The 57,362-nt window shown below is 43.9% G+C and overlaps 5 protein-coding genes and 1 pseudogene across 20 annotated transcripts; 3 read left to right on the top strand and 3 right to left on the bottom strand.

The window, feature by feature from the left end:
- Positions 1-578: 578 nt before the first annotated feature.
- On the bottom strand, positions 579-16,936 carry IK (IK cytokine). Its single transcript, XM_008986137.5, has 20 exons — positions 16,813-16,936; positions 16,223-16,289; positions 12,717-12,809; positions 12,375-12,434; positions 11,082-11,249; positions 10,799-10,913; positions 10,266-10,336; positions 10,125-10,171; positions 8,571-8,734; positions 5,998-6,106; positions 4,943-4,982; positions 4,555-4,780; positions 4,387-4,405; positions 3,514-3,592; positions 3,150-3,230; positions 2,562-2,619; positions 1,660-1,748; positions 1,358-1,466; positions 1,152-1,186; positions 579-755 (listed from the first exon to the last, which is right to left on the bottom strand). Exons 1-20 carry the CDS (start codon positions 16,826-16,828, stop codon positions 728-730), a joined length of 1,674 nt encoding a protein of 557 aa, XP_008984385.1. The 5' UTR covers positions 16,829-16,936; the 3' UTR covers positions 579-727.
- LOC103789477 (cytochrome c oxidase subunit 7B, mitochondrial pseudogene) lies at positions 12,794-13,255 on the top strand (annotated as a pseudogene).
- Positions 16,937-17,114: 178 nt separating the features above from the next.
- NDUFA2 (NADH:ubiquinone oxidoreductase subunit A2) lies at positions 17,115-19,218 on the top strand. 2 transcript variants are annotated; one of them, XM_002744242.7, is made up of 3 exons: positions 17,115-17,234; positions 17,352-17,458; positions 19,013-19,218. In XM_002744242.7, the coding sequence occupies exons 1-3, from the start codon at positions 17,134-17,136 to the stop codon at positions 19,102-19,104; spliced, it is 300 nt and encodes a 99-aa protein (XP_002744288.1). In that variant the 5' UTR covers positions 17,115-17,133; the 3' UTR covers positions 19,105-19,218. The 2 variants fall into 2 exon arrangements, with proteins under 2 accessions (XP_002744288.1, XP_003732266.1); XM_003732218.6 differs by having other exon boundaries at positions 17,325-17,458.
- Positions 19,219-19,286: 68 nt separating this feature from the next.
- On the bottom strand, positions 19,287-25,818 carry TMCO6 (transmembrane and coiled-coil domains 6). Of its 15 annotated transcripts, none has more exons than XM_008986078.5 (12): positions 25,656-25,818; positions 25,417-25,529; positions 23,193-23,311; positions 22,921-23,104; positions 22,574-22,678; positions 22,324-22,409; positions 21,954-22,073; positions 20,996-21,107; positions 20,706-20,892; positions 20,480-20,574; positions 19,930-20,097; positions 19,287-19,700 (listed from the first exon to the last, which is right to left on the bottom strand). In XM_008986078.5, the coding sequence occupies exons 1-12, from the start codon at positions 25,738-25,740 to the stop codon at positions 19,587-19,589; spliced, it is 1,488 nt and encodes a 495-aa protein (XP_008984326.1). In that variant the 5' UTR covers positions 25,741-25,818; the 3' UTR covers positions 19,287-19,586. The 15 variants fall into 15 exon arrangements, with proteins under 15 accessions (XP_008984326.1, XP_054108534.1, XP_008984333.1 ...); XM_054252559.2 differs by having other exon boundaries at positions 20,492-20,574; XM_008986085.5 differs by having other exon boundaries at positions 21,954-22,070.
- A 5,581-nt stretch (positions 25,819-31,399) lies between these two features.
- On the top strand, positions 31,400-33,193 carry CD14 (CD14 molecule). The gene is made up of 2 exons (XM_008986067.5): positions 31,400-31,506; positions 31,596-33,193. The coding sequence occupies exons 1-2, from the start codon at positions 31,504-31,506 to the stop codon at positions 32,718-32,720; spliced, it is 1,128 nt and encodes a 375-aa protein (XP_008984315.1). The 5' UTR covers positions 31,400-31,503; the 3' UTR covers positions 32,721-33,193.
- A 5,462-nt stretch (positions 33,194-38,655) lies between these two features.
- Positions 38,656-42,557, bottom strand: LOC128931416 (uncharacterized). Its single transcript, XM_054252378.2, has 2 exons — positions 41,997-42,557; positions 38,656-38,787 (listed from the first exon to the last, which is right to left on the bottom strand). The coding sequence occupies exons 1-2, from the start codon at positions 42,555-42,557 to the stop codon at positions 38,656-38,658; spliced, it is 693 nt and encodes a 230-aa protein (XP_054108353.2).
- Between the last annotated feature and the right edge of the window lie 14,805 nt (positions 42,558-57,362).

Raw genomic sequence — 57,362 nt, 5'->3', positions numbered from 1 at the left:
CTATCCTGGGCCTTTACAAATGTTTCAGGCTGATGAAGGGACTAGGATAGGAATTCCTAACACTGCAGGGCCACACTATACCAGCCGTAAACCCAAAGCACTTCCCTAAGGTTACACCTTCAGCCAAGGAGGCAGTTATTTGTACTCGGCATTAATAAAGTTCATAGGAGGCCATAAACTCATAAAAGGTTTTGGTTCCCACCCATAAGTGATTTTCATTAGATGCCTTCATCCAGAGCCCAGTTCATAGCCTGGGGATCAGATTAGCAGCCCATCAGGCTGACTGCAATCCCCAGGAAATCTCTGTCCAGGGACTAGGCCTCAAGATGAGTCTGAATGAGTCTGCCATTTCAGACAAATCATCCTTACATTCCTCTACCACCTCTTGCCCATCAATGAGGATAATTATTCTGTTCTATACTGGGCACACTGGCTAGAAAGCATTCTTACTGTCTAGGAATCTAGAACCACAGTTGAGGAAAGGACTGATAACTTTCTGCATGTGATTTTACACAACCAGTGGAATTAGTGTTCTTGGTGCTTAAGGGGCACTGGAGGGGAGATGAATAGAGAAGACAGCAGGTTAACCAATTTTAATGGAACCAAGTAATTACACAATAGAATTTTATATTCATCCACAAAAAAACATCTTGCAACCTTTGGAAATTGTAGAAAGAAAACGGTGGGGAGCATATCCTTGTGGAGAGTCTCCAGTTGTAACTGGAGATTAGTATTTTGGTCTTTTGACTTCAACCCTGCAATGGAAGGAAAAATGGGTCAGCATAAGATCAATACACTAGGCTGTAATACTCACGCCTGTAATCCCAGCACTTTGAGAGGCTGAGGCAGGTGGATCACCTGGGGTTAGAAGTTCAAGACCAGCCTGACCAACTTGGAGAAACCCCATCTCTGCTAAAATTACAAAATTAGCCAGATGTGGTGGTGCATGCCTGTAATCCCAGCTACTTAGGAGGCTGAGGTAGGAGAATTGCTTGAACCCAGGAGGCAGAGGTTGCAGTGAGCTGAGATCACACCATTGCACTCCAGCCTGGGCAACAAGAGTGAAACTCCAACTCAAAAAAAAAAAAAAAAAAGATCAATACACTAAGCAATTCCCACCAGTCCCACAGAGGAAGAATAATGCCACTCACCCATCAGCTTCCATCTTCTTCCTCTTCTCAATGATCTGCAAAAAGAACAGGATGGTCTAGCACCAAGCTGTCCATCTAAGCTCACCTGAGGCCCAAGGCTGACCTCTCACTTCCATGGCTCTCCAGCCCCTTGCCTGTTCCTAAATCTGTAGGCCAATGTCTTCTCCCAACTGAAACCCTCCCACCCAAGGGGCCATCCTACTTACTGCACTAATCTTCTTCCACTGGCGATCAAGCTCTGCTTTGTCATTGGTTTCCTTGAAGCGCCTGGTTTTCCGCCCTTCAGACATTTTGATACCATACTGGAATGCAGCCCTGAAAAAAGCACAGTTGGGGAAAGAATGCATCAGAGATTGCATAGCAGTGACGAGGTCTTCCCAGAGTCCTGTAGGCAAAGAACTTGGTTGGGAATATCTCAGTCAGACCACACCCTCTAACCTTATGTGCACTATTCCACTAAATCCCCACACGCCTCCTCACGCCCTGCCCATGATCAGTACCAACTCACTTGGGCAAAGCCTCCTTGTTGTTCATATACTCGCTGTATTCCTCCTGGGTATCAAAGTCCCAACGGCCTAAAGGCCCCTTCTTGTTACCCTGTTGCAGGACAGAATGGGGGGATGGGGAAGGAAGAGATGTCAGTGGAAATAGAATTTCAGCCCTTGATTGAAGCCAGACTCTCCCATAATTCCAGGTTTCACAATTCGTATATCATACCCTGATAATAATAAATGCTTATTATATACTTACTATGTGACATGCATTATTCTGTACACTAAATGCATATCTCATTTAATTCTCATTTTTAAAAATCCTTCAAGAGGGAACTGTATTTTTCTCCATTTTCCTGATGAAGAAACTGAGGCATAAACAGTAAAAGAACTTGACAAGTTCATAAAACTAATAAATGGTAGAGGCGGGATTAAACAAGGCTCCAAGATTAAACCATGCTACTTCAATACAATGAACTCAGGGGAAGAACAGAGATTTCTTCATCACTAGTGGCAATAGTGTTTTTTTTCTTTTTAATTTTGCTTAAGACTTAAGAGGAAAATTCAATCCTGGCCAGAATAAAATTTAGTTATTTTCCAAAGACTGCAGTTTTTTCTGCCCCTTCTACTTATGCATTGATGCTTGCTTACTGCCTACCATGGGAATTAAAGCCTGGCACTTTACTGTAGGAAATGAAAAACAGATTTTTGACCCTATGTCATTTGATCTTGTGCAAAGACTCTGATATAGTTAAGCTGCTTATGATGGTTAACACTGCTGTCTCTACTGCTGCAGCTAAAGGAGGATGGGGCCAGCAAATGAGGCAGATTTTTTAGGAATGGGGAAGGAGATATATGGAAAAATAATAATAATAATAATAACTGCCCAAAGGCCCCCACTATCATTCTAACTACAAACCTGGTCCATTTTGCTATAATCCACCTCCTCATCACTATCCACAGCCATGTCATCCATCCTAAAGAGAAGCAAGAGTTAAACAGATGCTGCATACCTTGACCCTATGCTTCATCTGGAAACATACCCAACTAAGAGGCTATCTGCATAGGAATGACCACCCACCAGACCTCCCACTCAGAGCCTATTATAATAGTTCATCCATGCCAGGCGAGATGGCTCACACCTGTAATCCCAGCACTTTGGGAGGCCAAGGTGGGCAGATCATGCGGTCAAGAGATCGAGACCAACCTGACCAACATGTTGAAACCCCATCTCTACTAAAAATACAAAAATCAGCCAGGCGTGGTGGTGCACACTTGTTAATCCCAGCTACTCAGGAGGCTGAGGCAGGAGAATCACTTGAACCTGGGAGGTGGAGGTTGCAGTGAGCCAAGATTGTGCCATTGCACTCCAGCCTGGACAACAGAGTGAGACTCTGTCTCAACAACAAAAAAGTAGCCCTGGGACCCAGCAAATCAAATTTCCATTTCACCCCCAACTTATTCCCCAATCATCCCAGCCTCCCTTCCTTAACCAGGTTTCACATACGTGGCTGGATAGCACTCTGCATAACTGTTGGACATGCCAAAGAAATCTCCCAGCTGCTTTTTGTCTTCTGGCTTCTTCAGCATACGCTATGTTAAAGAAAACACTACACATAATTCCACCTATTGCTGTAAAGCTTCAGCCATGAGAAGCCAAGGGCTACAAGCCCCAACATGAAAATTTTAAGAGGGCTGTGAGCTGTGACAGATGCTCTGGTGAAGGAACAAGGGATGATTTCATCTCTGTCGAAATTCAGCACAAAAGGGAAGGAGTGGTGGGAGGGGTAGGAGGGAGCAGGGAGGCAGATGAGGTTGGAGTGAAAGGACCAGTTCTCTGGAACCCAGGAATATATTAAAATAAAGGATATGATTCTGTGCCTTCCCAGCCAGCAGACCCAGCAAACTTTTCGTTGATGGACTTGATCAACTCCTTGGCAGACCCAGGTCCTAGGAGAAAAGAAAACTGCTCAGACCTTGAATTGAGGCTCTCACAATCTCCTCCCCACCACAAACCTCCAACCTATGGCTTTCATAAAAATATATTTTTTTAAGTGAAGTTTTCATTATGATTATTATTTGAGATGAATTTCGCTCTTGTTGCCCAGGCTGGAGTGCAGTAGCACAATCTTGGCTAACTGCAATCTCCCCTTCCCAGGTTCAAGTGATTCTTCTGCCCCAACTTCCTGAAGAGCTGGGGTACAGGCATTTGCCACCATTCCCACTTATTTTTTTGTGTGTTTTTAGTAGAGATGGGGTTTCACCATGTTGGTCAGGATGGTCTCAAACTCCTGACCTCAGATGATCTGTCATCTTGGCCTTCCAAAGTGCTGGGATTATAGGTGTGAGCCACAGCACCCCATAAAAATATTTTTAAAGGCAATAGAACCCTTTTGTCTTAACAGTTTTAAACAAAGTCCAATTAATAATGCATTACTCTGGTTGAGATGAGGATAGGGTATCCAGAACATTGTACACTCAACCTCTACCTTACCACCTCAGAACCCCTGGCCACAGGAATTACATCTAAGGGCATATATGCCCTGCCATAGCCCAGGAAGGTGGAGGGAGTTCCCAGATTTATCCTATCTATTTCATAAAACAAGACACAGTTCTTATGAGAACCCAGAACCAGGAAGTCCCCCAATCCCCCCTTTGCCACCTCTGAGCTCTAAGTCAGACTCTCAGCCCAGGGGAAAGCAGGACCGCTAAAGCAACTGTGAGATGATGTGGATACAACTCACCTTTGTCAACATCCATGGGCTGGAAAGAAAACAAAAAGTGAGGTTAGTGTTACCATGAGAGATTCCTACTCATCCCTCCCATAAGTCTGAATCAATTCCTTACCCAACCTTGCCCTCATTTCCAGAGAAGGCACCTCCACCACCTGGTACTAAGGGCCCACGTCCCACCTCATCATCTACTTTTGGCTTCTCAAAGTAGCTATGTCTCTTCTTTTCCTCTTCTCTCTCTCGGTCCCGCTCTCGCTCTCGTTCCCGATCTCGTTCTCGCTCTCGCTCTCGGTCACGGTCTCTGTCTCTCTCCCGATCACGCTCCCGTTCCCGGTATCTCTCCCGCTCCTTGTCCCGAGGTGTCTTGGTTGTGGAGGGTACATAATCCCCAATGTCTTCAAAAATACTGGGAAAACAAGAGATCTTGAGCTAGCCAAATTCATTCACAAACCTTCACTTCCCCTGACCATTTCTCCAGAATCTCATGTCAAGGCCTCCCCAAAATGCCAGAGATAGGAAATGTACAGACCCCTCCCTCTGATCAGATACCAGGGGCTAGGATACATACTTCATGTCAGCCTCAGGAGGTTTCTTCTCTTCCAGCTTCCCTGAAATTTAAAGAGGGGAATCAGGAACATAATCCTGTTAATTTCCAGTGAACTTCACTATCCTCTCCAGCTCTTAATGCATTTTAAACATCTTCTGTTTAAAATGTGGGTCAAGGCCAGGTGTGGGGCCTCATGCCTGTAATCCCAGCACTTCAGGAGGCTGAGGCGGGCAATCACTTGAGGTCAGGAGTTCAAGACCAGCCTGGCTAACACGGTGAAACACTGTCTCTACTAGAAGTACAAAATTAGACAGGTGTGGTGGCACACGCCTGTAATCCCAGCTACTAGGAAGGCTGAGGCATGAGAATTGCTTACACCCAGGAGGTAGAGGTTGCAGTGAGCTGAGATTGTGTCACTGCACTCCAGCCTGGGTGACAGAACGAGACTTGTCTCAAAATAAATAAAATAAAATAAAATGGGGATCAAATGTTAGAGCTTTTTTTTTTGAGATGGAGTTTTGCTGTTGTTACCCAGACTGGAGTGCAATGGCACGATCTCGGCTCAGTGCAACCTCCGCCTTCTGGGTTCAAGTAATTCTCCTGCCTCAGCCTCCCGAGTAGCTGGGACTACAGGCGCGCACCAGCATGCCCAGCTAATTTTTGTATTTTTAGTAGAGATGGAGTTTCACCTTGTTGACCAGGATGGTCTCGATCTCTTGACCTTGTGATCCACCCACCTCGGCCTCCCAAAGTGCTGCGATTATAGGCGTGAGCCACCGCGCCCAGCCAAGTGTTAGAGCTTTTTTAGAATGTGTCTCATAAATAAATAAATGAGACATAAGTTACCCACTCTCCGCCCCTCATGCTTCAGAACTGACCACTGCTTCTTAGGTAGGTTAAAGAGATAGAACCTGAACTGCTGAACCAAGCAGAATCCTTGCCAATGCTCCAGTACTCCCATTTTTCTTTGCTTCCCAGGAGCCTCTCAATATTCTGGAGACAAGTTCCAGGAGACTTTGGTGCTATCTCCAAATGCCCTCCATGCATACAGTTCCTTTCTCTAACCCTCCAGTTACCTTTATCCTTCTTCTTAAGCTTCTTGTTACGGGTTCCCTGCCTCAGGTATGAAAGGATCTGGGTGAGCTTGCTAATGACAATGTCATTTGTGGTCAGTGTAGTCTGGGCCTGAAAATACCAAGAAACAAGAATGTTAAATCACTGAGAGGAATCTCTTCATTTATTCATTCATTCACTTAAACTAAAGACTAAATTGCAATACAGTAGGTGAAGGGAGGGAAAGAAAGTGCTGTGAAAAGATATTCCACAGAGATAAAACAGCCTGCACAAAAGCCTGTGTCAAAAGGGAATCAAGAACATTCAAGTCAGGAGTCTAGAACATTCTACAAAGGCCTGTTGTTGCAGAGGCTCAAAGGCCATGGTAAAGATTTTGCTCTTTATCCTAAGAATGAGATACCACTAAGCTTCAATACTGTAGTGAGACAAAAATTTACATTTTGTTTATTTATTTGGAAACAGAGTCTCATTCTGTTACCCAGGCTGGAATGTAGTGGCACAATCTTAGCTCACTGCAACCTCCACCTTCTGGGTTCAAGCAATTCTCAAGCCTCAGCCTTCTAAGTAGCTGGGACTACAGGCATTCGTCATCACACCTGACTAATTTTTGTATTTTTAGTAGAGATTGGGTTTTACCATGTTGGCCAGGCTGTTCTTGAACTCCTGACCTCAAGTGATCCATCCGCCTCAACCTCCCAAAGTGCTGGGATTAGAGGCATAAGCCACCATACCCAGGCAAAAATTTACATTTTAAAAAGATCACCTTGGCTAGGCTGGGCGCCATGGCTCATGCCTGTAATCCCAGCACTTTGGGAGGCCGAGGCAGGTGGATCACAAGGTCAAGAGATTGAGACCATCCCAGTCAACATGGTGTATTTTTAGTCTCTACTAAAAATACAAAAATTAGCTGTGCGTGGTGGTGTGTACCTGTAGTCCCAGCTACTCGGGAGGCTGAGGCAAGAGAATTGCTTGAACCCAGAAGGCGGAGGTTGCAGTGAGCCGAGATCGTGCCATTGCACTCCAGTCTGGATAACAATAGCAAAACTCCGTCTCAAAAAAAAAAAAAAAAAAAGATCACCTTGGCTTATATGTAAAAACTATAATGGTAGTTGGGATGGAGAGGTGGGATGGGGTGGTGATGGCTAAAGACTATGGGATTTCTTTCTGAGGTGATAAAAATGTTCTAAAATTGATTGTGATGATGGTTTCATTACTCTGAACATACTAAAAAGCAATGAATTGTACACATTCGTTCATTCATTCATGAGACTACAGGCACATACCACTGTACCTGGCTAATTTTCTTTTTTTGAGATGGGGTCTCACTATGTTGCCCTGGCTGGTCTTGAATTCCTAATCTCAAGTGATTTTCATGCCTCAGCCTACCAGAGTGTTTGGATTATAGGCATGAGCCACTGCACCCAGCAAGGCAGTAATAATTTAATTGTACACTCTAAAACAACTGAAAGCGTATAAATGGATTGTTTGTAACACAAAAGATAAATGTTTAAGGGGATGGATACCCCGTTTTCCCTGATGTGATTATTATGCATTACATGCCTATATCAAAACATCTCATGTATTTCATAAATATATATACCTACAGTATACTCACAAAAATTTTTTTTTAATACTTTTTAAAGGATGTATTATATGGCATATTAATAACACCTCAATAAAAAGATACAGTAACAAATCCAAGTGGAAGTGCAGAAACCAATTAAGAGTGGAAGTGAAAGTGCAGAAACCAATTAGAAGCCTTTTTAATAGTTCCAGAGGCCTGGAATAGTGGCTCATACCTGTAATCCCAGCACTTTGGGAAGTCGAGGCGGATGGATCACTTGAGGTCAGGAGTTCAGGAACTGCCTGGCCAACATGGTAAAACCCAATCTCTACTAAAAATATATAAATTAGCCAGGTGTGGTGATGAATGCCTGTAGTCCCAGCTACTTATTAAGCTGAAGCAGGAGAATCACTTAAACCTGGGAGGTGGAGGTTGTAGTGAGCTGAGATAGCACCCCTGCACTCCATCCTGGGTGACAGAGTGAGACTCTGTCTCAAAAAAAAATAGTAAGTTCCAGCAAGGGCCAGGCGCAGTGGCTCACGCCTGTAATCCCAGCACTTTGGGAGGCCAAGGCGGGTGGATCACGAGGTCAAGAGATCAAGACCATCCTGGTCAACATGGTGAAACCCTGTCTCTACTAAAATACAAAAAATTAGCTGGGCATGGTGGCGCGTGCCTGTAATCCCAACTACTCAGGAGGCTGAGGCAGGAGAATTGCCTGAACCCAGGAGGAGGAGGTTGCGGTGAGCCAAGATCGCGCCATTGCACTCCAGCCTGGGTAACAAGAGCGAAACTCCGTCTCAAAAAAAAAAAAGTAGTTCCAGCAAAAGATTATAGCTTAGACTGGAATGTTATTGGTGAAATGGAAAAGTGAATGGATTCAGTTGAGATTTCGGAGGTAAAAGTGAATAGAACTTAGTGACATGGTGAATGAGGGACATGGGGCAGAGGCCAGGCTGATTCCCAGGCTTGACGCTCACATGGTAGGCTCTCAGGACTCCATTCACTCACCTCCATGGTAGGGCAATCAGCCTTGCTTCGGATAAGAGTGGTGGGGATATCCGTGTCAGCATACTCATCATCCAGGTCTACCACATAGGCCATGCGGCCGGGGAGGAACAACTCGTTCCGCTCATATGCTTTGCTCTTGAAAAGCATTCGGTAAACATTGCGGCCTACAATAAGGAGAAGAGCAGCAAGTAGCCAAGATCTATAAGAACAGCTGTCACTTATGTGCTTACTCTGTGCTAGCCACCATGCCTAGTGCTATGCACGCTTTGCTTCATTTAGTCTTTACAACAGGCCGGGCATAGTGGCTCACATCTGTAATCCTGCACTGTGCGAAGCTGAGGTGGGCAGATCACAAGGTCAGGACCAGCCTGACCAACATGGTGAAACCCCGTCTCTACTAAAAACAGAAAAATTATTTAGGCATAGTGGCATGCGCCTGTAATCCCAGCTAGTCAGGAGGCTGAGGCAAGAGAATTGCTTGAGTCTGGGGAAGCAGAGGTTGCAGTGAGCCAAGATCGGGCCATTGCACTCCAGCTTGGATGACAGAGCAAGACTCTGTCTCAAAAAAATTTAAAAAAATCTTTACAACAGCCCTGTGAAAGTGGGATTACCCTTTTTACTGAAAAGAATACAAGAATACTATGGCTGAGATTTAAGTAATTTATCTAAAGTCATGTATCTACTAAGTAATGGAGCAAAGAATGGAACCAGGCAGTGTAACTCCAAAGCCTGGGCTCCTGTCCTCTCTTCTACATTGCCTCTTCAAGGGCGCTATGCACCTGTATTAAGTCCTGTGAGGAACAAAGATGAGGTTTAAGGTAATATTGATGATAATGGAAAAAACAACTATACTACCTGCTCAATATGACAGGTATGTTATATATTTCATTTTTCTTTATTCCTATAATAAACTCATAAAGTAAACATTAACCCAATTTTTACAGATGAACAGACCGAAAGCAAAGTCAGTTGCCTAAAATCACACACTTAGTGTGGTTTCATCATCAGAGTTTCAACTCAGGTCTCTCTGACTCCAAATTTTGAGCTTTTAATCACTAACCATGTTACTACTTTTACTTCATAAGTCACAAATTGAAAAAACTTTCAATCTACCTGAGGAGACATAAATGACATAAGAAATAATTAAGTCCTTATCTGAGTCTTATTATTTTATGGGAGTTAGTTGTTTTGGGAGCAAGAAAGAATCCCAGCTCTTTGGGAGACAAAAAGGAGGATCACTTGAGCCCAAGAGTTTGAGACTGGCCTGGGCAATATAGAGAGACCCCCATGTCTGCAAAAATTTAAAAAATTAGCTGGGTGTGGTAGCACACGCCTGTGGTGCCAGCTACACAAGGGGCTGAACCCAGGAGGTCAAGGCTGCAGTGAGCCATGATTACAGCACTGCATTCCAACCTGGGCAATAAAGTGAGGCATTATCTCAAAAAAAAAGAGGAAAGGAGGTTGGGGGAAAGGAAAAGCATACCCTTCCCACAGCATTAAATTCCCTACAATTCACCTAGAATGCACAGTCACTAGTACAGAAACTGTACTCACCCAGACGTGTTTTAAATTCAATTTTATTTTCAGGATCCTCATCTTTCCTGAAAAGACAAAAAAGTTTTGTTTTTGCTAAATGTAGTCTGACTTTAGGCCCCACGTTTCTAAACTCTCAAGCCTTCCCTAATATTTACTTACTTGGTTTCTTTTTGGGGCTTTTCCATCAGTTCCTCTTCCTCTTTCTCTTTGCTGGCAATCTCAGCTCGTACCTAACAGGAAAGCAGGCAGGGTTAGGACATTCATTCACTTTATATAGTTATTGAACATCCACCACACCATACTGTACCATGAACTAAGAATATAATCTTAAACATGACAGATATTATTCTTACTCTAATGGAGTTTATAGCAAATGGAATAGACAAATTAAACAATTTCAACAAAGTACAATAACTGCTGTGGTGAGTGAAACAGAAGGGCTATGCAAGGGTACAGGAAGTGGGAGATGAAGGGAGGCACTTAACCACACCTGGGTGATCAGGGAAGGCTTCTCCAAGGAAATAAAATTTGGCCTGATACTTGAAAGATGAGTAGCAATCAGTTTTATAGAGGGGCCACTGTTAGCCCTTCTTCTACTCAGTCAGGATGAGGAGCCTCCCTCCTCATCTTGCCAGACCCATACAAGAACGTTCAGCACCATAGTATTACTCCCCACTGATACCAGGACTCACCTTTTGAAGCAGAGCAAAATCCAAGCCTTTCACCAAATGGGTGTGTTCCATGTCACCACCCAAGAATTTGGACTCCTGGATCAACTGTCTTCTCTTCTCTGCAGCTGATTTGTCCCTGTATAATGAAACAGGCCACATTAGAACAGTCCTCTGTAGGTGGCAAGTACCTCTGAAATCGCTTAATTGTAGGCTCCAGAGCAGGAAAGTAAGAGGAAGAGTTCACACTGTATTTGCATGACTCTGGGATGCTGACGGAACCATGTCCTGGTCCCCCGGTACTCACGCCTCAGCAGTGGGGCCAACAGCCCTGTAGTTAGCTGTGGTGCTGATAAGCTCGGTTTCTTCATAATCTTTGTTCACTCCATCTCTCCGTTCCTTGGCACGATCCCGGTACTTCTCTGCTAGCTCTCTCTCTCTCTCAATTTCTTGTTGGCGTAGCTTGGCATAATAACTGACCAGAGAAAGGCAAATGTGTAAGACTCACCAGCTGCCACCTCAAGGTCAACAGGGCTGTTCCTGCTTGCTTCCCCACATCTCCATCCTGCTCTCTATGGGGAAAAGCTCATGTCTGTCCTGATAGAACTGCTGGCCACTTTTTCATAGTTACTCAAAATCCGAAGTACAACTTCTTCCAGCTCATAGATATACTTTTCTGATGCCAACTTGGGCCACTCCATCTGTCACTTCAGAACTTTTTAATATCATCCAACTCTCTCTATATAATTCTCTATAGTTATGTTTCCACACAAAAATCAGAAAATCTGAATTTTTACCACCTTCTAAATTTCAGTTGAAAAGAACATATTCTTTGCTGGTCTACCCTCAGAATAAAGAAAAAGCCAAGTATCAGGTCTAGTATCTTTAGTATCATATAAATAATGATGATGAGATAAAAATGATGATAGCAGACAAGATTTATTGGGTGGTTATCATAAGCCAGGGATTGGTGCTAAATGCTTACATGTGCTTTCACAGCCAATCCTCATGACATCCTAGTAAAAGTTACTGTTACTACCCTATCTCTACTCTATCCATGAATTAGAGAGGCTAATTAAATGCCTCGGTTATCCACCAAGAAACTAGTGAAGATGAGATGAAAATGTAGACAGGCCAGCCGGGCACGGTGGCTCACGCCTATAATCCCAGCACTTTGGGAGGCCAAGGCGGGTGGATCACGAGGTCAAGAGATCGAGACCATCCTGGTCAAAAAGGTGAAACCTTGTCTCTATTAAAAATACAAAAATTAGTTGGGCACGGTGGTGCGCGCCTGTAGTCCCAGCTACTCCGGAGGCTGAGGCAGGAGAACTGGTTGAACCCAGAAGGCGGAGGTTGCGGTGAGCCAAGATCGTGCCATTGCACTCCAGTCTGGGTAACAACAGCAAAACTCCGTCTCAAAATAAAATAAAGTAAAATGTAGACAGGCCAATTCCAAAGCCCTCTATTGCCAGTCTAAGTATCACTCTGCTCCATTAAGAAAGTAGAGAGCATCAAGACAAAACCTTAATGTCTAGCCTCATAATTAGTCCCTACTTCTTTCCCCTAAACACTATCCACTTTAAAATCTAAAACCCTTCACCTTTTCTTTTTCCTCCTTCGTGCTGCTGGGTCTTCATCCTCATTGTACTCCCTTGGCATCCTAAAAGAGACAAGAAATTCACTGACAGTAAAATATTATCACAGCCCCAGAAACCCCAAGAAATGTCCTTGCTGACTTTTAGAAAGACCTAGAATACTGACCAAAGTAACAGTTTCAATCAGGCAGATATCCACATCAATATCCGTAGGTGAGCAGTTCTCAAACTTTAGAGAGCATCATAAATATCTGAGGGACTATTAAAAGTCATTCTACTTCGGCAGAAAGAAATAGGAAGAAGCAAGGAAAAAGCTGGGAGACAGGTTGGATCACCCAAAGACCTACTCATGGTGACGTGACTTAGAAGGTGGTGCGGAAGTAGGTGCAGCCCTGGGGGTCATGAGAAGTTTCCTGAAGTCTTCATTGGTGAGTTTTGATCTAGAAGAAAAGGCAAGGACTTTAAATATTAGGGCTCAATAAGAAATGAAAAAGGGTAAGTGAATTAACACCAAAGCAGCAGCTATATTGCTACAATTCTATCTTCACCTTCATGATGTTTCCCTTGGTCAAGCACTAAGTCATCTCCAAGTTTGAAGCATTCAGCAAACAATGGCAAGGCTGAGCCACCAGAAATGTACACCCGATTTCCATGACAAATATGGGAATGCTGTATTAGCTGGTAGAACCACTTTCTGTATTGCTGTATGGACATATGTAGCAACACAAATCGGAATAGAATGGACCCTTTCCCCTGTTGGCAGAGTCATTCCAAAGGAATGGAGAGATTAGTAATAATCCCAACTGGTGTAATAATAAATTGTTTAAAAAACATCTCATAGTTGATGCCAAGTTAAAGCACTGTGTACCCATTAAGATATGGCATTATTGAAGAAATAAAGTACATTTGAAACCTTCAACAAAGAAAAAGAAACACATAAAAATCATAATTAAACAGAAATCAGGGAAATACAAATTAAAACAAAAATATGCCACTTTTTTTTTTTTGAGACAGAATCTCCCTCTGTTGAGGTACTGCACTCCAGCCTAGGCAAAAAGAGCAAGACTCTGTCTCAAAAAAAGAAATTAATCAGTCTGAAACAGAACTAAGTGTTTATTAGCTGGAGATGAACTAAACTGTAACGGTGTTTTCCAAAGAGGGAAAGATAGAACTAATGGTATGAGAGATTATTTTAATTGGTACACCGACAAGAACTGACTTCCCTGTTAATCAATTAAAGTCAGACAGACTCCTTTGAAGCTCTCTTCTGACTAGGGCTCTTCCTTGGCCTGCTGACCTCAGGTTTTGGTTTTGTTTTTTCTGAGACTGAGTCTTGGTCTTGTTCTGTCACCCAGGCTGGAGTGGCATGATCTTGACTCACTGCAACCTCTGCCCCCTAAGTTCAAGTGATTCTCCTGGCTCAGCCTCCTGAGTAGCCTGGATTACAGGTGCCTGCCACCATGCCCGGCTAATTTTTGTATTTTCAGTAGAGATGAGGTTTCACCATGTTGGCCAAGCTTGTCTTGAGCTCCTAACCTCAGGTAATAAAGACTGTGTCTATGCACACAAATGTTTACTGTGGCACTGTTCAGAATAGCAAAGACTTGGAACCAACCTAAATGCCCATCAGTGACAGACTGGATAAAGAAAATGTGTCATGTGGAATACTATGCAGCCATAAAAAAGGATGAGTTCATGTCCTTTGCAGGGACATGGATGAAGGTAGAAACCATCATTCTCAGCAAATTAACACAAGAACAGAAAACCAAACACCTCATGTTCTCACTCATAAGTGGGAGTTCAACAGTGAGAACACATGGACACAGGGAGGGAAACATCACACACACTGGAGCCTGTCAGGGTTGAGGGGTGGAGGAGGGAGAGCCTTGGGAGAAATACCTAATATAGATGATGGGGTGATGGATGCAGCAGACCACCATGGCACAGGTATACCTATGTAACAAACCTGCATATTCTGCATGCGTACCCCAGAACTTAAAAAAAAAAAAAAAGAAATCCTAAGTCAGTTCACAGAAAGTTTTCCCACTCTTGATATCCAATCCAGCTCCTCTTCTCCCACCCTCAATGTCTAATCAAGTTCCTCTTCTTTCCAAGGAAAACTTTATCAAAGACTATTGAAACAGGAGTCAAGACCATTGTAATAGAGTAGAGAGATTGAATTCAATTCCAAATACAACAGGGACAAGTGAGAATTTATAGAAAATTACTAAGGACAATTTGGTTAGGTTTGAAGGTGCAGCGGGGGCTGATTTCTTTGCTAAAACTGTGCTCAGCAGGCCAAAGATGAGTCCTGCTGAAAAACAGGACTCTTTGAGGAACCTGACTAAAGTTTAGCCAAAGAGGGAATGCTTGTCAGTCTCAGAAACACTGAGCAGGGCTTAAAAAGAAGCAAGTTGTAGCTGGGTACAGTGGTTCACGCCTGTAATCCCAGCACTTTGGGAGGCCAAGGCAGGCAGAAAAAAAAAAAGAAGCAAGTTGCAAAAATGACATATACAGCATAATATCATTTAACTTAAATATTTTAAATCATAAGGCAATGTTGTATTTTCCTTAGATATGCATGCATATGTATAAATGCATTTTAAAAGGAGGAGGAGGGCTGGGCATGGTGGCTCATGCCTGCAATCCCAGCACTTTGGGCGGCCAAGGAGGGCAGATCATTTGAGGTGATGAGTTCAAGACTGGGCTGGCCAACATGGTGAAACCCCGTCTCTACTAAAAATACAAAAATTAGCCAGGGGTAGTGGTAGGCGCCTGGTATAACCCCAGCTACTCAGGAAACTGAGGCAGAAGAATTGCTTGAGCCCGGGAGGTGCATGTTGCAGTTAACAGAAATCGTGCCATTGCACTCCAGCATGGACAACAGGAGGAAAAGATACACATAAAATTGTAACTGTGGTCCAGGCACATTGGCTCATGCCTGTAATCCCAGCACTTCGGGAGGCGAAGGCAGGTGGATCACCTGAGGTCAGGATTTCGAGACCAGCCTGATCAATATGGTGAAACCCCATCTCTCTAAAATTATAAAACATTAGCCAGGAATGGTGACAGGATGCCTGTAATCCCAGCTACTTGGAAGGCTGAGGCAGGAGAATCGCTTGAAATGGGAGGTGGAGGTTACAGTGAGCCGAGATAGCACATTGCACTCCAACCTGGGCACGAAAGAGCAAGACTGAATCAAAAAACAAAAAAGAGGCCGGTGCAGTAGCTCACACCTGTAATCCCAGCACTTTGGGAGGCCAAGGCGGGTGGATCACGAGCTCAGGAGTTCGAGACCAGCCTGGCCAAGATGGTGAAACCCTGTCTCTACTAAAATTACAAAAATTAGCCGGGCGTGGTGACACACACCTGTAATCCCAGCCACCTGGGAGGCTAAGGTAGGAGAATCGCTTGAACCTGGGAAGCGGAGGTTGCAGTGAGCTGAGATGGCGCCATTGCACTCCAGCCTGGGTGACAGAGTGATACTCTGTCTCCAAAAAGGAAAAAAAAAAAATGAACTGGAATTGATAATGTTATCAATGATGATTTTACCCTTATTTCCTATGTTTCTATTTTCTATTGGAAGAAGGAATTCCTATATAATGTGTAATTACATAACATATATTAAAAACAAAACAAAACAAAAACTTATCACCGTTCTTGCCAGAATTTCCTCTCATACCCTTATGCACTTGGCCTGATCCAGGTAAGGTTCACAGAGATAAAGGGCCAGCGGGCATAATTAATTTTTGACCATCCATAATGACAAGTCATTCAGAATTCTTTCATCATCACCACCATTCCTCTATCCATTGCCCAGCTCATTTCCATGGTCCTACGACAAAATACTCACTGGTGGAAGGAGTGAGGATCATCCACATCGTGGCCATCGGGGGCCAAAGGGTTGGAGAATGGCTCACCTGACAAAAAGAATTGAGGTTAATTTAATCAGTCTCTTATGTGTCAGATCCTGTGCAAAAATTTGGGATAGAGCAGTGAACAACATATAGAACAAGAGGTAGAACAGGGGCAGTGAAAACATAAGGTAATAAGTGCTGAAATGGGAAACTACAAGAAGCTGTGGGAGCACAAAGCAGAGGACCCTAACCCTAAGGTGCACGACCAGAGACTTCCTGAGATCACGTCTAAAATACTACGTAAGAGATGATACGCGCAACCCAGGATTAAGTACGGGGACAGGATTTGGGGAAAGTGAACCACAGACAAAAGCTACCCATCATCAGTTGGAGTAGGAGCGAGGCTTGGGTACGGAGTTTGGAGCTGTCCGGCCTCACTGGGGGCCCTACGGCTTCGCGGGGCTCAAGCGTCACACACACACACACACACACACACACACACACACAGCGGCTCGAGCTCAGAAGCTACAGTAATGTGCCAAGTGCCCCGAGTGCCATGAGAAATAACGGATGGCATGACCCTTACTATCTCGCTCCGGCATTTTGTTCGCGGTCTTCCGATGTCACCAACGATCGAGTCTCCAACAGCAACACCGCAGTGCCAAGCCCTTTCCCACGGTGCACCTTAGAATCAACCCACACTGCTTTGCGTTCTCAGCCTTTCCGCTTCCTGTTTTTGCCTCTGACCAACCCTGCGCGCAAAGGGCGGTCCTACAATACTTGCATATCATTGGCTAAGCTTTCCCTGCGTCATCCAGCCTTTGGCCTAGGCTGGAGGGTCCGCGATTGGTCCAACCTGAGAACTTGGCCGGAAGACCTGGCACTGGTGACTTCGGTATTACCCAAGATGGCGGCGGCCGCAGCGAGTCGAGGACTCGGGGTAAAGCTGGCCCTGCGAGAGATTCGCATCCACTTATGTCAGCGCTCACCCGGCAGCCAGGGCGTCAGGTGAGGCGCGGCGTGGTGAGGCGGGCGGGCTTGGGGACGCCGGGGTCACGACCTCGACCTCCCTGAAATTGGGGAAGCCCGCGTCCACAGCACGCGCGGCGCTCTCCGGCCCTGCAGGGACTTCATTGAGAAACGCTACGTGGAGCTGAAGAAGGCGAATCCCGACCTACCCATTCTAATCCGCGAGTGCTCGGATGTGCATCCCAAACTCTGGGCCCGCTACGGTGAGTGCGAGACGCCAGGGATCTGGGGCTCCGGTAGGGGAACAAGGGTTTGAGAAGAGAAGGGACCGCCCAAGGTCGTGCGGAAACCCATGGAGAAACTAGAACTCGGACTTAGCCTTGCTGTTGATCTTGTTGCCATGAAGAAATTTATATTCTCAGAGTTATATGATGCCTTGTATCCCTGGCAACATAAGTATATAGGCTGACCCGAGTCCTGCGTAGGGACCAAGAACTGATGTTTTTGTAGCTGAGAATGGGTTTCTCATAGGAGAGAAGCTAGTCAGTATAGTTTCGTTCAAATAACATGTAGCTATTGTCTGTCCAGATAGTGTGAGAATCTCAGTAATTTTTATTTTTATTTTATTTATTTGTTTGTTTGTTTTTAAGGCGGAGTTTCACTCTTGTTACCCAGGCTGGAGTGCAATGGTGCGATCTCGGCTCACCGCAACCTCCACCTCCTGGGTTCAGGCAATTCCCCTGCCTTAGCCTCCCAAGTAGCTGGGATTACAGGCGTGCAACCACCATGCCCAGCTAATTTTTGTATTTTTAGTACAGACGGGGTTTCACCATGTTGGCCAGGATGGTCTCCTGACCTCGTGATCACCCTGCCTCCGCCTCCCAAAATGCTGGGATTACAGGTGTGAGCCACCGGGCCCAACCTCATTTAATCTTCATTTGTCATGAGGAAGCGTGTTCTTCTTTTCTCATTGTAGAGATTAGGAAAAAAATGGAATCAAAACCTTGTGGAACCTAGCTAAAGTAATGCAGCTAGGATAAAACAGGATTGAGGCTTTACATTTATTCCCCTTTTCTAGAATGTACTTACCTCTCTAAGACTGGCATGGCTGGCTCCTTATTCAGGTTATTATTCTGGTCATGTATGTTACTGCTTCAAAAAGGCATTCGCTGACTGCTTCTAGCTCCTTTTTATATTACCCTATTCCAATATATTGCAAAATGAAATTTTCCTATCACGTTGCCTAACACATTGTAGGTATGCAATAAATATTTATACATACTGAATAACAGGATTTTAATCACAGCTTTTAACTATATGGTACCCTGGAAATGTCAGTGGGAAGGTGGAGGAGAGTGACCACCTTAAGCAGATTGGTTCTCACAGACTTCTGTAGTATGTCATGCATTAATAATTGGAGGAGGAAAAAAAGCTCCTCCCAAAAGACAGTAGACTACAAGGAGATAGACACGAGTAACTTCAGTGTATTGTGCTGGGTATTATGTGAGCTAGCATAGACGCCTAGGAAATGGGCACCCAGCCAAGGTTGGACCCATGCAATATACACTGCTCACAGTAGTTAACTATAAAGCTTTAGCTTCCCTGAAACAACCCATTGTAGCTGTCCAGAATCAGCCAAAATTCTATTTAGACTTGGGCTTCCTAGATGTGTTTGAGACCCATTGTATTAATTCTAGGCATACCAAGTGTACTCTTCCCATCTTAACAAGACTGTAAGATAAAGGACCTTTTATTTTACTTTGGTAGCCTACACGGTGCAGAAAAAATACTTAAGACACCTCCCTCTCTCTCCTCAGCATTTGGCCAAGAGAAGAATGTCTCTCTGAACAACTTCAGTGCTGATGAGGTAACCAGAGCCCTGGAGAATGTGTTAAGTGGTAAAGCCTGAAACCTCCACTGAGGATTAAGAGCAACTGCCTCAGAGACTGGGCTCTGATGGACTTAGTGTATGTGAAAAAAAAATGTGTTCTCCTAATCCTTATAAAGCTTGTGCTGTAAAATATTTTCTCAGGGTGTTCTTGTCATCATCTGCCCTCTACCCCTTACTATGCAACCAGTGAGGCAAAGTAGTTTAATATAAAAATAAAACTTTATTCTGTCTCATCAAAGGCTACCAGCTGCTGAAGCAAAAATGAAGGGGGTGGGGGACAGGGATTCTGGGGCCCCAGAATAAGTAGACTACACTAAGTCCCCTTTGGTCCTCCTGCCTAGATAGTGCTGAGTGAACGAGAAGCTGAGACCCAAAGGTCTTGGCTTAGGTGTGGGAGTAGAGTGCATGAGACCTCATTATGGTCCTAAATCTCTAAAGACTCTACTGGACAAAGAAGGTTGAGGTTAAGAGAGGGGAATGAATAACACTGAGAAAGAAGATCACCCTTGAAGAGCTGTCTGCTGGAGAGCATACACACGATCCTGGAGCTGGGCCTCCTCATGATGCTTTTCCAGGGCCTGCAGCCCTGACTGCTGCAGGAATACCTGAACAGCCTAGGGGCAAGGAAGAAAAAAAATTCAACACACCTTGGTCTCTGTGTCCTAAGACTCAATTTCCACAGCCTCATGGGTGCATTCCCCACAAGAGGATGAAGGTTCTGACATGGAACCTATATAGGTTAGCCAGACCCAGAGAAACCACCATAGTTAGGACTAAACAGGAAGGGAGCCACTGTGTGGCTTCAGAACAGGGTGATTGGGGATGTGGGCCAGAAACCTATACCTCTGGCTGATACAGGAACAGCAGATGCAGCAGCTCTAAACTCTGGCCTACTACTTCAGTGTCAGAAAACAATAGTGTCTGCAGTAAGGCAGGAAGCAGGGGTCCTGGCCACAGCCTCTGGCAGTAGGCAGGACCCTTCTCTGCAACATTGCACAGAACTGTGAGCACCTGCAGACAGACATATATATAGTCTACAAAGAATGAAATGCAAAGATCATAACAGCTGAAATATATGGCATGCTGACCACATGCCCAGGGACCATACCAAGCTCTTCTACATGCATGTCCTCAACTCCTATGAGGCAGTTGTAGGAGTATGAGAATTATTATCCCCAATTATAAGTGAGGACACTGAAGTTTAAGGTGGTTAGTTGATTTGTCCAAGGATAAATAATCCAGTTTAAGGGACACACACCTAGACTGGTTGGGGCCCCGAGGCCCCACTACACCACCAGCTGGCTCTCAGCTAAGGGTACTTCTGAGGGCTCAGGACTGCTCTCCCATACAATCTGACTACCAGATCTTGGATTCAAGTGACCCCACTACATACCATTACGCTCACCACATTAGATACTGGCAACAGCTGCAAGAGGGGCTCAATCAGATCCAGGGAGAGCAAGGAGGTACAGAAACTAGGACTGTTTGCTGGAAGAGAAGTACCAGGGTGAAAAAACTGCTTTCCCCCACCACCCCTGCCAATCCTACCCACCTCAGCCTAGGCCATGAGGAAATATCCCCATTATCCAAATGTCCAGCCTTGGGCAGATGGTGCATACCAGTGAGGTTGTTGAGGAGCCAGAGGCCCTCAGGAAGCAGACTGGGCTGTTTCTGGAAAAAGAACTGCAGAAGGATAAATAAGGCTGCCACAACGCGCTCATCTCTGAGCTGCATTTGCCCTCCGACAGTCTCCATTTCTGCCTCAGTTAGCAGGTTGCTTACACATCGAAGCACAGGGCATGCCAGCTGCAAAGACAAATTGGGGGTCAGGTGTAAGGAGGAAGAGGTTACCTGCATTCCACAGTATGAGGAAACATCTCCCAGAATTTCACCTGTTCTCCTTACCTACCAGCTCCAGTCCTGTATCCTCAGTTCTCTGGACAGCCTCAGCCATATCCAACAGCAGCAACCCCAAAGTAGACAGAGCCCCATGGACAATAAGCAGGGAATTGCTAACCTGGCTGGGCAACAGGAAGCAAGCAGTCACTATGTATATAGTCAATTCCACCTTTAAGAAGAGAAACGGCCAGGTGCAGTGGCTCACGCCTATAATCCCTTTTGGGAGGCCAAGATGGGTGGATCACGAGGTCAAGAGATCGAGACCATCCTGGTCAAAAAGGTGAAACCCAGTCTCTACTAAAAATACAAAAATTAGCTGGGCATGGTGGTGCACGCCTGTAGTACCAGCTACTCGGGAGGCTGAGGCAGGAGAATTGCTTGAACCCAGAAGGCGGAGGTTGCGGTGAGCCAAGATGGTGCCATTGCACTCCAGCCTGGGTAACAAAGCGAAACTCCATCTCAAAAAAAAAAAAAAAAAAGAAGAAGAAGAAGAGAAACAGGCGGGCGTGGTGGCTCACACCTATAACCCTAGCACTTTGGGAGGCTGAGGCGGGCGGATCACAAGGTCAAGCGATGGAGACCAACCTGCCTAAATGGTGAAACCCCATCTCTACTAAAAATACAAAAAAAAAAAAAAATTACCCAGGCGTGGTGGCATACGCCTGTGGTCCCAGCTACTCGGGAGACTGAGGTAGAAGAATCGCTGGAACCCAGGAGGTAGAGGTTGCAGTGAGCCGAGATTGTGCCACTACACTCCAGCCTGGAGACAGAGCAAGACTGTCTCAAAAACAAAAAAAAAAGAAGAGAAACAGCTGATGTCTGTGGGTCTCCCAGGCTCCAAAAAGAGAGAGGACAGTGGAGGAATGAAAACTCACTACAGCAATTCCAGACACAAGTTCAAAGAGTTGAGTGTCATGGAAGCGGCCTCAGGGAAGATCTGTGGTACCTTCCCAACTGGCCTACGTTACCTGCAGATGATGTAATGAAGGCACCAGGCAAACTCCACAGCGACCCCAGGGTTCAGCTTTGGGCCAGGTTGCAACAACTGTAGCATGTGCTGAGGGAGAGTGGAGGCCAAGATGGAGCTGCTGGCAGAAACAGGGCTGTGAGTAGGAACCACGAAGATGCCAGTGGCTTTTACCAAACCCTTATAAAAGATGGGAAAGTGTCCAAACCCAAAGCCCTTCCCAGGTGGGAAAAATGTCCAAACCTACAACTATTTCTAGCCAGACACATGAAGTTAAAAGTGCAAAAGCTTTGGAAATCACTCAGGCATCTGGGAACTATAGTAATGAGTGGATCACTTCTGGCTGCACATCTAAAGACAATTTTACTCACGGGATGATCTTCTCTGGAGCTTCCTTAGCCTGTAGAAGCTGGGACAAGGCAAATCCGAGAGCTTCCAGCACAGCCACATGGGGGGACTGGAAGTAGACAGGGTAAGAATCTGACTGAAAGCTGAGTCTTAAGGTCTCCAGAGACTCAGCCCCTAGGCACAGGGCAGAGGCTAGAGCTACCTAACCAAAGGAGATGGAGCATGTGGGGAGGAGCAAAGGAAGGGTTGCCCAGGGAGGAAGAAAGGAGTCACCTGGATGCAGGCAGCCAAGGCTGGAACAATGCCTTGTGGCAGGAGCTGCCTTCTCACAGCCTCACTCTCCACAATCAGGTTACCCAGTGTATACAGACACAGCTCCTGAGAACAGGCAACAAAAACACTGGGCTTGATCTGTTTCATGCCAGGTTAAGGGAGGGGAGGTGTTGGGGACACTGGAGCAGCTATCCTTGAGGCTCACAAGAGGGTGGGGAGATGATGGGTATAGACATGGCTGTAGGGTGAACATGTTTTCTTCCTCCCACCTGCCAGCTCAAACTGGTCCCAAAAGCACAAATTTTAAAATCTAAGCCAAGAACAAGATAGGAAGGCACAGGGCTTACTATGAAGTCTGAGCTGTGACTGGAGAGGTAGGTGAGAAGGTAGGAAGTGGCTGGCAGGCAGGCCTCAGCAACAGTAGACTGCTCGGAGTGAGAGAGCTCATGCAGGCACCGAGCCGCCTCGAGCTGCAGCTGGGCCTGGTTGCTGGTAAGGAGCCCAACCAGGGTCCGCATGCTGCCCTCCAGCCTACAAAATGAGTACCAGAGCCCTGCTCAGCTTGTGGTCCATCCCTCAGAGACCCAGCTCCCACCTCTCCCACACCACCCATACTAACTGGATGAAGGTTTGCTGAGTTTCAGGGTGCTGCAAGCCTCGACGAAGGCTGACCAGAGCCCTCTCTCTCTTTTCCTCTGTCCCCCGCTGGGCTTGCCGCAGGAGCTGCTGGACCTGGAACTCAGAGCAGGGAAAGGAGAACACATAGGTGCCGGAAGCAAGTCCTAAGTCTCTCAATGCCCACTTCACCTGTGAGCCTTCCAATATCACACCACCTCCAGAACTTGTCATTCACACTAATGTGACTAATAAGCACCACTTCCTTGCAGTGGAGTGGACAGAGAATCAGAACTGAGTTCGAATACCAGCCCTGCCACTTACTCCACATGGGACCTGAACCTAAGTTTCCTCACCTGAAAATGAGAATAACAATATCTAAGGATATTTAAACCTCTCAGCCTGGTGAAAACTACTCCTCCAGCTATTCTCTCCATGCAATCTACACTCTTAACAACTAACACAACACGAACTGGGTTTTTTTTTTTTTTTTTTAATACTTCCGAGCTTTTGCACATGATATTCCTTCTGCCTGGATACCCTGTCCAGCTTCCCACTCTTCAGATTTCTGCTCCTCATTCCCTCTGGGAAGTTAGCTCTTTTTGAGACTTGGAAGTTTCTCTTGTTCCTCATGTTTCCTTCCCTTATGATATCTGTCTTTTTTTTTAGACGGAGTTTCACTGTTGTTACCCAGACTGGAGTGCAATGGCACGATCTCAGCTCACCACAACCTCTGCTTTCCTGGTTCAAGCAATTCTCCTGCCTCAGCCTCCTGAGTAGCTGGGACTACAGGCGCACACCACCATGCCCAGCTAATTTTTGTATTTTTAGTAGAGACAGGGTTTCACCTCATTGACCAGGATGGTCTCGATCTCTTGACCTCGTGATCCATCCGCTCAGCCTCCCAAAGTGCTGGGATTATAGGCATGAGCCACTGTGCCCGGCCTGTTATCTGTCTTCTTCACTGGCTGTGAGCACCTCAAAGAAAGGGACTCTTATATCTTTTTTTTTTTTTTTTTTTTTTTTTTTTTGAGAGAAGAGTTTCGCTCTTATTGCCCCCAGGCTGGAGTGCAGTGGCTCAAACCAGGCTCACTGCAACCTCCACCTCCCAGGTTTAAACGATTCTCCTGCCTCAGCCTCCTGAGTAGCTGGGATTATAGGCATGCGCCACCACACCCAGCTAATTTTTTATTTTTAGTAGAGACAGGGTTTCTCCATAGTGGTCAGGCTGGTCTGGAAATCCCGACCTCAGGTGATCTGCCCGCCTCGGCCTCCCAAATTGCTGGGATTACAGATGTGAGCCACCAGGCCCAGCCAGGACTCTATCTTTTCATCTTTGTGTATCTCAGTGACCAGCACAGTGTCTTGGCATAAAGTAAGCACACAATGGAATAGTATGAGCTAGGAATAAGTTGATAACTATATATGTCAACATAGCATGTATGGTAAACTATGTATGTAAACATAATACAAATATAGGGGATACCCAATGCTTGACTAAATCCTTTCATTCACTCATTCAATCAATACTGAGCGCTTAACTATATGCCAGACAATGTGCAGGCAACTGGGTTTTCATTGTTAACAAATAATATAGGATCTAGGCTTTCCTGCATTTAAAGTTTAGAGAAATAACAATAAACAAGCAATGATAATGATTAACATTCGACAAGAAACAAGTAGGCTGTTAAGACAGAATATCAAAAGAAACCCACGTTAGACGTAACCAATGCCAAGGCCTTAAGACACGAAAAAGTCTCAAGGAACTCTCGAAAAAACTGAAATCGTTGCAGGAACTGAAAAGGGGACAGTGGCTGGGATGAGAAAACTGATAAAACTGGAGGTAGGAAGAGGCCGCAGGGCACAGGAAGGATTTTGATCTCCAGGTGTTTTTAAAGGACGTATTGACCTTGACAAGCATAGATGTGGGTAACCTCAGGAGGCTGCAGTAGTATCCAGAGAGGAGGTGGTGGCGGCAGCTGCAATGGTGAGGCATGTAACGACTCCAAAGCTCTTTAGGAGGTAAACAACTAGGATTGATGGGTTTAGGGTCAGAGAGAGAGTTGTGCAGAATGATTCCCCTTTCTGGCTTGACCCACTGGGGAACGGAAGTGTAGAGTGCATTGCGTTCAGGTTTGGGGCCGACCTCAAGTAGTCCCGGGAGTCTAGCGCCAGCGGGCGTGGACTCCTGCGCACCCTGCTTTGCGCACCCCGCTTTGCCCCCTCACCTCGGTTTCCCCGAGGATCGCAGACACACATCCCTCTCCAGCTTCCTCCGGGGCGTCGTCTCTCAGCAGCCTCTTGCTGACCAGCTGCTGCTCCCTCCGCGCCTTCCGCAGTACTGTGGGCAGAGAAGCCAGATGAGATTGGGAAGGACTACCAGGATCCAGAACCCGCGGCTCCGAGCCTGCGGCCTCAGCCTATCTCCGACCGCCATAACCCCCCGCGCTCCCTCGCCCGCCCACACCTGCCTCCCGCTCCCGCCGGCGGCGCCTTAGCTCCTCCACCCCGCAGACCACTGGCCTAAGGCGGCCCTGTCGTCGGCTCCACATGGTGGAGCGGAAGGCGGAAAGCCGCAAAGAAACAGCGGGCACTACGCCCGGCGGAGCGTAGAAGATGGCACTGACTGCGCAGCCGCAGCACGGGGCGGGCCCAGAAGGGGAGGGCGCGAGGCTCCGGGTGGGCACTTGGTGAGGGCGGGGCTCGGCGAGCTGACGCAGGGTGGGGACTGCGGGCTGGGCGAGGGCTAGAGGCGCCGCTCCGCCTCGGTTTGATTTCTCGTCTTACCAATTCTAGGAAAAAAAGTTACTCATCCCTGACCTCTACCGCCCCAAGCCAGCAGTGTCACAATCTACTCAGCAAACACAACTTCCCCACCCACAAGACGCACCAGATGAACGTTCAAAACAACACCGAGCTCAGGGAAGAGCCACGGTGCCATTTCATCATTAATGCGGATCCCATTGATGAGCACTGCCAAAAACGCTTGAAGTGTCATTGAATTGTCAACGAAAAGAGTCAAACTCTGTAAAATATTTGAAGAGACTTATTCCGATCCAAATATGAGTGACCATGTCCCGTGATACAGCTCTCGGGAGGTCCTGAGAACATGTGCCCAATGTGGTTGGGGTACAGTTTCGTTTTATATATTTTCGGGAGACATGAGACTGCAATCCAATTAATTTTAAGAAATACATTGGATGGGCCGGGCGCGGTGGATTAAGTCTGTAATTCCAGCACTTTGGGAGGCCGAGGCGGGCGGATCAACTGAGGTCAGGAACTGACCAGCCTGGCCAACCATCTCTACTAAAAATACAAAAAATAGTCAGACGTGGTGGTGGGTGCCTGTAATCCCAGTTACTCGGGAGCCTGAGGCAATAGAATCGCTTGAACCTACGAAGCGGAGGTTTCAGTGAGCGGAGATCGTGCCATTGCACTCCAGCCTGGGCGACAAGAGTGAAACTCCGTCTTAAAAAAAAAGAAAGAAGAGAGGGAGGGAAGGAGAGAGGGATGTAGGGACGGAGAGAGGGAGGGAGAGAGGGAAGGAGAGAAATTGGTTTGTGGGACAACCGAAAGGCGGGACAACTGAAAGTGGGGCAGTGGGGGGGGCGGGCTTCCAGCTTATAGGTAGATTTAAAATTTTTCTAGTTGACGACTGGTTGAGTTTCTCTAAAGACCTGAGATCAGTGTAAGGGAATGTCTGGGTTAAGATAAAGGATTGGCCGGGCGCGGTGGCTCAAGCCTGTAATCCCAGCACTTTGGGAGGCTGAGGCGGGTGGATCACGAGGTCAAGAGATCCTGGTCAACATGGTGAAACCCCGTCTCTACTAAAAATACCAAAAAAATTAGCTGGGCATGGTGGCGCGTGCCTGTAATCCCAGCTACTCAGGAGGCTGAGGCAGGAGAATTGCCTAAACCCAGGAGGTGGAGGTTGCGGTGAGCCGAGATCGCGCCATTGCACTCCAGCCTGAGTAACTAGAGCGAAACTCCGTCTCAAAAAAAAAAAGATAAAGGATTGTGGAGACCCCAGTTTTTATTTGTAGAGGAAACCTTCAAGTCCTAGGCTTCAGAGAGAATAGGTTGTAAGATGTTTCTTATCAAGCTTAAAGTCTGTGTTGATGTTAACACTGGAGAGGTATAATGAGGCATGTTTGACTCCCACTTCCCATCATGGCCTGAAACAGTCTCTCCCGTTAAATTTTAAAAGAGCCCTGGCTGAGAAGGAAGTCCATTCAAATGGTTGTGGTGGGCCTTAGAATTTTATTTTTGCTTTACAGAATGTTCACCACAATGACCATTATTTTCTCATTTTATATGTGATGAAAATGAGAAACATATAATTATTTGCTCTGCATAAAACTGAGTTCCCATTATTTTTAGGATGAAATCTTTCACCAAATGTTGAGTGCCACTAATCTACTAGGCAGTGAGGAAACACTAGTGAATAAAAAACCATGTTCCTCACGCTCAAAATTGGAACTGTGACCAACTAACCCCTATACGGTCTAACCCCTGCATACCTCTCCAATCTGGACTCACCTCATTTGGGACCTTCTCTCTGTTAACAGCCCCTGCTCTTTTTCTTCTCCACCCCACTCCCACTCCTAGGAGAGGCTCTTGCACAAGCTGTTTTCTCTGCCTGCACTTCTACCTCTTCTCTCTACCAGCATCCTTCTCTCAACATCTCAAGTCCAGTGTCACCTACTCAGAACCACTATACCAGTGACCCAGCTTCTTCATAACTCTTTTCACAGCTGTCATTAAGTTGTAGTAAATTATTTGATGTTGTCTCCTCCCAGATTCACCTAGCAGCTCCAAGAAATTAGCGTCCTGGTGGCACCTAAGAATTTTTATGGGAAGCCTCTAATTTTTAGAAAGCTATATAACTTAGGAAAAGGTTCAAGTAAGGAAAAATCTAGAAAAAGATTGTTCTTAAAACTAAATTTCTTCCCTTTTTTTTTTGAGACGGAGTTTCGCTCTTGTTACCCAGGCTGGAGTGCAATGGCGTGATCTCGGCTCACCGCAACCTTGGCCTCCTGGGTTCAGGCAATTCTCCTGTCTCAGCCTTCTGTGTAGCTGGGATTACAGGCACACGCCACCGTGCCCAGCTAATTTTTTGTATTTTTAGTAGAGACAGGGTTTCACCATGTTGACCAGGATGGTCTCTATCTCTTGACCTCGTGATCTACCCGCCTTGGCCTCCCAAAGTGCTGGGATTACAGGCTTGAGCTACCGCGACCAGCCAACTTCCTTCCCTTGAACTTAATTCTACCCCTTGGAGTTAATCAATGAAATCTGCAATCTCTACAAAACAACACATTTAAATATCTACAGACCATCATTCCATCCTCCATATCTTCTCTCCCAGTATCCATCCAGCCCCTGGACAGCCATTTATTGAGCACCTGCTATGCACCATGCTCTGGCCAGATCCAGGCCAGGAATAGGGCCTGGATCTTGATTCCTTCCTCATGCAACTGGCTGGCTTCTTTTTTTAATTTAAAAAAATTTTAAATTTTATTTTCTTATTTCTCCAAGAAATAACTTTTTTTTTTCTTTTTAGGCAGAGTTTCACTCTTATCACCCAGGCTGGAGTGCAGTGGTGCCATCTCGGCTCACTGCAACCTCTGCTTCTTGGGTTCAAGCAATTCTCCTTCCTCAGCCTCCCAAATAGCTTGGATTACAGGTGCCCACTGCCATGTCTGGCTAATTTTTTTCTATTTTTATTGAGACAGGGTTTTGCCATGTTGGCCCGGCTGGTCTCGAACTCCTGACCTCAGGTGATCTGCCCATCTTGGCCTCCCAAAATGCTGGCATTACAGGTGTGAGCCACCACGCCCAGCCAAGAAAAACTTTTTAAAAAAAATTTTATATTTCTTGAGCCAAGGTCTTGCTCTGTTGCTCAGGCTACAGTGCAGTGGTGCAATCATGGCTTATTGCAGCCTGGAACTCAGCCTCAAATGATCCTTTTAGCTTGGCCTCTCATAATGCTAGAATTACAGGTATAAGCGACCACACCTAACCCAGGCTGGCTTCTAAAACACACACTCCAGGTGGGGAAGATGAAACAAGTTCCCAGCCAAAAGCTATGTTCTGCCTAGTGTCTACTCAGACAACTACAGCTGCCCAAACTGCCTTTCTGTGTCTACCTGTGTGGCAACACTGTTAACCCTGTAAGAACCAGCCCCACGTCCTGTCTTGTACAAAGTTGGGTGTTCCTTTCTCCAGATCATGTTCCTCGCCCCACCCCCCGGCCCTCCCCCAACACCATGAACCCTTGGTTTCTATTCTCTAAGAGCCTTCTGCACTAGGGACTGAAGTTCTGAGTTCATGTTTGCTCTACCCACCTACTGGAGCACTTCAGGAACTGTGTCTTGGTCATGTCTGCATCCCAGAGCTCTCCACCAACCCTAGTTTTAGGTAGACAAATGATAGATATTCGTTGAATCAAGCTGTGAGTTGGAGACCTTTGCAGAACCATCATTGCCCCTCTTAGCTTGGACCTCCGCACCTAGAGTGCCCCCCCCCAAGATGATGAGGTGTCAGGCTTCAGTGGCCTGAGTTCTCTGAATGCAGAGACTTTGAGAAAGACTAGTTATCAAGACTACCCTGAAAAGATGTGGCTCTGTGCCGAAGACTTTACTCACAAACAGGTAATACTATTATCTCCATTTTACAAAAGGGAGGCCCAAGTCTCACAACCTCAGTGGTAAAGCTGGGATTCCAAGACTGGCTATTTGACTTCGAGTCAGATATACTCACATCTTAGTCCTCAGGGATATCACAGGGACCTGGCATGGCACTGAAGCATGGCCCAGTGCATTAGGGTATGCCCAACAGGACCCACAGGGGGCAGTAATGAGCCTTCTTGTTTGGATTAGGGACAAAGTTGCAGCTACTTCTTAACTAAAGAGAAAGTGGGAATTTTAAAAAGACCTTCAGGCATAGCATGGGCTCACACCTGTAATCCCAGCCGTTTGAGAGGCCGAGGTGGACGGATCACCTAGGATCAGGAGTTTGAGACCATCCTGGCCAAAATGACCCAGTCTCTGCTAAAATTACAAAAATTAGGCTGGTGTGGTGGTAGGCACCTGTAATCCCAGCTACTCGGGAGGCTGAGACAAAACAGTCGCTTGATCCTGGAAGGCAGAGGTTGCAGTGAGTTGAGATCACGCCCCTGCACTCCAGCCTGGGCAACAGAGAAAGACTCTGTCCAAAAAAAAAAAAAAAAAAAAAAAAAAAAAAAAAAAAAACTCATATAGTTCTTTCCCCAGAGGTCTATGGATGTGGACCTGTGAGGGCTGTAGGGCTGTTGTAAATGCATAGCTCCTTACCCTCTGGGTCATTTACTGGTTTTGCTTTTTGTTTCTGTTTGTTTGTTTTTTGTTAAACAGGTGAGTTACTAATTAATCCTCATTCAACATAGTCTCATCCCTTCCTTTCTAGGGCACAGAAATTGTACTGAGGGGAGGGCAGGAGAGAGCAAACTGCAAGTGAAAAAACTGGTTCAAAATACCTTGTGTCCCAATTTCAGGACAAAATATGGTTACTGTAAGTGATTCAGCGACCTGGCCAATGTGTCTCCATTAAACACCTCCACTTTTAAGAAAGTTATAACTTAAACAAAGGAGCAAGAAAAAAAGGAAGGAGGAATTGTTCTTCAGACCAACTTGCTTTTATTGAACTCTAATTCTGCCTCTTGGTGGCAACAGACGAAGTTCACAATCTCTTCCACAAAACATCCAGTTAAATATCTGAGGATATTCAAGGACTTGGATATGGGTGGTGGGAGATCAACAGAAACCAAGACAATGGAGAAGTCAAAGAAACAAATCAAGTAAGGTCTCTGAGATATAAGGTGGGGGGATTGTGGGGCCGACAGTGCAGAGTATGGTACTGGCCTAAGGCACTGAGGACCATCCGTTTCCCATACCCACCAGAGAAGCCTTAGACACCTGAGTCATCAGGCCACTCAACGCCTGGGGCGCCTGAGTCATCAGGATACTGCCAGGGGACACAGAACCCTAGATACCCTGCAAAATCCTTCCTTTTGCGGCTCCCCTCCCTGCAACATCCTTCACTGCAATATTTCCAAGAAAGGAAGCGGCTGGCTGGGAGGAAGAGAGATGGGGAGGTGATCAGGGTTCACAGAGGAGGGAACTGAGTGACATCCCAGGATTACATAAACTCTTAGAGGCAACCGAAGAGTTCACAAGTGTGAAACCTGGAAGCCGGCGGGTGCCGCTGTGTAGGAAAGAAGCTAAAGCCCTTCCAAAGCCTGTCCGGAGCTCAGAGGCTCGGAGGACTTATCGACCATGGTAAGTGTTGGAGATTGGGGTTGAACGCGGGCCACTCGGGGAGCCACAGGGGCCGGATGGAGCCTCCTCGACCTCTGCTCTCTCCCCAGGAGCGCGCGTCCTGCTTGTTGCTGCTGCTACTGCCGCTGGTGCACGTCTCTGCGACCACGCCAGAACCTTGTGAGCTGGACGATGACGATTTCCGTTGCGTTTGCAACTTCTCCGAACCTCAGCCCGACTGGTCCGAAGCCTTCCAATGTGTGGCTGCTGTCGAGGTGGAGATCCGTGGCGGCGGCCGCAGCCTGGAGCCACTTCTAAAGCGCGTCGATGCCAACGCTGACCCGCGGCAGTATGCTGACACAGTCAAGGCTCTCCGCGTGCGGCGGCTCACAGTGGGAGCCGCAAAGGTTCCTGCTCAGCTACTGGTAGGCGCCCTGAGTGTGCTAGCGTACTCCCGCCTCAAGGAACTGACGCTCGAGGACCTAGAGATAACCGACACCATGCCTCCGCTGCCTCTGGAAGCCAAAGGGCTTGCACTTTCCAGCTTGCACCTTCGCAACGTGTCGTGGGCAGCAGGGCGTTCCTGGCTCGCGGAGCTGCAGCAGTGGCTCCACCCAGGCCTTAAGGCACTAAGCATTGTCCAAGCACACTCGCTTGCCTTTTCCTGCGAACAGATTCGCGCCTTCCCGGACCTCACCAGCCTAGACCTGTCTGACAATGCTGGACTGGGCGAACGCGGACTGATCGCGGCTCTCTGTCCGCACAAATTCCCAGCCCTCCAGAATCTAGCGCTGCGCAACACAGGAATGGAGACGCCCACAGACGTGTGCGCTGCGCTGGCGGCGTCAGGTGTGCAGCCCCACAGCCTAGACCTCAGCCACAACTCGCTGCGCGCCACCGCAAACCCCAGCGCTCCAAGATGCGTGTGGTCCAGTGCCCTAAACTCCCTCAATCTGTCGTTTGCTGGGCTGGAACAGGTGCCTAGAGGACTGCCGGCCAAGCTCAGCGTGCTCGATCTTAGCTGCAACAGGCTGAACAGGGCGCCGAAGCGTGACGAGTTGCCCAAGGTGGATAACCTGATACTGGACGGGAATCCTTTCCTGGTCCCTGGAAGTGCCCTCCCCCAAGAGGGCTCGCCGAACTCTGGCATGGTCCCAGCCTGTGCACGTTCGACCCTGTCGGTGGGAGTGTCGGGAACCCTGGTGGTGCTCCAAGGGGTCCGGGGCTTTGCCTAACATCCAAGAGAGAATAATGAATGGGCCCAGACTGCCTTGGCTTCTGGGGAGTCCCATCAGGACTTTGAGGACTTTTCGACTGATACAACCCTTTGCCCTACCTTTATTAAAATCTTAAACAACGGGTCCCTGTCATTCATTTAACAGACCTTTATTGGATGTCTGCTATGTGCTGGATGGGGAATTCATCATACTTAGGCTTTCTTCATCCTAACTCCCTAAGAAATCCTACATGTCCTCCCCAAAAAAAGAACTGCTGGAATAGAAGGAACCGGGAAAGGACTCCTGGCCGGAACTACATGGGAGAAACAATGAGTGTCTGTGCAGTCAGGGCTTTCTGAGCAGATTAATGGCGTCTGGATTAAAAGATATTTGTATGATATTTGGAAGATACAAAATATTTCCTCTCTTATGCACTTCCCAAGAAGCCATCTGCTCCCTTTCCAAGGTAATAAAACCCACAGCCATTTGCTTATTCCCTTAGTCTCTCTCTCTCTCTCTCACACACACACACACACACACACACACACCGCTCTCCCTCTCCGTCTCCCTTACCACTCAAGGAAGAGGGATAGCCTCCTAACCTGCACAATTACTGAGTTTCATAATATTAGGGTTTCTCTCTTGTAAAACCTCTCTGCACCCAGAGGCTTTCACCCAGTCACTCCCCCACATAATGGGGAATTTCCGCCCGGGGAACAAACGGGAGATACAGTCTGTCTCTGAACTAGAGATCCTGGATGCTGTTAGTACATATGTAGACAACCTTTTCAGGGTGACTGACTGGCAAATAGGATAGCATCTCAAAACTAGCCTATTTTTGATAGACCCTGCAAAACTTCTGAAAAACAGGATGTGTCCTCTAGTCCTCATTAACTCAGAAACGTAGGGCATCAGCCATCAAGAGGTGTCATTTCTTCTGAGTCTCTTCTTCATTTCAGTGAGGAGGCAGCCACATCCATAAGAGAGTGAGATGCCTGCCTCACAGGGAGAGAGGTGGGAAGAGGCTTATAGGCCCAGCAGTCCTGCTTGCCTTTGGCCAACATCTAGAGCCACACAGATAGGATGGAATGGAAATTAACATTGATAAGAGAGTTACAGACTTTACCAGAACCAGATTCAAAATATGTCAGAAAATAGCTAAATTAGCTGAATGCCCACTAGAATATCCCCAAGGGGCCTTCAACCAGCCAGTTGGAAGATTTCTAGTTTAAGAAAATTAATCATCTAAAGGCATTTTTTTCCCTTGGATAGCTCTGATCACACTTCATCAAATGGTTACAAAACCCCTATTTCACCTCAGGCCTTGTGCTAAAGCCTAGTATACAAAGATGAATCAGAAACATCCACATCCTCAGGGAATTTCAATACAATACGGGAGGAAAACACATAAATGATGGTTTTTTATGTGTGAGAAATAACTGTAAGAACATAAATTTCTGTTGTTTAAGCCACCAGTATATGGTATTTTGTTATGGTAGCCTGAGCTAAGTCAGTAGTGGTGATGTAACATATATGATTGCAAAAAAAAATTTTTTTAAGAGTGATATATCTGATTGCGGCCGGGCACGGTGGCTCACGCCTGTAATCCCACCACTTTGGGAGGCTGAGGCGGGTGGATCATGAGGTCAAGCGATCGAGACCATCCTGGTCAACATGGTGAAACCTCGTCTCTCCTAAAAATACAAAAAATTAGCAGGGCATGGTGGCGCATGCCTGTAATCCCAGCTACTCAGGAGGCTGAGGCAGGAGAATTGCCTGAACTCAGGAGGCGGAGGTTGCGGTGAACCAAGATCGAGCCATTGCACTCCAGCCTGGGTAACAAGAGCGAAACTCCATCTAAAAAAAAAGATATATATATATATATCTGATTGCAATATGTTGTAAAGACAAGTAAAACAGAGAAAGGGAGCAGATATTGTTGAGGATTGATATGTTATATAAGTTTATTCTTTATTTAAAATGCTCCCTAAAAACTTTGGTTTTGGATTTTTTTCAGATTTTGGAATATTTGCATATACATAATGAGATAAACTTGGATGGGACCCAAGTCTGAACACGAAATTCATTTATGTTTAATACACACTTTAGATAATAGCCTGAAGATAACTTTATACAATATTTTTGTCATGATTCCCTGAACAATACAGTGTAACAACTATTTACATGGCATTTACATTGTATTAGGAATTATAAGAAACCTAGAGATGATTTAAAGCATGTGAGAGATGTATGTAGGTTATGTGAAAATACTGTAACATTTTATTTCTTTATTATTTTTAATTGTTACTAGTTTTTGTTTTGTTTTTTGAGATGGAGTCTCTCTCTGTCACCCAGGCTGGAGTGCAGTGGTTCAATTCTCAGCTCACTGCTACTTCTGCCTCCCAAGTTCAAACGATCCTCCTGTCTCAGCCTCCTGAGTTAGCTGGGATTACATGCATGCATTACCACAACCTGGTAATTTTTGTATTTTTGGTAGAGACGGGGTTTCGTCATGTTGGCCAAGCTAGTCAGGAACTCTTGACCTCAGGTGATCCACTGCTCTTGGCCTCCCAGAGTGTGGGATTACAGGCCTAAGCCACTGCATCCAGCCGAAAGTTTTGACTGTTTTGATTGTAACCTGTCACATGCCCAAGATATGAATCATCCCTTTGTACAGTGTATCTACACTGTAGGCGGTACCACCTTATCAGTAACTTAGGAGCTGTCTCTGTTGTCAGATCAACAGTTATTATATAGCAGTACTTGTTCAGTAACCCTTATTTTACTTAATAATGGACCCACAGTGCAATAGTAATAATGCTCACAATTCAGATATAGAAAAGAAACGCTGTAAAATGGCTGGGCATGGTGGTTCATGCCTGTAATCTCAGCACTTCAGGAGGCTGAGGTGGGTGGCTCACTGGAGGTCTCCAGAGTTTGAGACCAGCCTGACCAACATGGTGAAACCCTGTCTCTACTAATAATACAAAAAAAATTAGCTGGGCATGGTGGTGCACACCTGTAATCTCAGCTACTTGGGAGGCTGAGCCAGGAGAATTCCTTGAACATGGTAGGTGGAGGTTGCAGTAAGCCAAGAATCAAGCCATTACACTCCAGCCTGGGTGACAAGAGCAAAACTCCATCTAAAAAAAGAGAAAAAGAAAAATCTTACAACTACTGGATCTTCTTCTGTCTGTGTATTTACATGTGTTGTGTGTGTGTGATGTTTATATAAAAGAGCTCTAATTAATTGTCTTAAAGAAAAAGCACTTCAATATTTTGTCAGAAAAATTAAAACCATAATGCCCTTTAGTTAATGTGACTTTAATAATCTTTGGGAAATAAAGACAATTTTAAAGATTATTGGTAAAATGAAAATGTCTTTAAAATTTAGAAATTTTGTCTAAATGAGGTAGGTCGGATACTGACTTTACTAAACTACATAATCTGCTTCCTTGACATGATCATGGTTCAATTTACCTGCTTTGGAGCCATTAGATTCTAGATAACGCCTAGGGACATGTGTAGTTAGCCATGCCCTCTAGCTATGTAGGAAGGGTCAGACCTTATCTGCACTCTGGCTGGTGTCCCTGGCTCCACACCTGGTACATAATTAAACTTGGTTACTTACCAGGATTTTAAAAAATTTTTTGTAATGGATATAATTTAAACTGTAGAAAATAATAAAAGTTGAAAAGCATTAGGCAAGAATGCTTTTAACAGGTGGGCTATAATTTCTGAAACATAATTTTTTTAGTGTTTTATTTTTATCAAAAGATAAATTATGGTAGGATTGGTTTGGTTTATTATTCTTGGCTTAATTATTTGTATACAGTGAAGCAAGAATAATTATTTGCTACATAGATTTTTTAAATTGGCTTTGATGGAACTTGTTATATAGAAGGAATTTGAGATAAGACTTTTTAAAGCCAAGCCCAGTTATGCTTTCTGCTATTAAATACCTATGAGTTGGGTAATTTTTTTTTTTTTTTTTAGGTTTTAAGGTAACTTGGGGCTTTTGGCTGTTAGAAAGTGACTTTTTTGGCGGAGCACGGTGGCTCACGCCTGTAATCCCAGCACTTTGGGAGGCCGAGGCGGGCAGATCACAAGGTCAGGAGATCGAGACCATCCTGGCCAACATGGTGAAACCCTGTCTCTACTAAAAACACAAAAATTAGCTGGGCATGGTGGCGCGTGCCTGTAATCCCAGGTTCTCAGGAGGCTGAGGCAGGAGAATTGCCTGAACCCAGGAAGCAGAGGTTGCAGTGAGCCGAGATTGCGCCAGCGCCTGGCGACAGAGCAAGACTCTGTCTGGAAAAAAAAAAAAGAAAGTGACTTTTTTATTTTTCAGACAGAGGCTCACTCTGTCGCCAGGCTGGAGTGCAATGGCGCAATCTCAGTTCAATGCAACCTCCGCCTCCTGGGTTCAGTCGATAGTGACATTTTTTACTTGCCACAGATTAGAAACCCTGTACAGGGACTGTGCATACAAATTACGAGGCCAGTTTTTTAAGGGCTTTATTGGCTTTGTAATTCAGTTGGATTTTTTTTTTTTAACAGAGTCTTGCTCTGTCACCCAGGCTGAAGTGCAGTGGCAAGATATCGGCTCACTGCAAGCACTACCTCCCGAGTTCAAGCAATTCTCCTGCCTCAGCCTCTGAAGTAGCTGGGATTACAGGCGCCCACCACCATGCCCGAGTAATTGTTGCATTTTTAGTAGAGACGGGTTTCATCGTGATGGCCAGGCTGGTCTCTAATTCCTGATCTCAGGCAACCCACCTGCCTCGGACCTCCCAAAGTGCTGGGATTGCAGGCATGAGCCACCGCGCCTGGCCAAGTTTGATTTTTTGAAGGAGAGCATACTATTTTAGTTAAAGCCTTGGTAAAATAACCAGTTTTTTAAGTTGTGTTTCACTATTAAAGAAAATAGATTTTTATGGTACTGATGCAAACAACTATATTGTTGTAGTTTAAGAATACTTATAACTAGGTTTGAAATTTTAGATGAACTAGGCAGAGAAAAACAAACACATTTTAAATTTTATTTACAGGAGTATATTTTACTTACTTGTTAAAGGCTGTAGCTAGCTTAAGACAAGTTTTTTTTTAACTTGAAAAATAAGATAAAGATTAGCAGTATTTCAAGCAAAAGATAAAAACTTTTTTATTAGTTTATTTTATTAATTTTTGTTTTGCTTGATACTTAGAAACATTTTAGCTTTTTATGAATTTTGTACTTTTCTTGTTCCCAGAAACTTTTATTTGAGAGCACTTGTTAAGGTTTTACAGCTTGGTCACAAACGATTTTTTGAAGATAATTAAAACAAAATAACAATCGTCTGTAAATAACAAAATGTTTAGTTTGGATACATTGATGAACATAGTTGACAAGGAAATTTGGTTATTTTTGTGGTTTACAATAACTTAACAAATTTAATTGTTATTAATAGCACATATTTAGACACGAAAAAGACATTTTATACAGTTTCGGAATACATGTTATTATTATCATTATTATTATTATTATTTTTCACTGTTGTTACCCAGGCTGGAGTGCAATGGCACGATCTTGGCTCACCGCAACCTCCTCCTTCTGGGTTCAAGCAATTTTCCTGCCTCAGCCTCCCGAGTAGTTGGGACTACAGCCATGCCCAGCTAATTTTTGTATTTTTAGTAGAGACGGGGTTTCACCATGTTGACCAGGATCGTCTCCATCTCTTGACCTTGTGATCCACTGGCCTTGGCCTCCCAAAGTGCTGGGATTATAGGCGTGAGCCACCGCGCCCAGCCTAACATTATTTTTTAAAATATAACTTGGCTGGGCACGATGGCTCACACCTGTAATTCCAGCACTCTGGGAGGCCAAGGCAGGCAAATGACCTGAGGTCATGAGTTCAAGACCAGCTTGGCCAACATGGTGAAACCCTATCTCTACTAAAACTACAAAAATTACCTAGGCATGGTGGCATGCACCTGTAATCCCAGCTACCCAGGAGGCTGAGGCAGGAGAATAGCTGGAACCCAGGAGGCAGAGGTTGCAGTGAGCCGAGATTGCGCCACTGCATTCCAGCCTGGGTGACAGAGCAAGACTCTGTCTCAAAAATAAAATAAAAAATAACTTATTAGACATATTTTTGCAATTTTCTGTATCTAAACATGTTAAATAATTCTGTTTATCTTTTTAAAGATATTTTAGGGGTTAGGAAAGAAAATTTTGAAACTAAAGTTTGATTTTGGGAAGCCTGTTATATATGTTTAAATTTTAAAACACTTACTATTAAAATAGAATTTTTAGATTACCATAAGTTTTTTTGTTTGTTCTGTTTTGCCAAAATGGTGAGTTAAAAATTTGGAAAAGCAAGCCAGGTGCGGTGGCTCACGCCTGTAATTCCAGCACTTTAGGAGGCTGAGGCTGGCAGATCACCTGAGGTCAGGAGGTTGAGACCAACTTGACCAACATGGATAAACTCCGTGTTTACTAAAAACACAAAATTAACGGAGCATGGTGGCACATAACCTGTAATCATGACTACTTAGGAGCCTGAGTCAGGAGAATCACTTGAACTCAGGAGATGGAGGTTGTGGTGAGCTGAGATTATGCCATTGTACTCCAGCCTGGGCAACAAGAACAAAACTCCATCTCAAAAAAAAAAAAAAAAAAGAAAGAAAGAAAAAGAAGAAGAAGAAGAAATTTGGAAAAGCAAAAAACCATTTATTAGCCTTTTTTGTTACATGGAAAATTTGTTTAAGAGAGAAAGTTCAATTTTACCTTTGCATTAGTTTGCTATTAATGCTAACCTTAATTTTAATGAAACCTTATAGGCAATTCTATTTAATTTTGACCAGTTTGACCATGAAGTGAGATTTTTATATATCTATAACTATTGACAAATTTTGCTAAAGTGTAGATTAGCATTTTAAGAAAACCTCATGGGGCTTTTATTTCAGGGTTTAATTTACAGAAAAAAACATATAATATCCTTTTAGTTAATATGTTTACACATAGACTTTTTTTTACAGGATTAATTTTTACAATGTTTTTACAATTTGCTTAAACTGTTTATTTTATTTAATTTTAAGATAATTTTTTAATTTTTAAGCAAAATGTACATTTTTATGCCTTTTTATACTTTTTTTTTTTAAATGGAGTCTCACTCTGTCGCCAGGCTGGAGTGCAGTGGCACGATCTTGGCTCACGGAAACCTCTGCCTCCCAGGTTCAAGTGATTCTCCTGCCCCAGCCTCCCGAGTAGCTGGGACTACAGGCGCCCACCACCACGCCCAGCTCATTTTTGTATTTTTAGTAGAGACGGGTTTTCACCATGTTGGCCAGGATGGTCTCAATCTCTTGATCTGATCTCGCAATCCACCTGCCTCGGCCTCTCAAAGTGCTGGGATTACAGGCGTGAGCCACTGTGCCTGGCCTCTTTTTTTAGAATTTTTAACTTAAAACACTTTTTCTGTTTTTATATATCTTGCATGCAACTTTATGTTTGGTAGTTTTAATGACATGTTATAATGGTAACTTTTCTCAATTTTTAACTATTATGTAAGGCCTTTCAATGTTTTTTAAATTATGTGCTAGATTCGAATGAAGTGTGACTTTTTTCAGCATAGTTAGGGGCATGGTTACTTTTATATGTTTTTGTCCTTACTGTAATGAACTGCAAGGAAATAGGTACACTGTTTGAAATGAGAAACTTTATTTAGGCAAGCACATGATGTTAAGAGTGGCCTGTGGTACCGGAGACAAGGAATGTTAAGTAATTGACATGGGACTTGTTAAGTTTTAGGAATACTGTAACTTAGGCATACTTAAAGAAACAACTTATTGTTTTAATAGGGATAAGTATATAATGAAAATATTTAATATTTATACCTCCTTTAAGAAGCCCTTTATTTTTTAAGTAGCAAGTAGTGCAAATTAATTTTTAACTTCTTTTTACCCTTTTTTTGCTAGAAATACTTAGGCATAACTAAAACATCCAAACAAATAACAGAAGGGATCAAATTCTTTTTTTCTTTTTTTTACTGTTACTTGAAACTAAAAACACCTTTTACTGTTTTTATATACTTTGCATGCAAATTCTGATTTTTTAAGTAATTAAAATTTTGAACTCTGCAAAACAGTTTAGTGTGATTTTGGAAAACAGTGGTAGAGCTGGAGAAGATACCTAAGAATTAAAACTTAAACCATAAATAGCACTGCTATATTTTAGCATAGCTAACTGGGACATTTAGCAAAAGCACACACACACAATAAAACCTCATAATTTTGCTGTAACAGAATAAAGTAAAATGGCAATATACACAGTATTACTTTGCTTAACATTTCCCTTAAAATATTTGATTTAAGTTCTTTTTTTAGGCCAGTTAATTAATTAGAGCTCTTATTAATAGACATTGCACACATAACACATATATAGCCACACAGACTACCAGAAGAAGATTTAGTAGTTATAAGATTTACATTTGCTAATTTCCTTATTGGGTTATTGGCCTGCTGGTGAGGCCCTTTAAGAACGCAGCTAGGAGAACAATTTTTAGGGCCTAATAAACAAGCATAGCTGGAAGACAAAGACAGATTTTGAGAGGTACTTATTTATTCTTAATTTCAGGGTTTCCATAGGAAAAACAGAGATTTTTCCCAAAATGGGATTTGTAGCACCTTTTCTGTTTTCCCAGGGAGTCCCAGGCCACCAGAAGTAATTTTAGGGTTTTTTATGCATGCACCAAGAGTACCAAGACAGAGTGGAGAAAAGTAATCTTGACTGAGAGAAAAACCTTTTTTAGGAAAACAAGATTTATGAAGAGAAAAACAGAAAGGCCTTTTGAATATACTTATAGCTTGGATATCGATTTTAATTAAGCTCAGCCCTCTTTTTTATTAAGGGTGACAGTGGAGGTTAGAATTATATAAATATTATGCCAAGTCAAATTAAAGGATTGAGTTATGTGCAAGAATTTCCTGCGATAATGAGAGGGATTTTTAGAGAAAGATTGTAGAAGCTGTTACATTTGCCACAAATTACACGTGGCCAAGGACACATTAACATTAGCAATGCTTTTAACCCTAGCCAAATTCCCAGAGAGAGAGAATGGCAGAGGAGGTTAGACTGGTTGGAGTAGTTTTTGAACAGTTGGAGAAGAAGGAGGAGTGGAGTTAAGTCTGAATATAGGGAACCTCTTGCCATTTGCCGTTTTGGTTATAAAGTTGTTAAGGTTCCCGAGAATTTGGAAGTTGAAAGTGTTGTTTTTGGGCCATTGGCTGTTATTATTTAGTTTGTATTGGGGCCAAGCTATATTGCAGTAGAAAATTAAACACTGGCTGGGTGCGGTGTCTCATGCCTGTAATCCCAACACTTTGGGAGGTGAGGTGGGCTGAAGGCTTGAGGTCAGGAGTTTGAGACCAGCCAGACCAACATGGCGAAACCCAGTCTCTACTAAAAATATAAAAATTAGCTGGGTGTGGTGGCTTGCACCTGTAATTTTGGCTACTCGGGAGGCTGAGGCAGGAGAATTGCTTGAACCCAGGAGGCAGAGGTTGCAGTGAACTGAGATCATGCCGCTGCACTCCAGCCTGGGCAACAGAGTAAGACTCCCTCAGAAAGAAAGGAAAGAAAAGAAAGAAAGAGAGGTAGGAAGGAAGAGAGGAAGGGAGAGAGGGAGCGAGGGAGGTGGGGAGGGAGGGAAGAAAGGAAATTAAACACTTCGGCTGTAGGGTTTCCAGTAAGCCAAGTTTGGTGAGATTGCAAAAGACAGCTGTCCAGTGGGGAGGGCATACGAATGTGGGATTGGCTGGCTCTCCTGTGGGCTGGTAAGAGGAAGTCAAGGGTGTTTGTTTTGTTTTAGGCATTCTCAGACAAAAGACAGAGACTCGGAATCCTCTCTCTGAAAGAGGAGGGTTAAACTGAAAAGGATCTGGGCATTTCCAAGATTTTCTCTAGTTTCATTCCATTGGTTCTCCAAGGACCTGGATGGCAGGCCGGACTTTTTCCAGTATGGGGAGAAAGCCAGGAGAAGGCAGATATTGCCAGTTGGCCTAATTAGTGTCCAATGTTGGATGTTTTGGTGAGAACTGGCAAGGGTCCTGGAGCCATGTGAGGAAGAGGAGAGAGAGAGAAAGAAAGAAGCGGGAGAAAGAGGGAGCAAGGGTTAGGGAGTAAAATATCTGTTTCAGGTGGCTGGAGGTGGATTTTTGAGACCTGAAGGTTTTGAGAGCCCACCAGAGGAGTAGCCCCACCCCAAGACTCACAGTTTTCTTCAGATTATTTGTTTTTCCCATGCGGATCACTTGAAAAGTGAAGTGGGTGGCCAGAGACCCTCAGGATCCAAGAGTTAACTTAGGATGAGCTTCCATTACCCACTGCTTCCTGGGGTGCAGGAGAGCCTCTGCCCCCAACACTTGTCCTGGGTTTCTGCACCACATGTAAGAATTAAAGAGGAAAGAGATTTGACAGTTAAGACAGGCTTATTTTAGAGAAAACAAACCTGACATGAGCGTTTGACCTGTTAGGTTAGAGGCACATTTTCTTACAGACTGAGTTTTTAAGGATTGAGGGTGGGAGTTTATTAGAGACATGAACTACTTTTGTGTTTCCTTGTTGTGCTTGTTTGGGAGGGAGAGATGTGTGTTTGTTTTTATACTTTTTTTTTTTTTCCAGCTGCAGGCATACGCAGTCCCTCCACCCCAAGTCTGCTTTTAGTTTCCCTATCTTAATGCCCCTGAAGGGAAAGGAATGTGCTTATTAGGCCCACTGGTTTTACTGGGCCCATTGTATAAGAGGAAGTTTGGCAGTTATCCAAGAGACTTCCCCCCCACCTTCCTCTGTGCCCAGCTCTTTGATTTGTGTTTTACTGTTTGCTTTCTTTGACTGTTTGTAGTTAGAAGAGAAGTGATTTCCTTGAAATGCATAAAGCTAGAAAGGGAGCCAGAACCTAAAGTGGCAGTGTTTGTCTGTGATGACAGTGCCCCTTCTCTGTCAATAATATGATTTAGAGCATCTTTTCATATGCTTATTTGCCATCTCTATATTTTCCTTGGTGAGGTGTCAAAGTCTTCACCCATTTTTTAATCAAATCAAGTTGCTTGTTTTGTTTATTGTTGAGTTTTAAAAGCTCTTTGTATATTTTGCATCAGATAAGTCTTTTGCAGACATTTTCTCTCAGCCTGTAGCTTCTCTTTTCATTCTCTTGGCAACCTCTTTCATGGAGGAGACATTTTTAAATTTTATGAAGTCTAGCTTATCAATTCTTTCTTTCATGAACTCTGCCTTTTGTATGGTATCTAAAAATTCATTGCCGAACCCTAGGTCATCGAGATAGTCTCCTGTGTTATGTCCTTCTTTTTTTTTGAGACGGAGTCTTGCTCTGTCACCAGGCTGGAGTGCAATGGTGCAATCTTGGCTTACCGCAACCTCCGCCTCCCAGGTTCAAGAAATTCTCCTGACTCAGCCTTAAGAGTAGCTGGGATTACAGGCACGCACCATCAAGTCCAGCTACTTTTTGTATTTTTAGTAGAGACAGGGTTTCACCATGTTGGCCAGGATGGTCTCTATCTCTTGACCTCATGTTCCACTCGGCTCAGCCTCCCAAAGTGCTGGGACTACAGGTGTGAGCCACATTATCCAGCCTCTTGTGTTACCTTCCAAGAATGTGATAGTTTTGAGTTTTACATTTAGGTCTCTTACCCATTTTGAGTTAATTTTTTCAAAGCGGGGTGGGTGCGGTGGCTCATGCCTGTAATCCCAGCACTTTTGGAGGTCAAGGCTGGCAGATCATGAGATCAGGAGTTTGAGACCAGCCTGACCAACATGGCGAAACCCCATCTCTACTAAAAATACAAAAATTAGCTGGGCGTGGTGGCATGTGCCTGTAATCCCAGCTACTTAGGAGGCTGAACCTGGGAGGTAGAGGTTGCAGTGAGTCAAGATTGCACCATTGCACTTCCGCCTGGATGACAGAGTAAGACTCCATCTCCAAAAAAAAAATTTTTTCAAAGGATATAAAGTCTGTGTCTAGATTCATGTTTTTGCATGTGGATTTCCAGTTGTTGAAAAAAAACTCTCTGGGAGCTAAATGATGAGAAGTTATGAACATGAAGGAGACAATGGACACTGGGGTTTACTTGAGCAGGGAGGAAGGAGAGTAGCAGAAAAGATAACTATCAGGTACTGGGCTTAATACCTGGGTGATGTAATAATATGTACAACAAGCCCCCCGATGCCTGTTTGCCTGTATAACAAACCTATACAAGTACCCCCAAACCTAAAATAAAAGTTAAAAAAACAAAAAGAAAAAAACTCTCTTTTCTCCATTGTATTGCCTTTGCTCCCTTTTGAAGGATCAGTTGACAATATGAACATGAGTCTATTTCTGGGCTCTCTATTCTGTTCTGTTGTTCATTTTTTCCACCAATACCATACTGTCTGTCTTGATTACTGTAGCTTTAAAGTATCTTGAAGTCAGGTAGTGTCGGTTCTCCAACTTGGTTTTTCCTCTTCAATATTACGTTGCCTATTCTGAGCCTTTTGTACATATTGTTTTTCATAGCAGCCGCACTATTTTACATTTTCACTGTCAGTGCACAAGGGTTCATGTAACACCAATATTGAACACATGCTATTTAGTGGGGTTTTAAAAATAGTAGCCATAATAATGAGTGTGAGGTGGTATCTCATTGTGGTTTCCATTTGCATTTCCTTGATGATTTGAGATCTTGAGTATTTTTTTTTCTTTTTCTTCTTTTTTTTGAGACGGGCTCATTCTGTTGCCCAGGCTAGAGTGCAGTGGCATGATCTCAGCTCACTGCAACCTCTGCCTCCTGGGTTTAAGCAATTCTTCTGTCTCAGCCTCTCAAGTAGCTGGAACTACAGGCATGTGCCACCATGCCAGGCTAATTTTTGTATTTGAATTTTTTTTTTTTTGAGACATTGTTTTATTTATTCTGTTGCTCAGGCTGGAGTGCAGTGGTGCAATCTCAGCTCAATGCAAACTCTGCCCTCTGGGTTCAAGCAATTCTCCTGCCTCAGCCTCCCTAGTAGCTGGGATCACAGGCATGCACTACCATGCCCACCTAATTTTTGTATTTTTAGTAGAGACGGTCTTTTGCCATGCTAGCCAGGCTGGTCTCAAATTCCTGACCTCAAATGATCTGCCTGCCTCGGCCTCCCAAAGTGCTGGGGGATTACAGGTGTGAGCCACTGCACTCAGCCAAGAGCTTGAGTATCTTTTCATGTGCTTATTGGCCACTTATATATCTTCTTTGGAGAAATGTTTATTCAAGTACTTTGCCTTTTCTTTTCTTTTTTTTTTTTTTTTTTTTGTCAGAGATAGAGTTTGGTTTTGTTGCCCAGACTGGAGTGCAGTGGTGTCATCTTGGCTGACTGCATCCTCCATCTCTCAGGCTCAAGTGATCTTCCTGTCTCAGCCTCCTAAACAGCTGGGACTACGAGCACATGCCACCACACCTGGCTAACATTTTTTTTTGTAGAGACAGAGTTTCACCATGTTACCTAGGCTGGTCTTGAACTCCTGAGCTCAAATGATCTGTTTGCCTTGGCCTTCCAAAGTGCTGTGATTACAAGCATGAGTCACCATGACTGGACCTTTGCCCATTTTTTAATCATGTTGTTTTGTTGTTATTGAGTTGCAGGAGTTCTTCATGTATTCTAGTTATTAACCCTTTATCAGATATATGAGTTGCAAATATTTTTCTCCAATTCCATACATTGCCTTTTTACTCTGTTGCATTCTTTGATGCACAAAGTCTTATTTTTGAAATTTTCAATTAAAAAAATTTTTTCAGAGACAGGGTCTCTCTCTGTCACTCAGTTTGGAGTGCAGTGGTGTGATCATAGCTCACTGCAACCTCAAACTCTTGGGCTCAAGCAGTACTCCCACTTCAGCCTTCAGAGTAACTAGGGTTATAGACCAGTGTTGTCGTGCCTGGCTACTTTTTAAAAAATTTTTTGTAGAGATGGGTTTTACTATGTTGCCCAGGCTGGTCTTCAACTCTTGAATTCAAGCAATCCTCCTGCCTTGGCCTTGGCCTCTCAAAGTGCTGAAATTAAAGGCATGAGCCACCATGCCTGGACCACAAAATTTGTAGATTTTAATGTAATACCTTTATCTGTTTCTACTTTTGTTGGCTGTGATGCCATATCCAAAAAATTATTGCTAAATGTAATGAAGTTTTTTCACGATGTTTTCTTCTTCTTTTTTTTTCTTTTCTTTTTGAGACAGAGTCTCTCTCTGTTGCCCAATGATCAGTAGCCTAAGGTGCACATGTTTTCTTTTAAGACATAGTTTCATTCTTGTTGTCCAGGCTGGAGTGCAGAGGCATGGTCTTGGCTCACTGCAACCTCTGCCCCCTGGGTTCAAGTGATTCTCCTACCTCAACCTCCAAAGTAGCTGGGATTACAGGCACCCACTGCCACACACAGCTAATTTTTTGTATTTTTAGTAGAGACGGGGCTTCATCATGTTGGCCAGTCTGGCCTTGAACTCCTGACCTTATGATCCACCTGTCTCAGCATCCCAAAGTGCTGGGATTATAGGCATGAGCCTCCACACATGGCCTTATGTTTTCTTCTTAGAGTTTGACAATTTTTGCTTTGATAGTAATTTGATCAATTCTTAGTTAACTTTTGTATATGGTATAAGTAAGATCCAACTTCATTCTTTTGCATGTGAATGTATATTTTCCCCAGTATCATTGTATGAAAAGACTTTCTTTCATCTATTAAATAGTCTTGGCACATTTGCCACAATCATTTAACCATATATGTGAGAGCTTATTTCTGAGATCTCTATGCTATTCCTTGGTCTATGTGTCTGTCTTTATACTAGTACCACACTGTTTTGATTACTACAACTTTGTAATAAGTTTTGAAATCAGGATGTATGAGATCTCCAACTTTGTTCTTTTTTTCTCCCAAGATTGTTTTGGTCATTCAGGATCCCTTGAGGTTCCATGTGAAGTTTGAAATGGAAGTTTCCATTTCTGAAAAAAAGCCATTGGATTTTGATAAGAACTACATCACATCTGTAGATCACTTTAGAGAGTGTTGATATCATAAGAATATTAAGAGTACCAATGAACATGGAATAGTTTTTCTATTTATTTGTAGCTTTAATTTTTCTGAGAAACATTTTGTAGTTTTCATTGTACAAGTCTTGCCTCCTTGGTGAAGTTTATTCCTAAGTATTTTATTATTCTTTTCCATGCTATTGTAAATGAAATTGTTTTCTTAATATCATTTTCCTATTATTCATTGTTAGTATATAGAAACAGTGATTTTTCTGTGTTTACTTTGTATCTTGCCACTTTACTGAATTTGTTTATTATAACAGGCTTTTTGGAATTTTTAGGGTTTTCTACACATAAGATCATGTCATTTACAAATGGAGATAATTTTATTTCTTCCTTTTCAATGTGGATGTCTTTTATTTCTTTTTCCAACCTAATTGCTCTGGCTAGGACTTACAGTGCTATGTTAAATAGAAGTATTGAAAGTACCTCCCTTGTTCATGACCTTAGAGGGAAAGCTTTCAATTTCTCACCAGGGAGTATGCTGTACATTTGTTGTTGGTGGTGTGTGTGTGTGTGTCTGTGTGTGTGTGTTTGAGATGGAGTTTTGCTTTTATTGCCCACCCAGGCTGGCGTGCAATGACACGATCTCGGCTCACTGCAACCTCTGCCTCCCAGGTTCAAGCGATTCTCTTGCCTCAACCTCCCGAGTAGCTGGGATTACAGGCATGAGCCACCATGCCCAGCTAATTTTGTATTTTTAGTAGAGACGGGGTTTCTCCATGTTGGTCAGGCTGGTCTCAAACTCCTGACCTCAAGTGATCTGTCGGACTCAGCCTCCCAAAGTGCTGGGATTACAGGCATGGGCCACCAGCCCAGACACATTTGTTGTTTTTAAGATGAGAGATGAGCCTGGTGCAATGGTTTATGCATGTAATCCCCATGCTTTGGGAGGCTGAGGTGAGAGGATTGCTTAAGGCCAGGAGTTTGACATTACAGTGAGCAATGAGCTTCGATTGCGCCACTATGTTCCAGCTGGGCACAATTGTATATAAAAAAAAAAAGATAAGAGAAATACCATGATTGAGCCAGGCGTGGTGGCTGACGCCTATAATCCCAGAACTTTGGAAGGCCCAGGCGGGCAGACCATGAGGTCAAGAGAACAAGGTCATCCTGGCTAAGATAGTGAAACCCCATCTTTACTAAAAATATAAAAATTAGCTGGGCATGGTTGCACATGCCTGTAGTCCCAGCTACTCAGGAGGCTGAGGCAGGAGAATCGCTGGAACCCAGGAAGCAGAGGTTGCAGTGAGCTGAGATCATGCCACTGCACTCCAAACTGGGTGATAGAGTGAGACTCCATCTCAAAAAGACAAAAGAAATAGCATGATTGTATGAAGATAGAAACAGTAGAGGGAAAACTTGGTAGAGGGAAAAAGGGAGTCTTGGCTGGAGCAATGTTCTTGAGTAAATAAAAGGGACTGGTATCTAGTTCACAGGTGGAGAGATTGGCCTTAGTGTAAAAACAGAAACAGTCAATTTGTAGTCCCACTCTGCTGGAAGGCAAAGTGTCTGAACAAAGATGCTGATGGGAAGGTGTGGCTCACTGTTTAGAATTCAACTCAGATGTCACCCCATCTGAAAGGAACTCCTCCTGCCATCATTTCTATCCCAACATCATGCATGATTTCCTTCACAGCATTTATCTCTATTAGAAATTGTCTTCTTTATTTGTATCTTTATTGAAATAAAGTTCAATATAAGTTCCATGAGACCAGAGATTTTGTTGCTCTTGTTCAGTTCTGTGTCTCCATCCTCTAAAGCAGTGCCTGGCTCATGGCAAGTGTTCCATAAATCTTCACCAATTTGATTGATTGAAGAGTGAGCTGAGGACTGGATCAAAAGGAAAGTGAGGAAACAGTGAATAGTATTTTACTTCACTAAGTTCAAGTGAAAAGATTTGCACAACTGAGCTTGAAGACCATAAACTGTATCATGGTTCCAGTCTCAAGAATAGTGATTTTTTGGCTGGGCGCGGTGGCTCAAGCCTGTAATCCCAGCACTTTGGGAGGCCGAGGCGGGTGGATCACGAGGTCAAGAGATCGAGACCATCCTGGTCAACATGGTGAAACCCCATCTCTACTAAAAATACAAAAAATTAGCTGGGCTTGGTGATGCATGCCTGTAATCCCAGCTACTCAGGAGGCTGAGGCAGGAGAATTGCCTGAACCCAGGAGGCGGAGGTTGCGGTGAGCCAAGATCGCACCATTGCACTCCAGCTTGGGTAACAAGAGCGAAACTCCGTCTCAAAAAAAAAAAAAGAATAATGATTTTTTTTTTTCCAACTTTGTCCAGCAGTCTCGGGACAGGATTCGTTCAGCCAAGGCTGGAGGTCGGGGTGCAAGGTATCTTCAGAGAGGCCCAAAGATTAAGCAAGTTGTGCTAATAAAGCAAGGCTGATTAATGTGCCCTAAACAGGGAAGGAAGTGAGGCAAAGAAGGGGAAATGGACTGAGAGAAGCAAGGGCTCCACTTCTACATTGCACTTGGTGGTCAGAGAGTTGGTGTGATGTGACAGACTTTATGCTGAAACAGGGGAATGTTGTGGAAGTAGGACTTCCGTTTCTGATTCCAAATCAGTTTTCCTGTAAACTTCCTCTTTTGCTCTTGCTCTATCATCTGGAACCAAATAGACATTAGTTTTCTTTTGTTGTTGTTCTACACTAAGTCAAGACTTTTGCTTTCAAAAAAAACTTGCTCTCTTCCATCCAACCTTCTTTTCTCCAACACAAAACCCCACTTCTTCTAATGTTCAGAGCCCCCTCATTTACCAGATTATGGGAGGCTCTCTATAAAACACTTAAAATTGCATGTAGTCAAAGAAATTGAACACTGACTTGAATCTTTTAGGCTATCTAAAAATTGCTTATTGGCCAGGTGCAGTGTCTCACACCTGTAATCCCAGCACTTTGGGAGGCCAAGGCAGGCAGTTCACAAGGTCAAGAGACTGATACCATCCTGACCAACATAGTGAAACTCCGTCTCTGCTAAAATACGAAAATTAGCTGGGCATGGTGGTGGGCACCTGTAGTCCCAGCTACTTGGGAGACTGAGGCAGAGAACTGCTTGAACCCGGGAGGTGGAGGTTGCAGTGAGCCGAGATTGCACCACTGCACTCCGGCCTGGTGCCTGGAGACAGAGCAAGACTAGGTCTCAAAAAAAATTGCTTATTCTTTTATACATATGATATTGTGTATGATATGTGTTAAAATGCATGCTCTGAATGAAGAGATCCCCCAAACAGGCTTTGTGTGAGCAATATGGCTGTTTATTCACCTGGGTGTGGGTGGGCTGAGTCCGAAAAGAGAGTCAGTGGAGGGTGGAGGGATAGGAGTTGGCTTTATAGGTTTGGGGTAGGCAGTGGAAAGTTACAGAAGTTACAGTTTAGGGCGATTTTTGCAAGGTGAGGGGATTGTAGGGTCTGGAGTCATGAGGTTGACCAAGGTTGGCCAAGGTTAGTTACATAATCCAATTATCTTATCCATTGAGGCAGGGCAAATGAACAACAGAGAATATCTCAAATTAATTAGGCACCACAGAGGTTGAACATTTCTTCCCCTTTTCACGGTTTTTCAGTTACTTCAGATTTTCCAGGAACTCATCTTGAGTGTCCACACAAGTACCAGAGGTTAACATGATGTCCATGGCACTATCAGTCAGCCTAACAGAACTTACAGTATGATTTTGTGGTTAAGTTTAAGAAAGAATGGTTGACAAAGACAGCACAAAGAAAGAACACTACAGACCAATATGTCTTATAAATATGAACACAAGAATCATCAACAAAACACTAGCAAACCAAAGCTAGCAACATATAAAAATAATTATGCATCATGACCAATTGGAATTCAGGCCAGGAGTGCAAGGTTGGTTTTGACAGAGCGGGAGGACTGTCATCTTGGACAAACAACACCACTTTAAGTTCCAGCTCCCTTTCTAACCTCATGCCTTTCAAGGAAATCATTTCTCTTCTAACAACAAGCAGCCACAAAGATCAGACAGTAAAACATGGGTAAGACAGCTCAGGCACAGAGGGAAGTGGGAAAGACTCTTGGGTAACCACCAAACTTCATATGCATACAATAGGCCTCAGTGAAACAGTGGGCCCTAATAAGCACATTCCTTTCCCTTTAGGTGCACTAAGATAGGAAAGCTAAAAGCAGACTGTGGAAGCAGTCATGGTGGGGAGTATGCCTGTAGCTGTAGGAAGATGTATGGGAACAGACACAAAACTCTCCTTCCCAGATAAACAAGACAGAGACACAGGAACATTCCAAGCCTGTGATAAGCTCTCCTGCCCTGAACTCTTAAAAACTTGTAGTCTGTGCTGGAGGCGGTGGCTCACGCCTATAATCCCAGCACTTTGGGAGGCCAAGGCAGGTGGATCACGAGGTCAAGAGATCGAGACCATCCTGGTCAACAAGGTGAAGCCCCATCTCTACTAAAAATACAAAAATTAGCTGGGCATGGTGGTGTGTGCCTGTAGTCCCAGTTACTTGGGAGGCTGAGGCAGGAGAATTGCTTGAACCCAGAAGGAGGAGGTTGCGGTGAGCCGAGATTGTGCCATTGCACTCCAGTCTGGGTAAACTCCGTCTCAAAAAAAAAAAAACTTGTAGTCTGTTAGAGAGAGTGCCTCTGACTTAACTTAGCCAGAAGCTCCTCTCAGGTTTATTCTCCAAAATAAACCTGTCTGTTGAACCACTTTTCATGTTTCTTTTCTCTTTTTTTAATTCTTACAGGTGTAACATCTAAAAATTAATATAATACATCAGAAAAATAGAATTAGACATAAAAAACATGATTATTTAGATAAATGCAGAAGCATGTGACAAAATTTAACACGTTCACACCAAAAAAAACCACTCAAAAAAGGAAAGAAGGGAACTTTCTTGCATGGTAAAGGACATCTGTTAAAAAATCAGTTTATATCATACTTAATAGTAAAAGACTGCTTTTGCCTTAAGATCAGCGACAAAACAAGGTTGTATGTTCTCACAACCTCTATTCAACATTGTACTAGAGGTTCTGGCCATGAAAATTAGCCAAGTAAAAGAACTAAATGGCATCCAGGTTGAAAAGTGGGAAGTAAAATGATGTCAATTCACAGATGATATGAGCATATATATTAAAAACTAGCAATTCACTAACATACATGAAAACTAATCAGCAAGTTCAGCAAGATTACAAAATATAAAATCAACATACAAAAATCTATTGTATGTCAATACACTTTGAATGAATATTCTAAAAATTAAATTAAGAAAACAGTTCCAGCCAGGTGTGGTAGCTCTTGCCTATAATCCCAGAACTTTGGGTGACCAAGGCAGGAGGAGTGCTTGAGCCCTGAAGTTCATGACCAGCCTAGGCAACTTAGGGAGACATTCTTCCTATCAAATCTTAAAAAAAAAAAATTAGCCAGGCATGGAGGCCTGTACCTGTAGTCCCAGTTACTTGGGAGGCTGAGGTGAGAGGCTTACCTGAGCCCTGGGCTTGAGGTTGCAGTGAGCTATGATAGTACCATTGCATTCCAGCCTGGGTGACAGTGAGACCATGTTTCAAAAAAAGAAAAAAGAAAGCAATTCCACTGGCAATAGCAGCAAAAAGAATAAAATGTTTAAGAATAAATATAATAAAAGAAGAACAAACGTACACTCTTAAAACTACAAAATGTTGTTGAAAGGAATTAAAGAAGATCTAAGTAAATGGAATAATACCCCATGCTCATAGATCTCATGATTGTCAAGATGACAGTTCTCCCCTAATTCACCTACAGAGTCAATGAAATTCTGTTTTTTTCTGGTGTGTATGAGTTATTTGATTACGATTAGAAATAATTTCTAATACTTGCTTCTATGCCTGTTGCTCCATGCACCAGACAGGGGGGTTGGATCCAGGACAGGGTGTGGTCCTGCCCGGGGGTGGGTCCCAAACAGATGAACAGATGGGACATCCCCACCTTCCCAATGCCAGGGAGGCTGCTGAGGAGAACCACAAGTTCCATAATAAAATAAAGATTTTATTGGAATAAGCCACAGTGGAGGGTGGCTCATTCCTTGTAGGCAGCTGCTTTCCTCATGGCAGTAAGGATGTTGCTCAGCTCCTCTTGCTTCCTGTTGGTGCAGATATGTGTCCCCACCCTTTTGTTGATGAACTTAAGGGCCCAATTGTCCTTGGAAACCTCAAGCAACTCCATGGCATTCTGCTTGTTTGGGGCAAAGCCATATCCCTCTCAGGCCAGGTCCACACAATCTCAGTGTGCTTGGTGAGGTGCCCATGGTGGTAGCAGCTGAGTCTGGACTTTCTCCTGCACCCCATCATTATGTGGGCCCTTGCTGAGACCCCAGTCATGGGGTGGCACAGAGCTGTGGCTGCTACCTTTCAATCTTGATGAAAGTCTTACAAGAATCCTAACTGGTTTCTTTGTAGAAACTGACAAGCTGATTGTAAAGATTATATAGAATTTCAATGGTTGCGGAATAGACAAAACAACCTTGTAAAAGAAGAACAAAGTTGGAGGACTCAAACTTCCTGATTTCAAAACATTACCTCAAAGCAACAGTAACTAAGACAGAGTAGTAGTAGCATAAGGATAAGCAGAGAGATCAATGGAATAGAAGTGAGAATTCAGAAATAAGCCCATGTGTCTATGGGAAACTGATTTTGACAAGAGTGTCAAGAACAGCCAATGAGGAAACACTAGTTTCTACTAATGGCAAAGGGACACCTGGATATCCATATGCAGATGCATGAAGTTGGACCCTTACCTCAAATCATACACAAAAATTAATTTCATATTAACTGATAACCTAAATGAAAGAGCCAAACTTATAAACTCTTAGAAGAAAACAGAGGAACTAATCTTTGTGGCCTCTGATTTATCAGTGGCTTATTAGATATAACTCCAAAAGCCTGAGCAACAAAATAAATAATAATATACTGGACTAGTACAAAATTAAAAGCTTTCATACATCAAAAGGCATTACCAAATAAAGTGAAAAGACAACCTACAAAATGGGAAAAAATGTTGCAAATTATACATTGGTACTGGTTTACTATCCAGAGTATACAGAGGATTCCTACAACTTGGCAACAAAAAGACAAACAAATCAAGTAAAAAATGGGAAAAGGGCTTGAATAGCCATTTCTCCAAAAATACACAAGTGCCCTGAAAGTACATGAAAAGATGCTCAACATTATTATTCATTAATAAAATGCCAAAAACAAACAGCCAAATTAAAACCTGAGCAAAGAATTTGAGTGAACATTGCCACAAAGAAGCTATAAAAATGGCTAACAAACATAAGGAAAGATGCTCAAAATCATTGCCCATTAAGGTAATGCAAATCAAAAACAGAGAGGGTAGACACCGTGGCCACGCATGTAATCCCAGCACTTTTGGGGGCTGAGTTGGGCAGATCATTTGAGGTCAGGAATTTGAGACCAGCCTAGCCAATACAGCGAAACCCTGTCTTTACTAAAAATACAAAAGTTAGCCAGGAACAGTGGTGGGTGCCTATAATCCCAGCTACTTGGGAGGCTGAGGCAGGAGAATCGCTTGAGTCTGAGAAGCAGAGTTTGCAGTGAACCGAGATCATGCCACTGCACTCCAGCCTGGGTGACAGAGCAAGACCCTGTCTCAAAAAAGAAAAAAAAAAACCCACAATGAGATACCACTTCACACTCACTAGTATAGCTCAACAACAACAACAACAACACACACACACACAAAATGGAAACAATTGTTGGTAAGAAGGTAGAGAAAGAGGAACCCTCATAAATTGTTGGTGGGAATGTGATATAGTGCAGCCACAGTGGAAAACAGTTTGGCAGTTCGCCAAAAAGTTAAATACATAATTAATTTTTTTATATGATCCAATAATTGTACTCCTCAATATATACCCAAAAGAATTGGAAAGGCATATTCAAACAAAATGTTGTACCAAAATGTTCATATCAACACTATGCCCTCTAGCTAAAACATAGAAATGATTCAAGTGTCCACAAGTGGATAAATGGATAAACAAAATGTGGTCTACACATACAATGGACTATTGTTTAGCCACAGAAAGTAATGACCTCTGATACATGTTACAACATACATAAACCTTGACACCATTATGCTAAGTGAAATAAGCCAGACACAAAAGGGCAAATATTGTATGATTCTGCTTATGGTGAGTATCTATAATAGGCAAGTTCAGTGAGACAGTAAGTAGATTAAAGGTTAACAGGGTCTAGGGGGAGAGGAGAGAGGGAGTTACTGCATAATGAGTATGGAGTTTCTGTTTAGGATGATGAAAACATCGAAAATAGTAGCTATGGTTGCACAATACTGTGAATGCAACTAATGCCACTGTATTTATTATACACTTAAAAATGCTCAAAATGGCAAATTTTATTTTAAACAGTAGTCTGTAAGGTTTTTTCTATTACACTTTTTTTTTTTACTTTTGAAACTTCTTTGTTAAAAACTAAGACACAAGTACACACATTAGCCTGGGCCTATACAGAGTCAAGCTCATCAACCTCATTGTATCCCACCACCACATCTTGTCCCACTGGAAGGCGGGTGGGGGCAATTAACAAGCATGGAGCTGTGATCGTTATGATAAAAATGCCATCTTCTGGAATATACCCTGAAGGACATGCCTGAGGCTGTTTTATAGTTAACATTTTTTGTATGTAAATAGAAGTGATACACTCTAAAATAACAGTAAAAAGTATAGCAGGCTGGGCTCAGTGGCTCACATCTGTAATCCCAGCAGTTTGGGAGGCCAGAGATGGTGGATCCCTTTAGTCCAGAAATTCAAGACTAGCCTGGATTACACAGTGAAACCCCATCTCTAAAAAAAAAGTGTAAAAATTAGCTGGGTATGGTGGCATACACCTGTAGTCTCAGCGACTTGGGAGGCCGAGGTGGGAGGATCGCTTGGGCCTGGGAGGCAGAGGTTGTAGTAAGCTGAGATCGTGCCATTTCACTCTAGCCTGGGCAATAGAGTGCAATCCTGTCTCAAAAAAAATAGAGTGAATGCATAAACCAGTAACATAGTCATTAATTATCATTATCAGGAATTATGTACAGTACATATTGCATGTGCTATAATTGCACTTTTATTCAACTTGCAGAGCAGTGAGTTTGTTTACACTAGCATCACCACAAACACTGATTAATGCATGCACTATGATGTTACAACAGCTATGAAGTCACTGGGCAATAGGGATTTTGTTTCGTTTTTTGTTTTTTAGAGATGAAGTCTCTGTTACCCAAGCTGGAGTGCAGTGGCATGATCTTGGCTCACTGATTTAAGCAATGATCTCTGCCTCCCAGGTTTAAGCAATTCTCCTGCCTCAGCCTCCCAAGTAGCTGTGACTACAGGCGCACATTGCCACACCCAGCTAATTTCTTTTGTATTTTAGTAGAGTCAGGGTCTTACCATGTTGCCTAGGCTGGTCTCAAACTCCTGAGCTCAGGCAATCCACCTGCCTTGGCCTCCCAGAGTGCTAGGATTACAGGTGTGAGCCACCGCAGCTGGCAGGGCAATAGGGATTTTTCTGCTCTATTATAATCTAA

The sequence above is a fragment of the Callithrix jacchus genome, chromosome 2, assembly GCF_049354715.1.
Source record: "Callithrix jacchus isolate 240 chromosome 2, calJac240_pri, whole genome shotgun sequence".
Classification (NCBI taxonomy): Eukaryota; Metazoa; Chordata; class Mammalia; order Primates; family Cebidae; genus Callithrix; species Callithrix jacchus.
This window is presented reverse-complemented; position numbering and strand designations above follow the sequence as displayed.

Excerpts from the sequence above, each read along its gene's own strand:
- IK (XM_008986137.5), bottom strand. Across the intron at positions 12,435-12,716 it reads TCTAAGTCACGTCACCATGA|GATGCCAAGGGAGTACAATG; the intron begins GTAGGTCTTTGG and ends TGTCTCTTTTAG. Across the intron at positions 4,983-5,997 it reads GCTTAAGAAGAAGGATAAAG|GGAAGCTGGAAGAGAAGAAA; the intron begins GTAACTGGAGGG and ends TTTAAATTTCAG.
- NDUFA2 (XM_003732218.6), top strand. The coding sequence starts at position 17,134 with ATGGCGGCGGCCGCAGCGAGTCGAGGACTCGGGGTAAAGCTGGCCCTG. Across the intron at positions 17,235-17,324 it reads CCCGGCAGCCAGGGCGTCAG|CACGCGCGGCGCTCTCCGGC; the intron begins GTGAGGCGCGGC and ends CCGCGTCCACAG. Across the intron at positions 17,459-19,012 it reads CAAACTCTGGGCCCGCTACG|CATTTGGCCAAGAGAAGAAT; the intron begins GTGAGTGCGAGA and ends CTCTCTCCTCAG.
- TMCO6 (XM_008986078.5), bottom strand. The coding sequence starts at position 25,740 with ATGTGGAGCCGACGACAGGGCCGCCTTAGGCCAGTGGTCTGCGGGGTG. Across the intron at positions 23,312-25,416 it reads CGATCCTCGGGGAAACCGAG|TTCCAGGTCCAGCAGCTCCT; the intron begins GTGAGGGGGCAA and ends CCCTGCTCTGAG. Across the intron at positions 19,701-19,929 it reads TGTTCCTGTATCAGCCAGAG|GCTGTTCAGGTATTCCTGCA; the intron begins GTATAGGTTTCT and ends CCTTGCCCCTAG.
- LOC128931416 (XM_054252378.2), bottom strand. The coding sequence starts at position 42,557 with ATGCCTAAAACAAAACAAACACCCTTGACTTCCTCTTACCAGCCCACA. Across the intron at positions 38,788-41,996 it reads TTCTACTGCAATATAGCTTG|GCTCTGTCACCCAGGCTGGA; the intron begins GCCCCAATACAA and ends AGACAGAGTCTT.